Raw genomic sequence first — 72089 nt, 5'->3', positions numbered from 1 at the left:
TGGTATTGACAAAGACTTGAGACTTATAAATGCTATAGAAGATATATTTCTTATATCTAGTTATTCTTTACATATGGTATATTCAAAAGAACATTTGGCCAACTGCAAAAAAATTCTTTTCATTTGAAAATGAAGATGGATGTACCGCTTTCTTATTGAATAGACAATAGTAATGAATTGCTTAATAGTAGAAATTTTTGATAGACAATGGATAAGCTTCTATGCCATGTATGCTCCAATTCCAACCAAAGATAGAATTATGCATCTTTAAAAAACTTGGATTATCTACAAAGAGCAATTTATTAAATTTTAGATAAATGGTACTCTTTATATAAGTTGTGACACCACATTGCATACAAAAGGGCAATACTTGGTATCAAAGTTGTATGTAGAGGAGTCCATAAAAGATCCACATAATGTGCAAATTTTTTTGTCATTCTTTATTGAGCATTCAACTAAAGCAATTAAAGCCTAGAAGAACTTTGAGCACTTATGTATACATTACTATTACAAAATCAAGTTTTTCAATAGAATTGTTATAAAGATGTTGATGCATGTATTAAATCTTGTGTTTGAATACTTTCAATAAGCTAAAACTCCATTGAATAACAATATAGTTATATGTATAAGTACATCTATTATAATATTTGGTCTTCTTAATCAATACTAAATTTAAAAAATATTGGAATATATTAAAATCTTAATATTTGATGATTTCTATATTGAATATCACTTGATCAACCTACTTGTGATGATAGATCAATCCACTCTAAAGAAGAGTGTTATTGCCACAAAACTAAATATTGTGCTTTAAGCGGTTGGTTGCATGTATGAACTTGTTGCACTTTTCTAAGATCAAAAAATACAAGAAAAATTCTTGAAACTTGTGACAATAATAATAGCTTTGAAAAACCTCTAATAAGTTGCTTGAAAGGTTTTCCACGTAACTCAAAAAATAAAAATAAAAATAAAAATTCAATATAAAGAAATTCATTGCAATTTAAACATATTGAAGGAAAAAGTGTTAATATCTACCATTACAAAGATTGCAAATGCACTAGACATAACATCTTTAGTTGTCTTTCTTGCAGTGTTTATGCTTAACTTTCTTTCACCTCTCAATTGCCAATTGCATTTAGTCCATTGTTGATTGATCTTAGTATATCATCAATAGTTTCTTCTATAATATATTTAAATTAATACTAGAGGTGTTGCATCTTATGTAAATACATTAAAGGCTTGAAATAATCCAATGGATATGTACTTTGAATAGATCAAAAAATTAATGAATCCTACTTTATATTCATGAGCTAATGAGATTTCTATGCTTATTGAAATCAAAGTTTGTATAGTAATAGAAGTGATTTTTGATTGAATATACATAAACTGAGTCAATGTTGAACCAAGTTTTATCTTAATTCCATGATTTTGTCAATACTTTATTTGATATCCACCATTATTAATTGATATCTACAACCATGCCTTCTATCATTTTTTTTGCTACAAGTCTATAAAATTTATTGTCTAAAACATTTGTTGTACATTTTTTATTGATAGTCTACAATAATAGGCTACACAATATAAAATATTAAAAAAATAGATATAAAATATTTTCTAAATAATTCTTAATTTTATTTATTAATAAATATATATAAGCTAATATGAAATATTATTATTTAATTTATTTACCAAAATTACAACTTCTTCAATTAGAATTCTAAACCTCAACCAATATTGGTGCGTAGTCCTCATGGCACATATAGTCTCCCTTGCATAGCTTTCTTGCTGGTGATTAGTTTATGATTAAATATTAATAGTATTTTATAATGATAAACAGTAATAAATTTAGCAATTACAATAACAAAATCTTATAGTTCAAAAATACAAACTAATTCTTTTAGAAATTTAATAATATAAAAAAAATATAATGTAGACAAAGGCCAATTCAACTTATCTACAAGAAGGCCTATACATACAATTGCATATGCTAATATAAGTGAAATCTCATACAATATTATCTTATGCTTAGATAGAAACCTTTCTAGTTGGTAGCTTGGATACAACATCTCTTCTTGGTAAGTTGGGAGCAAACCTCTTCACTTTGTAACTTGAATTGAAATCTATCCTCAAAATCATCATATATTAGCATCAAGTTGTGAACCTATGACTGTCAATAACAAATAGCAAGAGACATGAAGAGCACATAATGGAGTAGGAATACCATAACAAAGTCCAAGCATTATGATATTAAAGATGATAAGAGTGTTTCTCTTATTTAATCTTATATTCAACATTAGGATTTAAGATGAAGAAGGTAAAAGAAAAAAAAATAAAATTATGGTTATTAAAACTTGGATGCCATTTTATCTTCTTATCTAGTTAAATTCTATTTGATCCACTCTTGTTGAATTGATGGGATTAAGGACATTGTGGGTATTGGTTAAAAAAAAATATGAAAAAATATTTTTATTTGGATTAATAGTAGATACAAAAGAGATTTCATTTTGATTGAGTCTTAGATATGTGTATATTGATTGAATTAGAGACATCATGATTAAGTTACTTTAATAATATAATAGCTTCTATTTATCAATTACAATTCTATAACACTATTTAATCTTATATAAAATTATCAATACAATTTTATATTTAAGTAGAAGCTAATGCTATTGTAATGTTGGATAATACTTTTGGTAGCAAGAATGGTTCTATATAGATTGTATCTACAACATGCTTTATTATCCACCATTAATATAATATGTATATGTATGAGCTAAGTTATGCTTCAAAGAGCTATAATATGCTAAAATCTAATGAAATATGAAGCTATGGCACTTATTTGAGTGAAGTAAGGATTATTAACAACCATCTACTATTATGAGCTACTATGTACATATGAAATAGTAGAGATTATTTGAATGAAAGGTAATAGTTGACCATATCTACTTACAGCCAAAAATCCTATATTTTCTTAAAGTAACTTCTTTCATCCATATATATGGTGCTTCTACTTAGAGAAGCTTTAGGACAACTAAGTTGGCCAAGTTAATATAGAGGATATATAACAAAGAAGTTCAAATAGAAAGAGTAGTCAAAACTTAATAGATGAATTTTTAAAGACTATTGAGATAATAATGGGCTAATAAGTTATTAATCCAAATAGACAAGGAGCCACCAAGATATTGAAGGATATTATTTGTAAAAGAAAAAGAGGTTTGATGATAAGAATATAACTAGGTTTTTGAACATTCAGAAGATAAGATAATTGAAACCTTTAATCTAACTATTATTTCTAAAATTAGAGATAGGATGAAAAAAGATACATAGACCATCTATGTAAATACATAGGCTAGATTTGAAGAAAGATTAAGAAATGAATATTTTTATGAAGACATTGAAAGGATGTCCAAAAGAAGATTTCTTGATTGTGTGGAATAACAACCAAATAAATATATGAGACCAAACAAACTACTAAGAAAATTTGATAAGAAACTTAGACGCCTTTCATTATCTAAGAAATAGCTTCTAGAGGCGAGAAAATAAATGTTATTTTTACAAGATATAAATGAAGCACTAGAAGATAAATTGCTTATTTTTCTTCAAGATAGAATAGCTAAAAGTGGTTTTATTACCAATTGAAGAAAATAGAAGAAAGTAATGAGCTTCATTGCCAAACAACAATATGTAAAGGCTAAAGGATTAAGGGCAAGAATAGAAATAATATTAATGATAGTTGTGAAAGCTATTCTAATAACTTTATCTAATTCTATTCTATTAAACTCTTCAAAAGATAAGACTATAGACAAACACATCCTTGAGGAATTAATAAAGGACATGAAAGAGTTGAAGATAAAAATGAATACTTTGAAGAAAAATACAAAGATAAGCACTTCACAATCAGTTGAAAGATCAAAAAGGTTTGTAGTGAGGTACATTTGGTGTAATGATCTAAACCAAAAATGAGATAACTATAGATCATATGAAGATGCCATAAAGAATGGCATTATTGCCTAGAAAGAAGGTAAATTAGAGATGTTGTAACAGATGAGCATCTAAAGACTAACTTTGGAAGAAGAGACATGAAGAAATTGATAAAAAAATAGATTAAAAATGAGTAGCTCTTAATGTGATAGAGAGATAGAGACTTTTACCTTTGAGGCTCAATATACCAAAGTGAGAACCTATACACATATATCTAGAGAAATGATGGTGAAAATAGCACAAGTTATCAAAAGATTAATTGGATGGAATGATCTAACTGATGAGATAATTATGGTAGCCTATTTGATAAGTGAGCATATTCAAAAGAAATCCTATGCTACATCAATGGAGGTCAAGAGGAAAAAAATTGGTGAAGAAGACGAGGTAGAAGAGTTTGTTGATAAGAAAAAGAATCTAAGTAGTAGAAAGACTATTCTAAAAGATGGAGCAGTAAGCAATACAAGGCAAGAAGTATTGCCTTTTGTTTTATATCTAGGGGCCAATATTCCACTTTCAAAGAAGAAGAAAGAAGAGAAAATAAGTAACAATAAGGGTAAGAAAAAAAAAGATAATACCAAGGAAAAAAGTAAGGCACCAATTTATAAACTTCCATCTAATATTGAATCTTCAGTTCACATGAAGGGCATTTTAAAAAAAAAGAATTTGGATGCTATGATTGAGTTTATATTAAAAAGTACTTTTGATATTACTAAGAAAGATTTTTATGAGCTTATCATCCATATAATAAAAAAAAAAAAGATGCAAATGATAGTTGAAATAGTAATGGTAAGGACATTAGATACTTTGATGATTTAAAAAAAAAATAAAATATAAAAAAAATATGATTGAAGAAGTATTTACTTTAATATGATATAATTTAAGTAATGGTGACTATAGTAAAAAAATATGGAGTTATTTTTTATAAGATACAAAATACAAAAGTTAGAGTTATGGAAATAGTTTTGTATGATGAGATAGATGATGAAGTACTGCAAATATTTTAATGTAACAAAATAATCAACATCAAGATATAAGCAAACATAAATAAGAATCAAGTAAAAAAAATTATAACAGATGCTAAGGTATCACAACGTAGAACTGACAAGCTATGGACAAATAATGGTAAAGCTTTGATAATGTATATTTATCTATTATGGACAAGAATTATTATAAAAACATATGTAAAGATTGGAGGCCTTAAAGAACTAATCATAGAATTAGTGGATCATGGTTCTAAAATCAATACTTTGTTCAAAAAGGTTTATGAGAAGAAAAAATGGCCAGTTGATATCAACCATAGATGAATATTAAAAGCTAACAATAAAAGAAATATATATAACTTTTATAAAGTGTATCCAATAGTTGACATTAAAATTTGTAATGTGAAAGTAGAATAAAACTTCTTTGTACAAAATCAAGGAAGTTATCCAATCATTTTGGAACAACCATATATTACAACAATAAAGATGGAAACCAAGGTGTTGAATAATGGCATATATTATACTAAGGTATATAACCATGATGGTAAGAAATTGGTGCAATGTTTTATAATAATGCCATATTATAAAAAGTATAGAGATAAATTTAGAAAAAATATTATGAATCAAATATATGGTAATTTTTTGGATTTTTATATTATACATATAGAGTATGAGGTGCCATAGGTGCAAAATAATCATCTACTATTGCATGTTCTAATGTACAAAGGAATGGATGTAAGGTTTGGAATTTAATAAAAGATTGATTTGTGAGTTTTTAAAAGATTAAAGATTTTGGATTTTAAGTATAGAAGATAAATTAAGAAGATTGAGAGAAAATTAAAAAGAATTAGTATGATTTTGAATGATGAGTTTATTTTTGTAGTTGTTGAAAAAGAAAGATTTTCAAATAGTATTTTGTATATTTTGGAGACTTTGTAAGAGGAAATCAATGCATCTAGTTATATAATGGCAGGAATTTAGTGAAAAAAATTATGTAAAGAGATATTAAAGATAACTATTAAAGCAAGGTTAGTTGAAAATTATGACTGGGAGACTAAAATAATGGTGATGATTAAATATAAGAGTACAACAAAGAAAGTGGAGCTGTTGGCAATGTAATTGCCAACAGATTATAAAGATCATATTGAAAAGATTGAAGTTGAGTATGGATTGAGTGAGATAAGAAGAATGAAGCATGATTTCAAGAAATATACATTGACCAAGCTAAAGATTAGAAGAAATAAATTCTTAAAAATAAATTTTAAAGAAAAGATTCTAAAAAATAATTTCCAAGCTTGATAAAGTTTTATATCTTTGAAAAATTAAATATAATAGTTAATTCCAGATTTTTTATATCATTTTTTTTTTCATTTTACATGTACTTTGGAATTTGAAGCCAATTTCTATGCTAAAAGCTTTTTTTTTCTTATTTATTCTATTTATTTTTTTTAAAAAAAAAGATAAAAATAGAGATGCTTGAATCATTTATGACTCCATAATTTAACTAATAGTTCATAATGCCAAAGAAGTTTGAACCTTTGTGATTCATCTTAGATATGTAATTAGCCAACAAGGTGATAATTAGAAATAAAAAGTTGAGACTAATTGTAATAAAATTATTAAAGCTTTTGTAAGATATTCTATTTATTTTGTTAAAGATCTTAATTTTAATTATGATTAGTTTTAGTTTGTATCAAAAAATAGAGATTTGACAACCATTGAGACTTATGAGGATGTATACTTTGCCTCAAGGTACCACAAACTTAGTAGCTCATATGCAAAGTACCATGAACTATATCTTTAGAGAATTTGTGTGTGAGAAGACTTTTCCTTTTATAGATGATATACATATTAAAGACTGAAAAGAAGAGGTCAAAGATTTAACATTGAATACTAATGGATATAGAAGGTTTTTGAAAGATGACATTGAAGATATAGAGAAGATTTTGAAGAAACTAAAAGAAATTAATCTAGTCTTTTTTATTGATAAGTCAAAATTTAGAATAGATGAGATTGTAATAGTTGGACATTTATATAAGAGGTATGATATAAAACCTAACTCTAAGAAGATTGATGCTATTGCTAGTATAAAAGCATATAATACATCATTGAAATAAGAAGATTTTTAGAAGTTTGTGTTTACTATCAGTTTTGGGTTTGTCACTTTATTAATATAATTGAGCTATGATATAATTTATTAAAAAAAAGAACTAAGTTCAAATAAGGTCAAAATAAAGAACTAGCAATGGGAGATCTGAAAGAAATTTTGAAGTAACTACCAATTTTAAAGCAAATTGACTATAATTGTAAGAGACCAATTATTGTAATTGTTAAAACATATCCAATTACTATTGGTTGGACTATTATTTAAGATGATGTAGGAAGAAAAATATTTGTTATTAAATTTAGAACAAGTATTTTATAAATAGATAAAGAATATATCTACAAGTAAAGAAGGAACTTTTGAAAGTCCTTAAAATAACAAAAACAAAAAAAACTTAATTAATTAAAGTTAATGTGGTATTAATAATTAATTACTTATAATTTTTAAGTATGATTAATAATTTTTCTATTTATGATATTTTCATGCTAAAATGGATATCATATATTAAATCACTCAATCCTATATTAGTGCATGTTTTTAGTAAGAAGAATATTTTTGCCAATATGCTATTCTCAAGGACAAGAACTTCATGAAAGTAAACAAAGAAGTAAAACTCTCTCAAAGAAATATGACAAAATAGAAATAAAAAAATATGTATTTTAAAAAGAAATTAAAATAGTTTTTGCCAAAAGACAAAAAAACTAGTTTTTAAAAGTAGACTAAAAAAAAGAAAGGAGTTGATAAGCGTGAAGAATGCTTCACTCTTACCTTTATATATACTATCTGCTTAAGAGCTACATGATAATATTTTATAGGACTTCTAAAATATGTTGACTTTATATGACATGTATTTTAACTTGCAAGTTGAGTTTTTCATATAGAAACCACATAATTAGCTTGTCTCACAAGCTACCAACATGTATGGTACATGGTTAATTTATTGATCAAATTTCTAACCCATCAATCAACTAAAAATACATATAAAGTCAAAATAGAATTTATAATTTTTAAAAAATTCTATAAATTGTTATCTTTATTGCATCAACATAAAGGCTATGATAATTATAATGTTTCATCCAATAAGTCAAAAAATGATGGCTTTTGAGTTGGATTTGCTAACTATTTATTCTTCATCTCTTTAATACCACAATTATATAAAAACTACAAAAAAAGATAGAAGATAGAATGTAATCTTTCTAAAATTGTGTTTCTTTTATAGCAAAGATTTTCTATCCTTTATCTTGGTTTTTATGGATGTCATTGATGAAAAGCTTTGACCTTCTTTGTTGCATTTGTAAAATTCATTGTTAACTCCAATGTATATTTATTAATATCATATTTATACCAAAAAATAAGATATTCCAACCTTAGTCAACATTGCCTCAAGTTTATAACTTCTTCTATCTTGAATTCTTAATAATTAAGAATTGAAAAGAGTGAAGAAGATTTTAGTCTTGCTTCTATATATACTATCTACCTAGAAGCTACTTGGTAATATTTTTTAGAACCTCTAAAACATATTGACTTTGTATAATACATATCTTAATTTGTAAAAAAGTTTTTTATTTGGTTACCACATAGTTAGATTATTCCACAAGCTATCAATATATGTAATACATGGTTAACTTATTGACCAAGTTTTTAACCTATCAATCAATTAAAAATATATATAAAATCAAAGCTCCATCAATGAAGCTTTTAATAAGTTTTTCTAAAAGATATTATAAAATTAATCTATTTTTATTTATTTCTATTTATTTATATTATATAGATAATAATTATACTAAATATATATCTATGACAACTATTTAGAGCCAAAATATATTTATAAAGAAGAGATAGAATCTTAAAAAATTGATGAATATGATGAAGATGAAGACTATAGCTATGTAGTAGAGTCACGGACATAATCATGTAAGCTAAATAATTACATATACAAATAGGTAAAAGTAAGTAGGTAAAAGTAAGTTAGTTCTGTAGTATTTAATATGGAAGCTTCCTAAAAACTTCCTAGACGCTGCTTTGACTTCATAGATGTCTTTAAATGACTTTTTGGATTAGAAACGTGGTCAACAAGTTGGCCATGTGCCACACATGTTGTTAGCTTGAAGATCAAGCTAACTATGTAGCCTACACGTAAAAAAACTTGCCTTGTAAGTCAAGGCATGTGTCTTACAAAGTCAACACATATTAGAGGTCCTATAGAACGTCACCACGTAGCCCCTAGTTAGATAGTATATATAGAGATAAGAGTGAAGGCTTCTTCACTCTTGTCAATTCCTTTCTTGCTTCTAGTCTAGTTTCAAGGGTCTCTAGTTTTCTCATCTTTTGGCAATAGCCATTCCAGTTTCTTTTTCAATATATATACTTGTTGTTATATATTTTATTACCTCTCTTTGAGTGAAGGCTCACTTGTCTGAATTATTTTTTCATCGAGTTCTTGTCCTTGACAGATTAACAAGAGTACACCTACAATATCAAAGCTTTGTCTAATCTTGATTAAGAGTAGATTACTCCTTTTTCTTGATAAGATATAAGCATATTAGAAGTTACGGATTACCCTCTTCTAAACTGATATTGTCCTTAGTATTTTCTTTGTTCTCAAGTCCTCTCTTCTATTTGTCTTGAGCTATATTAGACATCTTCTCTCTTCTAAGTGTTATCATGGCAAAACTTGTTGAAATGAAGAGTGCAATGGTACAAATGCAAGAGCAATTGAGGGAGTTAATGCTTGCGATGCATCAACTCAATTTACCACCACAAGGAGCAACAAGATTGGCAGGAAGTGAAGATATAGAAATGGTTGGAGCTACTTCAACATCTGCACCAAACCATGTCCTTTCTCCTATGTTAGAATGTCCTTCAAATGTTAGAGAACCAAGAATCGCCCTATCAGAGAAGTTTGATGGCACCAGGTCTAAGTTTCGAGGATTTATTAATCAAGTACAACTTGTGGTTGAACTTCAATTCCAAAGCTATCCAACTCCAGGATCGCAAGTTAGATTCATTGCTACGCTTCTTTCAGGTTCAACACTATTGTAGTTTTTATCTTTTCTTGAACGACGAGATCCAATATTGGATAATCTAGAGATTTTTTTGATGGAATTTTGATCCATGTATGGGGAACATGATGCAATTCATATTGCAACCAATAAGATCCATATTTTACGACAAGGCAATCGATCAGTAACGTTATACGATTCACAATTTCGACAACTTGCAACTCATATCAAGTGGGATGATGCTGCACTTATTAGCCAATTTTTCTATGGATTACAATATGAGATAAAAAAATTAATGCTCAACTTACCTGATCCTCAAACATTGAGTCAAGCAAGTGATTTTGCTGTGAAGTGCGACAATCACCTTTTTGAATTTCGATCTGAGAATCGTACAAGTGGACCTCAACGTTACTATAATTCAATGGCAACACCAACACCTCTTCAACACATACATTCGAAAGTAGAGGATATGCAAATTGATGCAGTACGTTTCAAACCTCTTACTGAGCAAGAAAAGACTCGTCGTCATCAAGAAGGATTATGTTTATATTGTGGAGAACCAAAGCATACTGCTCAACATTGTCCAAAGAAATGACGCAATCACAAAATGAGGAGTATGGCTGTAAAAGAAGACAATATGTCGGAAAACGAGTTTGTCCAGCTACAATAGGGACCGTGCGGTTGGAACCTTGCACAACATCTAGTAAAGGTCCTATTCTCTCCTCAGAGCCCTCTCCTTGTTTTACATTAAATGTTATTTTAGGACCTAAACATTACAAAATCTCTGCTTAGTTAGATTCAGGAACCTCAACGTATTTTTTAGATGAAGAATTTACTAAAAGACATAGCATATCTTTAGTAAAGAAAACTAAACCTGTTCATGTAGAAATCAGAGATGGTCGTCCATTGTCTTCTGGAGATATTACTCACAAAATCCTTCTTGTGGAAGTAATAATAAATGGTCATAATAGTTTTGTAGTATTTAATATCATTAGATCTCCCTCTAATCCAGTCATTTTAGGTTTATCATGGTTAGAAAAATACAACCCTCAAATAGATTGGATTTCCCAAACTCTTACTTTCTCTAAAAGTATAACTAATAGTGTAGTTAATCAAGTAGAGAGTCATAAGTCCAGTTCAATTAAATCCATATTTATAGGTGCAAAAGCTTTCTTGCATGCTGCTATGAAAGAATCACAATATATTATTTATGCCACATCCGTTTCTACTGGCAAAAAGACTTCAAGTAGCATTCCAAGCCAATATCAAAAATTTCAAGATGTATTTGAAAAAAAGAATGCGGATACACTCCTGGAACATCATCCCTATGATTGCTCAATTGACCTTCAAGAAGGAGCACAACTGCCATTTGGACCAATCTACAGTTTATCACAAAATAGGTTGGTTGAACTTAAGGAGTATATTGAAGAAAATCTAGCCAAAAATTTCATACGCCATTCTAAATCTCCGGCAGGAGCTCCAATTCTATTTGTGAAGAAAAAAGATGGATCATAATAGATGTGTGTTGATTATCAAGGACTCAATAAGATTACCATCAAGAATAGGTATCCACTACCTTTAATATCTGGACTTCTTCATCAGCTGAATCAAGCTAAGATCTATACAAAAATAGATCTTCGAGGAGCATACAATCTAGTACACATCAAAGAAGGAGATGAATAGAAGACTGCGTTTCGAACTAGGTATGGACATTTTGAATACAACGTCATGCCTTTTGGACTTATAAATGCACCAGCACCTTTTCAACATCTAATGAATGATGTTTTTTGAGAGTTTTTGGACGATTTTGTGGTCTGTTATCTAGACGACATCTTGATCTATTCTAAGAATCTAGAAGAATATGAACTTCATGTTCGTCATGTGTTACAAAAATTAAGAGATGCAGGACTCTATGCCAAGATAGAAAAGTGTGTATTCCACACTACTCAAGTCGATTTCTTAGGTTACAACATTTCAAATGATAGACTTATGATGGATCCTAAGAAAGTTCAAACTATTATAGACTGAAAAATCCCAAAAACGGTAAGAGATGTCTAATGTTTTTTGGGATTTGCCAACTACTATCGGATCTTCATCAAAGACTTCTCTCGAGTTGTAGCTCCACTTACACGTTTGACTTGTAAAGACAAACTCTAATCGAATCAAGAAGCGGAAGTTGCTTTTGAATAGTTGAAGACAGCGTTTGTTTCTGCACCAATCTTGTATTGTGTTGATTTTTCCAAAGCATTCTTTATGGAAACAGATGCATCGGATTTTGCTTTGGGTGCCATTTTATCACAAATGGGAACAAATGACAAACTTCATCCAGTAGCCTTTCATTCAAGAAAATTCTCAGCAGCAGAAATCAATTATGAGATCCACCACAAAGAATTTCTTGTAATTGTAGATTCTTTTCAAGAATGGCATCATTATCTAGAAGGCGCTTCCAGTCCAGTCACCGTGTATACGGATCACAAGAACCTCGAATATTTTATGTCAGCACGCGTATTAAATCGTCGCTAAACTCGTTAGAGCATGTCTTTATCAAGATTCGAGTTCATCATCACTTATCGGCCTAGAAAACAACAAGGTTTGTCCAATGCCTTGTCTAGATGTTCTTATCTTGCACCAAAAGAAGGAGATGCAGCTTTTGAGCAACAAAGAACGGTTCTCTTGAAGCCGGAGCAATTTCATCTTCGAGCAATAAAATCAACATTGACTGTTGATTTAACTTTTCTTAAGCAAGACCAGTTAAGTATGTCTTCAGACCCTCTTGTTCATGATATCAAGAATAATTCTTCTAAATCTCATGATCTCTCTAAATTTGAATTCAAAAACAACCTACTCTATTTCGAAAGACGCCTATATGTTCCAAAAGAAGAAGCACATTTACGTGTTCTTCAAGCTCGTCACGACTTCCCAGCAGTAGGACATTTTGGATATAATAAGTCTTTAGAGCTGATATCTAGGGATTTTTGGTGGCCTCAATTGTGGAAGGTAGTTAAAGATTTTGTACAATCATGTGATGTTTGCTCAAGATCAAAAATTCCTCGTCATCGACCTTTTGGACTTCTTCAGCCATTACCCATTCCAGAACAACCATGGTCTTCTATTTCTATGAACTTCATCACGGATCTTCCAATCTCAGGTTCTTATGACTCTATATTCATGATAGTAGATCGTCTTACCAAGATGGCATATTTTGTACCATGTATAAAATCTATCACAAGTGAAGAAACAGCTAAGCTCTTTCTTGACAATATCTATCGCTATCATGGATTACCCAAGGATATTATATCAGATACGAGAACTCAATTTGTATCAAGATTTTGGCGAACTCTTTTCAAGATTCTTAAAGTAGACATTAAACTATCTTCGGCATTCCATCCTCAAACTGATGGACAAACGGAGCGTGTTAATCAAGTTTTGGAGCAATATTTAAGATGTACCATTAATTACCAACAAGATGATTAGACAACTCTTTTGCCATTAGCAGAGTTTGCTTACAATAACACGGTACATTCTTCTACAAAATAAACACCTTTCTTTGCTAATTATGGTTATCATCCATGACTTGATACTTTTGACTTTTCAAAAGTTGATAATCCTACTGCAAAAGATTTGGCAATTCATTTATCAGAGCTACATGCAACAATGAAAGTACAATTAAAAGAGGCTCAAGAACAACAAAAGGCCAATGCGGATGTCTATCAAAAGGAACAACCATCATTCATCTTGGGTGATAAGGTATGGCTACTTCGTCGTAATATCAAGACCACTCGTCCTTGCGACAAGTTGGACTATCAAAGGTTGGGACCATTTTCTATTTCTGCACAAATCAATCCAGTTGCATATCGTTTACATCTACCGGAGTCAATGAAAATCCATCCAGTAATCTACGTGTCTCTTCTTGAACCATACAAGACAGTGGACATACCAAGAAGACGACAAGCTCTATCTCCTCCTGTAGAAGTGGACAATAATGAAGAGTTTGAAGTAGAAGAAGTCTTAGATTCAAGGCGGCGTCGAAATAAATTAGAATATCTTGTCCATTGGCGCGGATATGGTATTAGTGAACACACATGGGAGCCAATAAAGAATCTTGTAAATGCAGCAAAGGCGGTGGAGGCTTTTCATCGACGACATCCATCAAAATCAAGATGAAAACCTTCTTTATAAAAGAAACAACATCTAGGCAAGATAACATTCTACTTTCAATTCTTGTTCGTAGCTTCATCGTAGTAGTGACGCTCAGGAGATGGAAAACCAACAACCAGCGGATTCGACTCAAGAGCCTTCATTTGTTGACCTACCGGACGAGACATTACGATTGTCACAACCTTCAAGATGACGCAATCGAGATGAAGATCTTCAAGAATGACATGTTCTTCCTCGAATAGATGGCAAGATACAACACGTTTGGTAAGACGATTTGGGAAGGGACTCCCGATGTTTGGTGATTTTACTAGAGGTAGGAACAACTCCTGATGGTGTTCCAAATATTCTATTCGAAGGAAGTTACGAAGGCCCCAACAATGATCAAATAACTCGGTGGTCTTCCCGCCCTAGTATGGGACACTACCGATGGTTGAGAGGCCCTATCAATCATCTTTGAAGAGAACAAAGATCAGAGTATGCAGCGAATACAATTCGTCGCATCATAGATTTCCTCAAGATATGATGACTGCTCCTCGTGGAACTCGTCCCTAGAAGGGGGGATAATGTCACGGACATAATCATGTAAGCTAAATAATTACATATACAAATAGGTAAAAGTAAGTAGGTAAAAGTAAGTTAGTTCTATAGTATTTAATATGGAAGCTTCTTAGAAACTTCCTAGACGCTGCTTTGACTTCATAGGTATCTTTAATTGACTTTTTGGATTAGAAACGTGGTCAACAAGTTGGCCATGTGCCACACATATTGTTAGCTTGAAGATCAAGCTAACTATGTGGCCTACACTTAGAAAAACTTGCCTTGTAAGTCAAGGCATGTGTCTTACAAAGTCAACACATATTAGAGGTGCTATAGAACGTCGCCATGTAGCCCCTAGTTAGATAGTATATATAGAGATAAGAGTGAAGGCTTCTTCACTCTTGTCAATTCCTTTCTTGCTTCTAGTCTAGTTTCAAGGGTCTCTAGTTTTCTCATCTTTTGGCAATAGCCATTCCAGTTTCTCTTTCAATATATATACTTTTTGTTATATATTTTGTTACTTCTCTTTGAGTGAAGGCTCACTTGTCTGAATTATTTTTTCATCGAGTTCTTGTCCTTGACAGGTAGCTACTAATAGAATAAGCACATGTCATAAAGATCATCATTGTAAAGAAGATCTTTATCGATGTAAGTTGAAAGACATTGGCATCTATTTGAGTTTAATGAAGAGATAAGAAGGCTAATTGGAGAAGTCTTTTGAAGACATTAGACATTGGTCTTATCGCTATATTTTGAAAGATAGTTTCTTATAAAAGAGGTCAATGTAGAGGTATGGAATACCATTAAGAATGGTAGATGATGCAAAGACAAAGAATCAAATTTTTAAAAAATTTCATGATATACTTTGGCGATGCCACAAAGGAGTTTGAACCACCTATATTAAAAATAAAGAATGATATTGATCAAAGGGTCTTTATAAAGATGTGGAAGATTTTGTGGCTTCATGCATTGAATGCCAATTATAATCCAAAGTCAAATTTAGAGATGAATTGCATCCTACCTATCTATTTGTTATGCATTTCTACTATATGATTGATTTGGTGGCTATGCAATTGGAATTATGGATCAGAAAGTATCTTTTTTTGGTAAGAAAAGAGCTCTCAAACTATATTAAAGGCAAAGCTTTGAGGACCAAGATCATAAATGAAGTATATAGATTTATTTTGGAAGATATCTTTAATGGATAAGGTATCATTAGAAAGATGAGGGCTGATCAAGGAGAATTGAATGTAATAGAGTTAGAGATATTTTTTAAAAATATGGCTTAAAATTGAAGCTGAAAATTATTTTAAAGCTTGAGGCTAATAGTAAGAGAAAGAGAAGATATATTCCTATCATAAATGCTCTTGTCAAAGCTTCTAAAGATAACCAAAGTAGTAGCTAAGACTACTAACATTTGCTTTATAGATAGATAAAACTACTTATAGTACTATTATTAATTATATGTCTATTGAATTAATATTGGGCCAAAAATCAATTATGCATGTACAAGATTTTGTGCCTACTTGGATGTTGTTGAATTTAGAGGATGATATTAGAACAAAGAGATTATTGGAGCTCTAGATTCAACAACTTGAAATATTTCTTAAAGATTAAGAGATTGCATTCGAGAAACTAAAAGCTGTCTAATGGAGCAGCAAAGAAAGATTTGACAAAATTCACCATTTGAGATCTAATCCAATTGAAGCTAAAGATTGGATATTAATATTTGATAGTAGTTTAGAGCATCAACATAACACTCTTAAAAAATTTGTTTAAAGATGGTTTGGTCTATATATGGTGGTGAAGTATATAATTATATTATATATTTTCTTTACAAATTAGATAGCACAAGGCTAAAGATGTATTTGACTAAAAAATAGATAAGGCATTGAAAAAAAAGATAATAGATTTAATTCAAATGATCTTATAAATTTTGAGAATCTAGATGAGGAATAAATATAAGATATGGAGGCATTTAAAGAAGATAAAGAAGATAAAGAAGATAAAGATATTTAGGTTGGCACATGCTAAAGGATGTATATTTTTGGAGGTGGTGTCATATTACATGTCTTTCTACTTGAAAATGCACTAGTCACTTAATTGTAAAAGGTAAGTAGGAATTTAAGAATAATCTTATCAAATCTAATAGAATCTTAAATAACCTTAGATAGATCTGAATAATCCTAATTAAACTTTGATCAATTCAAAATAAATTTTTTAAAAATTATAAAAGAAATACAAAGAAATTTCAAATAAATTCCAAAGAAAAATAACAAGAAATCTTAAAGAAATATAAAAATATTTTTTTAAAAAAAATATCAATAATCTTAAATAAATATTAAAATAGAAATATTAAAAATATTAAAAAAATCCTTTTAAATATTAAAAATAGAAATATTAATACAATCCTATTTAAAATCTTAATTGAATCTTAATTAAATCTTAGATCAAATCCTAATAAATCCTAATAAAATCCTTGAACCTAGACAAGTTTTAAACCAAATTCTAAGAAAATCTTAATCTTAATCAAATCCTAGACCAAATCCTAAATTCTTAATCAAACCCTAAATAAATCTTAAATCAAATCCTATAGTAATTTGGAACGTCAATAATTAATGATCAAGTTATTGAAATCAATTCAAAATTTGTACACTTCTTAATGTCTTAGTTGGAAACAAGAATAAGAAAGATGAAACCAATTATACTTACTAATTGAAAGAAATGAAAGATAATCCAATCAGGTATTAGGTGGCATCCTACTCCAATTTGAATGCTAAACTTTCAATGCCAATATCTCTTTTTTGAGCTATTGAATTGCTATCAAATTTCACTTAGACAATTGAAAATTGAATCTAAAATTTATACAAAAAAAAAATTCTTCAATCCAATCAAAAAATTACTAGAGATTTTAAAAATACCTACTAATCTTCAAAGTCTAATTTTTGAGACCTCAATCCACAAAAACCTTCACACACTTCAATCTAACCATTCGATTGATTTCAAAATTTATATACATACTAATAACTAGAACACCAATACACTACCTAAAATCCACTTATACACACACCGCAAAACCTAAGAATTCTTAATTTTATAAATTTAATTTAATTTTTTAAAATCTAATCCAATCAAGAACATTATTAACTTTAAAAATTCTCCAAAAATTGAATATTAACTTGATTAACATAAAACCAATGCCAAAAAAATCCTTTGCAAGTTTGCTCTCAAATTTCACTCTCCAATTTACCAAAGAACCTTAGAGTTGTCATAAGTGTATGGATATGTCTCTTAGGATCTGATTTCAATCTAGGTTGACAATTCGTCCTCTCCAAGTATCAATATTTGATAATTTGAGGTATTTTTTGCTTAAATCTACTAGCAACTTTCTCCTAAACATATTTATATCAATTATTTATCTCATTTACTTTGATTTGAGGCATTTATGTCCCTACAAAGCAAATAGAAGGTCTTTCTAAAAAAGAAGTATTAAGAATAAACCTATTATTACCTTCCTATTATTAATCCTTGTTTTATTACTACATCTTCCTACTAGGTTCTTTTATAACAACATCCATGTTTTTATTTTTTATCATATAATTATGTTACTATATGGCACCGGTAGATGTCATACTAAGAAGTAATATAGTATATAAATATAAGATAAAATATTATAAAAATTTAATTTTTAATAAAGAACTAGGAAAAAGAAAAAAATAATTATAGATATTAATAATTTATTTCTAAAGATAAGTCAAGATAGGTTGGTAAGGATTTTAAATGGAGTGGTATGGTACTAAGATAAAGAAATATAGATTGAAGTGGAGTGACATAGACTTATGTTGATTTTAAGATCTCTCTCTCCTTCTTCTTTACTCAAACTCTCTTCCCTTGGATATAGATAGCCATTCTTTGAAAGTTTTTTTAAAGAGTTTTTAATATTTTTTTTTTAGAGATTTTAAAGATTGTTTTTTTCTTTTATTAGCTTTAAAAAATATTTTTAAAAAGAATTAGTACAAAGGTGGAATGAATTTTTAGATTAAAAAAATTAATTAATTTATATTAATATGATTATTAGCTTTATTTGTTTATAAAATATATTATAAAATAACTAAAAAAATAAAATTTAATAGATAGATCTATATATATATATATATATATATATATATATATATATATAAGTATCTTTCTAAAGAAACATTACATACTTAAATCTAATGGATTATAGAGCTATAGTACCTAATTGAATGAAAAAAGAATAACAATTCCTACATATTATCAAGAATATGAAAGTAGTAGAATACACTTGAATCAAAGGTATTATTTAATCATATCTAGTTGGAGCCATAAACCTTGTGTTTTTTTAAAGCAAATACTCTTATTGTAATAATATATTGTTAAAGAAATAAATTTCAAAGAACTAAAAGATCAATATATTCTTATGTTATTCTTCAAAGGTGATTGATAGGTCTTCTTGGCTATCAATAGTACTCCATATCAATGCAAAAAGATGACCCTCTTATTTGATTATTGTTGACACTTTTGTAACTCTCTTCAAATAAAATATTTGAAACACTGTCAAGAGTCATTCCTACCTCCAATAAAAATACTAAATATTAAAAATTTCTTCTAAAGTTGTGATATCAAACATATTATATTTCACTATTTATTCAAAAAAAGTATATATTGTTCTTTAGAATCTTCATTTCTATTACGTCATCTTGAAGGTTGTAACAATTATAATATTTTGTCTAATAAGCCAAAAAATAATAATTCTTAAATTAAATTTGCTAGTTTTTGATTCTAAATATCATTAATACTATAAATATATAAAAATTATAAACAAAAATAGAAGATAAAATGCTATCTTTCTTGGATCTTATTTCTTTTATAGCAAAGTTTTGACATTTTTTTATCTTAATTTTGATAGATGTTGTTGATGAAAAGCATCAATATTTTTTGCTCCATATATAAGATTCTTTGCTATCTTCTATGCATATTTATTAGTATCATATCCATGCTAATGAACAAGATATTCTAGCCTATTTTGGCATTGCCTAAAATATAAGACTTTATCTATCTTAAACTCTTGATTGCTATTCACTTTTGTAGAAAGAAGTAGCATTTGTTTTCTATCTAAGATATTCATTGTCTTATATGATTCAAGAAGAGATAAGTGAAATATAAAATAGATCTTTATAAATTAAAATAAATATAATTGATAAGCAATTAGATTGATTTGTTCACAAAAAAAAAAATTATCCAAGCCTATAGTAATCTAACTTGTCACAAGAGCGACTGGTCTTGATTTTGTAATACAGTAATTATACCATGATGCCTATATAAAATTTAGGTTGTTACTTACAATAGGCATCTACATTGGACTTTTGATGTTCTTAAGCTAAAATGACTATAAGCACAATAGCCTTTGAATAAATATATCTAATCTTATCTAGTAAAGAAGCAAAAACTTTATTATACTTAAAAATCATTTTTAAGAACCTTTACTTTTCAATTTCTTTCGTCAATTCATCTCTTTTAATCTTTAGCTTGGTCAATGTATCTTTCTAGAAATTGTGCTTAATTCTTCTTATTTCCCTCAATCTATGCTCTTCTTCAACCTTTTTAGTATGATCTTTGGAGTTTAGAATTATATTATATGTATTCTTGCTTGAAAATGTATGAGGCGCGTAGCTCTGGAAGGTAAGTAGAAATGCAAGAATAATCCTATCAAGTCTAATAGAATTTTAAATAATCTTAAATAGACCTTAATAATGATGATTAAACTTTACCTAATCTAAAATAAATTCAAAAGAAGTTATAAAAGAAACACAAAGAAGTCTCAAATTAATTCCAAAGAAAAATAAACCTTAGAAAAATATAAAATAATCTTAAAAAAATATAAGAAATAAAAATCTTTAAAAAAAAATTATAAAGAAATACTAAAAATAGAAATATTAATGTAATCCTAATTAAAACCTTAATTGAACCTTAATAAAATCTTATATCAAATTCTAATGAAACCTTAATAAAATCTTAAGTTCTAAAAAAATCCTAATCAATTCTTAATCAAGTTTTAAACCAAATCTTAAGCAAATTCTAATCCTAACCAAATCTTAGACCAAATCCTAAGCCCTAACCAAATCGTAGATAAATCCTAAATCTCAAAAACTAATGATCAAATTATTAATATCAACTCAAAATTTGCACACTTCTTAATATCTTAGTTAGAAATAAATACAAGAAAGATGAAATCAATTACTCTTATTAATTAAGAGAAATATAAGATAATCCAATTAGATCTTAGTTGGCCTTCTATTCTAGCTGAACTTCTAGTATCAATACCTCCTTCTTGAGCCATTGAATTACTCTCAAATTTTACATAAACATTGAAAATTGAGTCCAATATCCACACAAAAAAAAATTCATTTCAATTCAATTGACAGGTTATTAAAGATCGTAGAAATATTCATGGATCCTCAAACTCCAATTTTTGAGAACAGAATCCACAAAAATCTTCACATATATATGCATTTTGTGCCTCTGGGTTTCATTTCAACCCAGATTGACAATAAGTTCTCTCCAAGTATCAATTCTAGACTTCTTCAGTTAAATTTTCTAAAATATATGTTTGATTCCTTCAAACATGCCTATATTATTTTCTTATTTTATTTACTTTGATTTGGCTCATTTATGTCTCTAAAAATTAAAAAATAAATAAATAAAAAAAAAAACTTCTATCAAAAAGTTGCCATAAGACTATATCTTATACTACCTTTCTATCAATTATTTTAATTTTTCTACTACAACTTTTAACTGGGTTCTTCTAAAACATCCATTTTTTTATTTTTCATAATACAATTTTATAAATATAAGACATCGATAAGAATTATATTCCTAAAAGCTTGACCTTCTTTACTATGGTCTTATATTTAATCATCACCATTATTTTAGTCTCCCAGTCATAATTTTCAACTAACCTTGCTTAAATAGTTATCTTTAATATCTCTTTATATAATTTTTTTCACTAAATTCCTGCCATTATATAACTAGATGCATTGATTTCCTCTTACAAAGTCTCCAAAATATACAAAATACTATTTGAAAATCTTTCTTTTTCAACAACTACAAAAATAAACTCATCATTCAAAATCATACTAATTCTTTTTAATTTTCTCTCAATCTTCTTAATTTATCTTCTATACTTAAAATCCAAAATCTTTAATCTTTTAAAAACTCACAAATCAATCTTTTATTAAATTCCAAACCTTACATCCATTCCTTTGTACATTAGAACATGCAATAGTAGATGATTATTTTGCACCTATGGCACCTCATACTCTATATGTATAATATAAAAATCCAAAAAATTACCATATATTTGATTCATAATATTTTTTCTAAATTGATCTCTATACTTTTTATAATATGGCATTATTATAAAACATTGCACCAATTTCTTACCATCATGGTTATATACCTTAGTATAATATATGCCATTATTCAACACCTTGGTTTCCATCTTTATTGTTGTAATATATGGTTGTTCCAAAATGATTGGATAACTTCCTTGATTTTGTACAAAGAAGTTTTATTCTACTTTCACATTACAAATTTTAATGTCAACTATTGGATACACTTTATAAAAGTTATATATATTTCTTTTATTGTTAGCTTTTAATATTCATCTATGGTTGATATCAACTGGCCATTTTTTCTTCTCATAAACCTTTTTGAACAAAGTATTGATTTTAGAACCATGATCCACTAATTCTATGATTAGTTCTTTAAGGCCTCCAATCTTTACATATGTTTTTATAATAATTCTTGTTCATAATAGATAAATATACATTATCAAAGCTTTACCATTATTTGTCCATAGCTTGTCAGTTCTACGTTGTGATACCTTAGCATCTGTTATAATTTTTTTTACTTGATTCTTATTTATGTTTGCTTATATCTTGATGTTGATTATTTTGTTACATTAAAATATTTGCAGTACTTCATCATCTATCTCATCATACAAAACTATTTCCATAACTCTAACTTTTGTATTTTGTATCTTATAAAAAATAACTCCATATTTTTTTACTATAGTCACCATTACTTAAATTATATCATATTAAAGTAAATACTTCTTCAATCATATTTTTTTATATTTTATTTTTTTTTTAAATCATCAAAGTATCTAATGTCCTTACCATTACTATTTCAACTATCATTTGCATCTTTTTTTTTTTTATTATATGGATGATAAGCTCATAAAAATCTTTCTTAGTAATATCAAAAGTACTTTTTAATATAAACTCAATCATAGCATCCAAATTCTTTTTTTTTAAAATGCCCTTCATGTGAACTGAAGATTCAATATTAGATGGAAGTTTATAAATTGGTGCCTTACTTTTTTCCTTGGTATTATCTTTTTTTTTCTTACCCTTATTGTTACTTATTTTCTCTTCTTTCTTCTTCTTTGAAAGTGGAATATTGGCCCCTAGATATAAAACAAAAGGCAATACTTCTTGCCTTGTATTGCTTACTGCTCCATCTTTTAGAATAGTCTTTCTACTACTTAGATTCTTTTTCTTATCAACAAACTCTTCTACCTCGTCTTCTTCACCAATTTTTTTCCTCTTGACCTCCATTGATGTAGCATAGGATTTCTTTTGAATATGCTCACTTATCAAATAGGCTACCATAATTATCTCATCAGTTAGATCATTCCATCCAATTAATCTTTTGATAACTTGTGCTATTTTCACCATCATTTCTCTAGATATATGTGTATAGGTTCTCACTTTGGTATATTGAGCCTCAAAGGTAAAAGTCTCTATCTCTCTATCACATTAAGAGCTACTCATTTTTAATCTATTTTTTTATCAATTTCTTCATGTCTCTTCTTCCAAAGTTAGTCTTTAGATGCTCATCTGTTACAACATCTCTAATTTACCTTCTTTCTAGGCAATAATGCCATTCTTTATGGCATCTTCATATGATCTATAGTTATCTCATTTTTGGTTTAGATCATTACACCAAATGTACCTCACTACAAACCTTTTTGATCTTTCAACTGATTGTGAAGTGCTTATCTTTGTATTTTTCTTCAAAGTATTCATTTTTATCTTCAACTCTTTCATGTCCTTTATTAATTCCTCAAGGATGTGTTTGTCTATAGTCTTATCTTTTGAAGAGTTTAATAGAATAGAATTAGATAAAGTTATTAGAATAGCTTTCACAACTATCATTAATATTATTTCTATTCTTGCCCTTAATCCTTTAGCCTTTACATATTGTTGTTTGGCAATGAAGCTCATTACTTTCTTCTATTTTCTTCAATTGGTAATAAAACCACTTTTAGCTATTCTATCTTGAAGAAAAATAAGCAATTTATCTTCTAGTGCTTCATTTATATCTTGTAAAAATAACATTTATTTTCTCGCCTCTAGAAGCTATTTCTTAGATAATGAAAGGCGTCTAAGTTTCTTATCAAATTTTCTTAGTAGTTTGTTTGGTCTCATATATTTATTTGGTTGTTATTCCACACAATCAAGAAATCTTCTTTTGGACATCCTTTCAATGTCTTCATAAAAATATTCATTTCTTAATCTTTCTTCAAATCTAGCCTATGTATTTACATAGATGGTCTATGTATCTTTTTTCATCCTATCTCTAATTTTAGAAATAATAGTTAGATTAAAGGTTTCAATTATCTTATCTTCTGAATGTTCAAAAACCTAGTTATATTCTTATCATCAAACCTCTTTTTCTTTTACAAATAATATCCTTCAATATCTTGGTGGCTCCTTGTCTATTTGGATTAATAACTTATTAGCCCATTATTATCTCAATAGTCTTTAAAAATTCATCTATTAAGTTTTGACTACTCTTTCTATTTGAACTTCTTTGTTATATATCCTCTATATTAACTTGGCCAACTTAGTTGTCCTAAAGCTTCTCTAAGTAGAAGCACCATATATATGGATGAAAGAAGTTACTTTAAGAAAATATAGGATTTTTGGCTGTAAGTAGATATGGTCAACTATTACCTTTCATTCAAATAATCTCTACTATTTCATATGTACATAGTAGCTCATAATAGTAGATGGTTGTTAATAATCCTTACTTCACTCAAATAAGTGCCATAGCTTCATATTTCATTAGATTTTAGCATATTATAGCTCTTTGAAGCATAACTTAGCTCATACATATACATATTATATTAATGGTGGATAATAAAGCATGTTGTAGATACAATCTATATAGAACCATTCTTGCTACCAAAAGTATTATCCAACATTACAATAGCATTAGCTTCTACTTAAATATAAAATTGTATTGATAATTTTATATAAGATTAAATAGTGTTATAGAATTGTAATTGATAAATAGAAGCTATTATATTATTAAAGTAACTTAATCATGATGTCTCTAATTCAATCAATATACACATATCTAAGACTCAATCAAAATGAAATCTCTTTTGTATCTACTATTAATCCAAATAAAAATATTTTTTCATATTTTTTTTTAACCAATACCCACAATGTCCTTAATCCCATCAATTCAACAAGAGTGGATCAAATAGAATTTAACTAGATAAGAAGATAAAATGGCATCCAAGTTTTAATAACCATAATTTTATTTTTTTTTCTTTTACCTTCTTCATCTTAAATCCTAATGTTGAATATAAGATTAAATAAGAGAAACACTCTTATCATCTTTAATATCATAATGCTTGGACTTTGTTATGGTATTCCTACTCCATTATGTGCTCTTCATGTCTCTTGCTATTTGTTATTGACAGTCATAGGTTCACAACTTGATGCTAATATATGATGATTTTGAGGATAGATTTCAATTCAAGTTACAAAGTGAAGAGGTTTGCTCCCAACTTACCAAGAAGAGATGTTGTATCCAAGCTACCAACTAGAAAGGTTTCTATCTAAGCATAAGATAATATTGTATGAGATTTCACTTATATTAGCATATGCAATTGTATGTATAGGCCTTCTTGTAGATAAGTTGAATTGGCCTTTGTCTACATTATATTTTTTTTATATTATTAAATTTCTAAAAGAATTAGTTTGTATTTTTGAACTATAAGATTTTGTTATTGTAATTGCTAAATTTATTACTGTTTATCATTATAAAATACTATTAATATTTAATCATAAACTAATCACCAGCAAGAAAGCTATGCAAGGGAGACTATATGTGCCATGAGGACTACGCACCAATATTGGTTGAGGTTTAGAATTCTAATTGAAGAAGTTGTAATTTTGGTAAATAAATTAAATAATAATATTTCATATTAGCTTATATATATTTATTAATAAATAAAATTAAGAATTATTTAGAAAATATTTTATATCTATTTTTTTAATATTTTATATTGTGTAGCCTATTATTGTAGACTATCAATAAAAAATGTACAACAAATGTTTTAGACAATAAATTTTATAGACTTGTAGCAAAAAAAATGATAGAAGGCATGGTTGTAGATATCAATTAATAATGGTGGATATCAAATAAAGTATTGACAAAATCATGGAATTAAGATAAAACTTGGTTCAACATTGACTCAGTTTATGTATATTCAATCAAAAATCACTTCTATTACTATACAAACTTTGATTTCAATAAGCATAGAAATCTCATTAGCTCATGAATATAAAGTAGGATTCATTAATTTTTTGATCTATTCAAAGTACATATCCATTGGATTATTTCAAGCCTTTAATGTATTTACATAAGATGCAACACCTCTAGTATTAATTTAAATATATTATAGAAGAAACTATTGATGATATACTAAGATCAATCAACAATGGACTAAATGCAATTGGCAATTGAGAGGTGAAAGAAAGTTAAGCATAAACACTGCAAGAAAGACAACTAAAGATGTTATGTCTAGTGCATTTGCAATCTTTGTAATGGTAGATATTAACACTTTTTCCTTCAATATGTTTAAATTGCAATGAATTTCTTTATATTGAATTTTTATTTTTATTTTTATTTTTTGAGTTACGTGGAAAACCTTTCAAGCAACTTATTAGAGGTTTTTCAAAGCTATTATTATTGTCACAAGTTTCAAGAATTTTTCTTGTATTTTTTGATCTTAGAAAAGTGCAACAAGTTCATACATGCAACCAACCGCTTAAAGCACAATATTTAGTTTTGTGGCAATAACACTCTTCTTTAGAGTGGATTGATCTATCATCACAAGTAGGTTGATCAAGTGATATTCAATATAGAAATCATCAAATATTAAGATTTTAATATATTCCAATATTTTTTAAATTTAGTATTGATTAAAAAGACCAAATATTATAATAAATGTACTTATACATATAATTATATTGTTATTCAATGGAGTTTTAGCTTATTGAAAGTATTCAAACACAAGATTTAATACATGCATCAACATCTTTATAACAATTCTATTGAAAAACTTGATTTTGTAATAGTAATGTATACATAAGTGCTCAAAGTTCTTCTAGGCTTTAATTGCTTTAGTTGAATGCTCAATAAAGAATTTCAAATGGAAGACTAATTTTTTTTTTTTTGAGAAAACCCCCAAAGAAGCTTTATTTAGGAAATGAGAGCTTGATTGAAGAAGAAAGAGAGAAGGGCCCAAAAATCAACACATGCATATATCATTCCACCTCAGCTCATAATTGTTTACCTCAACACTATACCACTTCATTTGAAGTCCATGCCAACATATCTTAACTTATCTTTAGAGATAAACTATCAATATCTATATTTTCTTTTTTTGATTCCTTATTACAAATTAAATTCTTATAATATTTTTTTCCTTATTTTTATATATTATACCACTTTCCAATATGAAAATATTATAACGAAGAAACTATCAGATATTATTAAAAACAAATCAAAAAATAATTAAAAATAAATCAATCTCATAGGTTGTACAAAATCTTTATTTCTTCATTCTTAAACTTGTATTCATACTTAAAATATTACTAATCAAGGATTATTTGAACAACCTGGTGTAGTATTGCATGGCCTATAAGGAATTGCAGTTATTTTTTTATAAACTGACTTGTGATAAATGAAATCAACTATATATGCAAGATTGCTATTTTTTTTAGTTTTATCGTTATAAATATCCTAAATAAAAATAATTAGCATAAATTGTTCATATTTTTTTTGTTTTAAACTTAAACTTGAATATAAAGTATCACAAAAATATACAATATTTGAAATTATCGTAATATCCAAAAACCACTTGAGTGTTTTAAATCCGTCGTTTAAATTATTTTGCAAAATTAAAAGTTGAACATAAAAATTTCTCCCTTCATCATGGCTTGTACTTCATTTCATTGTTGTATAGTTTTTTTTCACATACAATATACATTTTAAAATAAAAAATAAAAAAATAATGAAAATTTACATTTTCATTTTTTTCTGATTTAAGTTGTAATTTATTTATTTATTTTACTTTAATTTTTATTAAAATTTGAAATTTTAATTTACAGAATTTATTATTACAAATTATAATATCATAAAATGTCACTATGATTACAAGTAGCAGATTATTCATGATTTTTGAAATTGAATCTTGTGTTTTGAAATTATATCTTTAAGTTTAAGCAAAGTTCATTATCCAAATAAAAATAATCATGTCTCATTTACTTAATTATACATATTGAAAAAGAAAATGAAAACAATTAGAATGAACATCAATTTATCATTAACAGTGTAGAACTAGTGCATTTGTTGGCTTTGTATGTAGATCTTATGGAAATTTCTATTATTGATACCTCAATGAACTGAACCATTTCCCAATTGAAAATTCAATTTTCTCAATTGCGGCATGTGTTATGTGTAATTGGTACACAATTACTACTTCATCAATAAAAATATTTATTATAAAGATTTCACTAATAAATTTTATTTGGAATCTTTATATCTAGAAGTCCACTTTGAAAAGTCATTGCACAAAAGCCTTACATAAGTCCCTTGCTTAGTTCAAAAAATTTATTTTCAAAAAAAATTGATCTTTGGCTCTTAATAAAGAGATTTAAAGAAAAAAAAAAAAAAAAAAAAAAATGTGCCTCTTATCTTATCTCCAAGTATAAAAATTCTTAAATACAAAGATTTCACAATTGGTTATTTCAATTGATTTAATTTAGAAGTCTATGAAAGTCAATATATCCATTAAAGTATTCACAACATATCCATTTGAAATTGATCATACACATAATAAATACAATTACACCATAAAGCTTCAAGACTATATTAAATTAATTTGAGTTATGGTGCACAAATAATTCAAAAACATCAACACAAAAATAATTTGGTTGCATTGTTTGTGTATGACTGCTAGATTATTCAATTGTGATTTAATTTGTATTCTTCTTGTTTTTATTCTTTAACTTTTCAAATGCAACAAATTTTGTGTAAGGATAATTTTTTGTAATAATTTAGCATGACTCTCTTCTTTAAATGTTAAAAAATGAATTCAATATCTATATGCTTTGACATATCTTCCAAAATGTGACTATTATGCATATTTTTATTTATTCATTTATTTATTTATTTCTCTCTCCTTTTCAAATTTTAGAGAAATTATTTTGATGATCTATTAGAATTAATTTGTTTTCATAGTGTTAATTCATACTAGGATATATATATATATATATATATATATATATACACACATACACACACACAAATATATATAGATACTCTATTTATAACTTCCATTCGAGTAGAGAGGGTTGTACCTTTTACTTTGTCATTTCTCCTCTTCTTTTTTTCCTTCCCCCCTTTAATTTGTTCCCTAGGCACAACGGTCAATAACTAGGTCCACGTAGCCTATGAATGTGAGGTTGACCCTTCAGGAGGCTTTCCAAAATAAAATAAAGTAATAAAACTATAAAATAATAAAAAGAAATGTGGTTGGTGGGAAGCAACAAAACACGCCCCAAATCCAATTCAATCTCTTGATGCACTTGGACAAGTAATCCTGAACTTCTGAATATAACAATTTTAGACTGATGTTTTTATTTTATTTTTTTCTGAATATTAAACAGTACTAAAATGATTAGAACTTGGTCATCACAAAATCATATGCAAAATAGGACAAAAGTGGACAACGGGTATACATATATATATATATATATATAAAATAAAATTATGAGAATCAATTTCTTGGACTTTTATGTCATTTTACAGTTATTTTATTTGTATTAGATTATACAATACATTCATAATCCTTCCTCCACCTTCCAGAATTTACTCCAATGTTTTACAAATTTTCAAATAAATAAAGTACAACAAACTAGCACTCATGTATCATCATGAATTCTACATTATGTTAATGTGAAAAAAAAAAAAAAAAAAAAACAGAATGAAAAAAGATTCCAATCGGCAAAGTATAACATCAAGTAAAATGGCAATCCCTGTTGGATCACCAGACAATCCAATAACAAATAGAATGGATCAAACCCATCTACAGATGAAGAAGGGAAAAAAAAAGAAAAAAAGAAAAAGATGACTATGTCCAATCACAAGAATTGTTTTTACACAGGGACATCAGAAACTTAAATCACTATAATAATAATAGTAATAACAACAACAGCAGCAGCAGCAGCAGCAAACACAGAATGCCTCTGTTTTTATCGATGAAAAAATTCGCTTTCTAAACCACACATGCACACACATACACATGCGTGCACACACACACAAAAACAATACATAATCATAATAGAAAATTGCAAATAAGTCATTGAAAGATGGCTACAAGCTCCTCTGTCATGTACATACACACAGCACCAGTAACAACAACAAAAACAACAACAATGCAATGCAATGCCAGAATGGGGGTCCAGTTGGATTTTGTGGTCTGAATGTTTGAAGGGCCATGGGGCTGCTCCACACACAGTCTCCCTCCCATTGAATGCAAACGGGGACCCACAATTCAGGGCCCGCAGAGCTAATAAATTGGATGTGGACCCCCCCCCCCCCCCACTTTCCCTCGTCGGCTCCATTATCCCCTCGCCCTTTAGGAATTATTAATAATATTACATCACTTTTGATTATTCTGATATACAGTGACAAACAAAACACATAAGTCAATTGATAGAATTATTTTTTTATTGTGTGTATTCATCCAGTCCTCTACATGGATGAAAAATCTCATTATCATTTGAGGTAGGGTTTATGAGAAAAGTGTTGTAGAAGCACACAAACGTGCGTACTCAGTTTTGGTTGCTTCTTCTTGCTGAATTTCGAAATTTCAATGTACACTCCTTGTTGCAAGATTTGAGGGCATTTTTTGTTTGTTGTGTTGGTCTTGTTGTGTACTATCTATAGTGAGAGTTGATTTGTCAATTGTATCTCTATGCCTTGGTTGTGTGAATCATTGAAGCATCAAGCATTGGTGCAGCTTAGGAGCGGTGTTTCTACAAGAAAAGTTGCAGACTCACTTGGAATGAGTCAATCTTCAGTAGCTCATCTGAGGAGGGAGATTAGTGGTGAAATAGAAAAGCAAAGAGGAGGACGTCCAAAGGTTTTAGGAGAGCAAGAGAAGCGACTTGGTGTGCACCTTGTCACTGCTGATTGTCTCAAAACGGCAAGTGCAGCTGCAAAACAACTTCGAGAAAAAACAGGTAAACACTTCTCAGACATCACCTTGAGGCGTGGTTTGAGAGAAGCTCGTTTGGGTGCTTATGTGCAACAAAAGAAGCCTCTACTTGCCAAAAGACATGTTCTTGCAAGGTTGAGTTTTGCTCATAAATACAAAAATTGGACCGTTGATGATTGGAGACGGGTTATTTTCAGTGATGAGACAAAGATTAACCTAATCAACTCAGATGATAGGTCTTGGTATTGGTTGAGAGGAGGAGAACGACCTGGACCTAAACATGTTAGTTAAACTGTCAAATATGGTGGTGGTTCAATTATGATTTGGGGTTGTATGACAACTTTTGGGCCGGGTGCTTGGTATCAAATTGAAGGTAGAATGGAGCAACACTTGTACAAAAAAATTTTAGAAACCTACTTGCAAAGTACCACACAGAATTACAACTTAGATCCTACTAAGGTGGTTTTTCAACATGATAATGATCCCAAACATACGGCAAAAAGTGTTCAGTTTTGGCTCTCTTCACAGCCATTTCAGCTCCTTCGATGGCCAGCTCAATCTCCAGATTTGAATCCAATGGAACATTTTTGGGCCCTTCTCAAACAACGTTTAAGCCAAGTCACTCCAAGGCCAAGAGGTGTTCAAGAATTGTGGGAGAATGTTTATAGTATTTATCCTAGTTTTGATGCAAAAGATTGTGAGAAACTATACAAAAGTATGCCAAGAAGGATTTCAGCTGTTTTGGAAGCAAAAGGTTATTAGACTAAATATTGAAGTTTGAAGATTTTCTTTGAACAATACTGAGTACAAGACATAGTTGTTGATTTGACTTTGTAGAAGGATGTTTAGTTATCAATTTGATGTGCAACTTTGTACATACGTACAAGATTGTGTGTATTATTCCATGTAACTTTCAGATATATAAAGCAATCATTGAAATTTCTGTAATTGCTCTTGAAAGTTGGCACTTCAGATTTTGTACTCGGTTTTGTTTGTCACTGTATATATATATTAGCTGTTTAAATAGTTAAAAAAAGTATTGTGGTGTACACTTATGTTCTGACCATATATTTTCAATTTTATATGAATATCAAAAGTCAATATGTGATTGGTAATATTAATTATAAGTAGGCTTTAAATACATGATGTTTCACAGAATATTTTCACTAAAAGATTCTTCCAGAAAAAACAAACAATATGATAAGATACTTGCTTACTTGAATTGGAATAAGTCATTGTTAATTTTGCAAGGAAATACTTTAATAGTGTGAATGTGTCAAGGACAAAGACTCGATGAGGGAAAATATACACAAAAAGGCTACCTCGATATAATAAGTCAAAATATAAACAAGTAGGTATATTAAAAGGAAACTGGAATGGCTATTGCCACAAGACAAGAAACTAAAGACTCTTGAACCTGGACTAGAAGCAAGAAAGGAGTTGACAAGAGTGAAGAAGCCTTCACTCTTGTCTCTATATATACTATCTAATTAGGGGCTACGTGGCGACGTTATATAGGACCTCCAATATGTGTTGACTTTGTAGGACACATGCCTTGACTTACAAGGCAAGTTTTTCTACATGTGAGCCACATAGTTAGCTTGATCTTCAAGCTAACAACATGTGTGGCACATGGCCAACTTGTTAACCACGTTTCTAATCCAAAAAGTCAATTAAAGACACCTATGAAGTCAAAGCGGCATCTAAGAAGTTTCTAGGAAGCTTCTATATTAAATATTATAGAATTAACGTACTTTTATCTACTTTTACTTACTTCTACTTATTTCTAAATGTAATTATTAGCTTACATGATTATGGCCGTGACATTACCCCCCCTTCTAGAGACGAGTTCCACGAGGAGCGGTCATCATATGTTGAGGAAATCTATGATGCGACGAATTGTATTCGCCACATACTCTGATCTTTGTACTCTTCGAAGATGATTGATAGAGCCTCTCAACCATCGGTAGTGTCCCATACCAGGGCGGGAAGACCACCCTGTTATTTGATCATTGTTGAGGCCTTCGTAACTTCCTTCGAATAGAATATTTGGAACACCATCAGGAGTTGTTCCTACCTCTAGCAAAATCACCAAACATCGGGAATCTCTTCCCAAATCGTGATACCAAACGCGTTGTATCTCACCATCTATTCGAAGAAGAACATGTCGTTCTTGAAGATGTTCATCTCGATTGCATCGTCTTGAAGGTTGTCACAATCGTAATGTCTCGTCCAGCAGGTCAGCAAACGAAGGTTCTTGAGTTGAATCCGTTGGTTGTTGGCTCTCCATCTAATTAGCGTCACAAATGCAAAGAAGTTACAAACAAGGATAGGAAATTGAATGTTATCTTGCCTCAATCTTGTCTCTTTTATAGGAGAGATTTTCATCTTGGTTTCGATGGATGTCGTTGATAAAAAACTTTGACTTTAGCTGATGCATTTGCTAGATTCTTGGATGGCTTCCATGTGCATTCACTAATATCATATCCGCGCCAATGAACAAGATATTCCAGCTTATTTCGGCGCCGCCTTGAGTCTAATATCTCTTCCACCTCAAATTCTTCATTATTATCTACTTCTATAGGAGGCGGTGGCATTTGTCTTCTTCCTTGTATATCCACTGTCTTATATGGTTCAAGAAGAGACACGTGGAATGCAGGATGGATCTTCATTGACTCCGGTAGATGTAACCGATATGCAACTGGGTTAATCTGTTCAGAAACAGAAAAGGGGCCAAGCCTACGATAGTCCAACTTGTCACAAGGTCGAGTAGTCTTGATATTGCGACGAAGTAGCCATACCTTATCACCCACATTGAGTTGTGGTTGCTCCTTACGATATAAATCTGCGTTTATCTTTTGTCATTCTTGAGCTTCCTTCAATTGCGTCTTCATTATTACATGTAACTCTGACAACCGATTTGCCATATCTTCTGCTGCAAGATTATCAACTTTTGAAAAATCAAAAGTATCAAGTCGTGGATGATAGCCATAATTGGCAAAGAAAGGTGTTTGTTGCGTGGAAGAATGTACCGCATTATTATAAGCAAACTCTGCCAATGGTAGAAGGGTTGTTCAATCATCTTGTTGGTAGTTGATAGTACACCTTAAATATTGCTCCAAGACTTGGTTTACGTGCTCTGTTTGTCCATCAGTTTGAGGATGGAAAGCCGAAGATAGCTTTATGTCCACTTTTAAAATCTTGAAAAGGGTCCTCTAAAATCTTCACACAAATTGAGTTCCCCTATCCGATATGATATCTTTAGGTAATCCATGATAGCGATAGATATTATCAATGAAAAGCTTAGCTGTTTCTTCACCTGTGATAGATTTTGTACATGGCACAAAATGTGCCATCTTGGTGAAACGATCTACTATCACAAATATAGAATCATAAGATCTTGAGCTTGGAAGATGTGTGATGAAATCCATAGAAACAGAAGACCATGGTTGTTCTGGTATAGATAATGGCTGAAGAAGTCCGTAAGGTCGATGACGAGGAATTTTTGATCTTGAACAAATATCACATGATTTTACAAAGTCTTTGACTGACTTCCACATTTGTGGCCACCAAAAATCTCTTGATATGAGTTCTAAAGTCTTATTATATCCAAAGTGCCCTGCTGCTGGAAAGTCATGACGTGCTTGAAGAACACGTAAACGTGCTTCTCCTTCTGGAACATATAGGCGTCTTTCAAAATATAATAGATTATTTTTGAACTCGAACTTAGAAGAATCATGAGACTTGGAAGAATTATTCTCGATATCATGAACAAGAGGGTCTGAGGACATACTGGACTGGATTTGCTTGAGAAAAGTTGAATCAACAGTCAATGTTGATTTCACTGCTCGGAGATGAAATTGCTCCGGTTTCAAGAGGACCGTTCTTTGTTGCTCAAAAGCTGCATCTCCTTCTTTTGGTGCAAAATAAGAACGTCTAGATAGGGCATCGGACAAACCTTGTTGTTTTCTTGGCCGATAAGTGATAATGAACTCGAATCTTGACAAAGACATATTCCAACGAGCTTGACGACGATTCAACACGCGTGCTGACATGAAATACTCGAGGTTCTTGTGATCTGTATACACAATGACTGGACTAGAAGTGCCTTCTAGATGATGACGCCATTCTTGAAAGGAATCCACGATCGCAAGAAGTTCTTTATTGTGGATCTCATAATTGATCTCGGCTGTTGAGAATTTTCTTGAATGAAAAGCTATCGGATGAAGTTTGTCATCTGTTCCCATTTGTGATAAAATTGCACCCAAGGCAAAATCTGATGCATCTGTTTCCATAAAAAATGCCTTGGAAAAGTCAACACGATATAAGACTGGTGCAGAGACAAACGATGTCTTCAAGGCTTCAAATGCTGCTTCCGCTTCTTGATTCCATTGGAATTTATCTTTACTAGTCAAGCGTATAAGTGGAGCTGCAACTCGTGAGAAATCTTTGATGAAGATCCGATAGTAATTGGCAAATCCCAAGAAACATTGGACATCTCTTACCGTCCTTGGAATCTTCCAATCCATGATTGTTTGGACTTTTTTAGAATCCATCATGAGACCATCATTTGAAATGATGTATCCTAAAAAGTCAACTTGAGTAGTATGAAATACACACTTTTCCATCTTAGCGTACAATCCTACATCTCTAAGTTTTTGTAATACTTGACGAACATGTATTTCATATTCTTCGACGTTCTTAGAATAGATCAGGATATCGTCTAGATAGCAGACGATAAAATTGTCTAAGAATTCACGAAATACATCATTCATGAGATGTTGAAAAGCAGCTGGTGCATTCGTGAGTCCAAAGGGCATGACATTATATTCGAAATGTCCATACCTGGTTCGAAACGCAGTCTTCCATTTATCTCCTTCTTTGATCCGTACTAGATTATATGCTCCTCTTAGATCTATTTTTGTATAGATCTTAGCTTGATTCAACTCGTCAAGGAGTCTTGATATCAAAGGTAATGGATACCTGTTCTTGATTGTGATCTTGTTGAGTCCTCGATAATCAACACACATTCGTAAAGATCCATCTTTTTTCTTTACGAATAAAATTGGAGCTCCTGCTGGAGATTTTGAATGGCGTAAGAAATTCTTCGCTAAATTCTCGTCAATATATGTCTTGAGTTTAGCCAACTCATCTTGCGATAAACTGTAAATTGGTCCAAATGGTGGCTGAGTTCCTTCCTTGAGGTCGATTGAACAATCATATGGACGATGCTCAGGAAGAATATCTGCATTCTTTTTCTCAAAAACATCTTGATACTCCTGATATTGACTTGGAATGCCACTTGAAGTCTTTACGTTTTCAGAAATAGGTGCAACATAAATAGCAAAAGTTGATCCTTCTTTTGCTGCGTGTATAAATGCTTTTGCACCTATCAGTACGAGTTTTACTATACTAGACTTATAATATTTTACTTGGTTAGTAGAACTATTAATAACGCTCTGAAAAAAGTCAAGTTTACGCGAATTCCAATCTTTTCGAGGATTATATTTTTCTAGCCAGGATAAACCTATAATAACGGATTGGACGGGGATTTAATTATGTTAAAAGCTATGTAGCTATCATGACCGTGTATTGTTACTTTTATAGGATGAGTTTCATGAGTGACATCTTGTCACGGACATACATATAATTACCTATATGAATAGATAAAAGTATGTAAAAGTAGATAAAAGTAGGTTAATTGTGTAATATCTTCTAGAGAAGCTTCTTAGAAGCTTCATAGATGCTGCTTTGACTTTATAGGAGTCTATAGTTGACTTTTAGGCTAGAAACTTGGTCAACAAGTTAGCCATGTGCCACACATGTTAGAAGCTTAAAGAACAAGCTAACTACGTGGTCCATCCATAGAAAACTTGCCTTGTAAGCAAAGGCATGTGGCCTAGAAAGTCAACATATATTGGAGGTCTTATAGAACATCGCCATGTGGCTTCTAGTTAGATAGTATATATAGAGGCAAGAGTGAAGCCCTCTTCACTCTTGTCAACTCCTTTCTTGCTTCTAGTCTAGTTTCAAGGGTCTCTAGTTTTCTTGTATTTTGGCAATAGCCATTCTAATTTCTTTCTTAATATACATATTTCTATTTTGTCCTATTTCTTTGAGAAAAGTCTCACTTACTCTTTAGCTTTCATCGAGTTCTTGTCCTTGACAGATTGACAAGAGTACACTTACAATATGAGAGCTTTATCTTTTCTTGATTAAGAGTGGATTACCCCTTTTTCTTGATAAGACATAAGCGCATTAGAAGTTGCGGATTACCCTCTTTTAAACTGATATTGTTCTTAGTATTTTCTTTGTTATCAATTCCTCTCTTCTATTTGTTTTGAACGTTATTAGACATCTTCTCTTTTCTAAGTGCTACTATGGCAGAGCTTGTTGAATTGAAGAGTGCAATGGCACAGATGCAAGAACAATTGAGGGAGTTAATGCTTGCGATGCATCAACTCAATTTACCACCACAAGGAGCAACAAGAATGGTAGGAAGTGAAGATATAGAGATGATTGGGGCTGCTTCAACATCTGCACCAAACCATGTCCCTTCTCCCAGAATGGAACACCCTTCGAGTGTTAGAGAACCGAGAGTGGCCTTGCCCGAGAAGTTTGATGGTACCAGATCCAAGTTTCGAGGATTCATCAATCAGGTCCAATTAGTGATTGAACTTCAACCCCAGAGCTATCCAACTCCAGGGTCACAAGTAAGATTCATTGGTACACTTCTTTCAGGTTCAGCATTGTCATGGTTTTCATCTTTTCTTGAACGACGAGATCCAATATTGGATAATCTGGAGGCTTTTTTGGCGGAGTTTCGATCCATGTTTGGAGAACATGATGCAATTCGTGTTGCAACCAACAAGATCCGTATTTTGCGACAAGGCAATCGATCAGTAACATTATATGCTTCGCAATTTCGACAACTTGCAACTAATATCAAGTGGGATGATGCCGCACTTGTGAGTCAATTTCTCTACGGATTACAATATGAGGTAAAGAAATTGATGCTTAATTTACCTGATCCTCAAACATTGAGTCAAGCAATTGACTTTGCTGTGAAGTGCGACAATCGACTTTTTGAATTTTGATCTGAGAGTCGCACAAGTAGGCCTCAACGTTACTACAATTCAATGGCAACACCGACGTCTCCTCAACACATACCTTCAGAAGTAGAGGATATGCAAATTGATGCGGTACGTTTCAAACCTCTTACTGAGCAAGAAAAGTCTCATCGTCGACAAGAAGGATTGTGCTTATATTGTGGAGAACCTAAGCACACTGCTCAACATTGTCCAAAGAAGCGACGTAACTACAAAATGAGGAGTACGGCTATCAAAGAAGACAGTATGTCGGAAAACGAGTACGTCCAGCTACAATAGGGACCGTGCGGCTGGAATCTTGTACAACTTCTAATGAAGGTCCTATCCTCTCCTCAGAACCATCTCCTTGTTTTATAATAGATGTGCGTTTAGGACCTAATAATTACAAAGCCTCTGCCTTGATAGATTCAGGAGCCTCAGCTTGTTTTTTAGATGAAGAATTTGCTAGATGTCATAGAATATCATTAATACAAAAAACTAAACCTGTACACGTAGAAGTCATAGATGGTCGTCCGTTGTCTTCTGGAGATGTAACTCACGAAACACTTCCTGTAGATGTAGTAATAAATGGTCATAGTAGTTGCGTAATTTTTAATATAATTAGATCTCCCTCTAATCCAGTAATTTTAGGCTTATCATGGTTAGAAAAGTATAATCCTCGAATAGATTGGATTTCTCGTAAACTTGATTTTCCTCGGAGCATTAGTAACAGTTCTATTAATCAAGTAAAAAACCATGAGTCTAGTATAGTAAAACCCGCACTTATAGGTGCAAAAGCATTTATACACGCAGCAAAAGAAGGATCAACTTTTGCTATTTATGCTGCACCTATTTCTGAAAGCGTAAAGACTTCAAGTGGCATTCCAAGTCAATATCAGGATTATCAAGACGTTTTTGAGAAAAAAAATGCAGATATTCTTCCTGAGCATCGCCCATACGATTGTTCAATCGATCTCAAAGAAGGAACTCAGCCACCATTTGGACCAATTTACAGTTTATCGCAAGATGAGTTGGCTAAACTCAAGACATATATTGACGAGAATTTAGCGAAGAATTTCTTACGCCATTCAAAATCTCCAGCAGGAGCTCCAATTTTATTCGTAAAGAAAAAAGATGGATCTTTACGAATGTGTGTTGACTATCGAGGACTCAACAAGATCACAATCAAGAACAGGTATCCATTACCTTTGATATCAAGACTCCTTGACGAGTTAAATCAAGCTAAGATCTATACAAAAATAGATCTAAGAGGAGCATATAATCTAGTACGGATCAAAGAAGGAGATGAATGGAAGACTGCGTTTCGAACCAGGTACGGACACTTTGAATACAATGTCATGCCTTTTGGACTCACGAATGCACCAGCTGCTTTTCAACATCTCATGAATGATGTATTTTGTGAATTCTTAGACAATTTTGTCGTCTGCTACCTAGACGATATCCTGATTTATTCTAAGAATGTTGAAGAACATGAAATACATGTTCGTCAAGTATTACAAAAACTTAGAGATGCAGGATTGTACGCCAAGATAGAAAAGTGTGTATTTCACACTACTCAAGTTGACTTTTTACGATACATCATTTCAAATGATGGTCTTATGATGGATTTTAAAAAAGTCCAAACAATCATGGATTGGAAGATTCCAAAGACTGTAAGAGATGTCCAATGTTTCTTGGGATTTGCCAATTACTATCGGATCTTCATCAAAGACTTCTCACGAGTTGCAGCTCCACTTATACGCTTGACTAGTAAAGATAAATTCTAATGGAATCAAGAAGCGGAAGCAGCATTTGAAGCCTTGAAGACATCGTTTGTCTCTGCACCAGTCTTATATCGTGTTGACTTTTCCAAGGTATTTTTTATGGAAACAGACGCATCGGATTTTGCCTTGGGTGCAATTTTATCACAAATGGGAACAGATGACAAACTTCATCCGATAGCTTTTCATTCAAGAAAATTCTCAACAGCCGAGATCAATTATGAGATCCACAATAAAGAACTTCTTGCAATCGTGGATTCTTTTCAAGAATGGCGTCATTATCTAGAAGGTGCTTCTAGTCCAGTCACTGTGTATACAGATCACAAGAACCTCGAGTATTTCATGTCAGCACGCGTGTTGAATCGTCGTCAAGCTCGTTGGAGTATGTCTTTGTCAAGATTCGACTTCATTATCACTTATCGGCCAGGAAAACAACAAGGTTTGTCCGATGCCCTGTCTAGACGTTCTTATTTTGCACCAAAAGAAGGAGATGCAGCTTTTGAGCAACAAAGAATGGTCCTCTTGAAACCGGAGCAATTTCATCTCCGAGCAGTGAAATCAACATTGACTGTTGATTCAACTTTTCTCAAGCAAATCCAGTCCAGTATGTCCTCAGACCCTCTTGTTCATGATATCGAGAATAATTCTTCCAAGTCTCATGATTCTTCTAAGTTCGAGTTCAAGAATAATCTATTATATTTTGAAGGACGCCTATATGTTCCAGAAGGAAAAGCACGTTTGCGTGTTCTTCAAGCACGTCATGACTTTCCAGCAGCAGGTCACTTTGGATATAATAAGACTCTGGAACTCATATCAAGAGATTTTTGGTGGCCACAAATGTGGAAGTCAGTCAAAGACTTTGTACAATCATGTGATATTTGTTCAAGATCAAAAATTCCTCGACATCGACCTTACGGACTTCTTCAGCCATTACCTATACCAGAACAACCATGGTCTTCTGTTTCTATGGATTTCATCACACATCTTCCAAACTCAAGATCTTATGATTCTATATTTGTGATAGTAGATCGTTTCACCAAGATGGCACATTTTATGCCATGTACAAAATCTATCACAGGTGAAGAAACAGCTAAGCTTTTCATTGATAATATCTATCGCTATCATGGATTACCTAAAGATATCATATCGGATAGGGGAACTCAATTTGTGTCGAGATTCTGGAGGACTCTTTTCAAGATTTTAAAAGTGGACATAAAGCTATCTTCGGCTTTCCATCCTCAAACTGATGGACAAACAGAGCGCGTAAACCAAGTCTTGGAACAGTATTTAAGGTGTACCATCAACTACCAACAAGATGATTGGACAATCCTTCTGCCATTGGCAGAGTTTGCTTATAATAATGCGGTACATTCTTCCACGCAACAAACACCTTTCTTTGCCAATTATGGCTATCATCCACGACTTGATACTTTTGATTTTTCAAAAGTTGATAATCCTGCAGCAGAAGATATGGCAAATCGGTTGTCAGAGTTACATGTAATAATGAAGACGCAATTGAAAGAAGCTCAAGAATGACAAAAGGTAAACGCAGATTTATATCGTAAGGAGCAACCACAACTCAATGTGGGTGATAAGGTATGGCTACTTCGTCGCAATATCAAGACCACTCGACCTTGTGACAAATTGGACTATCATAGGCTTGGCCCCTTTTCTGTTTCTGAAGAGATCAACCCAGTTGCATATCGGTTACATCTACCGGAGTCAATGAAGATCCATCGTGTATTCCATGTATCTCTTCTTGAACCATATAAGACAGTGGATATACAAGGAAGAAGACAAATGCCACCGCCTCCTATAGAAGTAGATAATAATGAAGAATTTGAGGTGGAAGAGATATTAGACTCAAGGCGGCGCCGAAATAAGCTGGAATATCTTGTTCATTGGCGCGGATATGATATTAGTGAATGCACATGGGAGCCATCCAGGAATCTAGCAAATGCATCAGCTAAAGTCAAAGTTTTTCATCAACGACATCCATCAAAACCAAGATGAAAACCTCTCTTATAAAAGAGACAAGATTGAGGCAAGATAACATTCAATTTCCTATCCTTGTTTGTAACTTCTTTGCATTTGTGACGCTAATTAGATGGGGAGCCAACAACCAGCGGATTCAACTCAAGAACCTTCGTTTGCTGACTTACCGGATGAGACATTGCGATTGTCACAACCTTCAAGACGATGCAACCGAGATGAAGATCCTCAAGAATGACATATTCTTCCTCGAATAGATGGTGAGATACAACGCATTTGGTATCACGACCTTGGAAGAGATTCTCGATGTTTGGTGATATTATTGGAGATAGGAACGACTCCTGATGGTGTTTCAAATGTATTATTTGAAGGAAGTTATGAAGGCCTCAACAGTGATCAAATAACAAGGTGGTCTTCTCGCCCTGGAATGGGACACTATCGATGGCTAAGAGGACCCATCAACTATCTTCGAAGAGAATAAAGATCAGAGTATGTAGCAAATACAATTTGCCGCATATTAGATTTTCTCAATATATAATCACCGCTCCTCGTGGAACTCGTCCCTAGAAGGGGGGGTAATGTCATGGACATACATATAATTACCTATATGAATAGATAAAAGTATGTAAAAGTAGATAAAAGTAGGTTAATTGTGTAATATCTTCTAGAGAAGCTTCTTAGAAGCTTCATAGACGCTGCTTTGATTTTATAGGAGTCTATAGTTGACTTTTAGGCTAGAAACTTGGTCAACAAGTTAGCCATGTGCCACACATGTTGGAAGCTTAAAGAACAAGCTAACTACGTGGTCCATCCATAGAAAACTTGCCTTGTAAGCAAAGGCATGTGGCCTAGAAAGTCAACATATATTGGAGGTCTTATAGAACATCGCCATGTGGCTTCTAGTTAGATAGTATATATAGAGGCAAGAGTGAAGCCCTCTTCACTCTTGTCAACTCCTTTCTTGCTTCTAGTCTAGTTTCAAGGGTCTCTAGTTTTCTTGTATTTTGGCAATAGCCATTCTAATTTCTTTCTTAATATACATATTTCTATTTTGTCCTATTTCTTTGAGAAAAGTCTCACTTACTCTTTAGCTTTCATCGAGTTCTTGTCCTTGACACATCTCCAGAAGACAAGAGACGACCATCTATGACTTCTACATGTACAAGTTTAGGTTTCTGTACAAAAGGTATTTTACGACTTTTAACAAATTGTTCATCTAAAAAACATGCTGAGGCTCCCGAATCTAATAAAGCAGAGGCTTTGTAATTGTTAGGTCCTAAATATAAGTCTATTATAAAACAAAGAGAGGGTTCTGAGGAGAGGATAGGACCTTCATTAGGAATTATACAAGGTTCCAGTTGCACGGTCCCTATTGTAGCTGGACGAATCCGTTTTCCGACATGTTGTCTTCTTTGACCATCGTACCCCTCATTTTATAGTTACGTTGTTTCTTTGGACAATGTTGAGCAGTGTGCTTAGGTTCTCTGCAATATAAACATAATCCTTCTTGACGACGACAAATCTTTTCTTGCTCAGTTAGGGGTTTAAAACGTACCGCATCAATTTGCATGTCTTCTACTTCCGAATGTACGTTTGGCAAAGATGTTGATGTTGCCATTGAGTAATAATGTTGAGGTTCCCGTGAATGATTCTCAGATCGAAATTCGAAAAGTCGATTATCACATTTTACCGCAAAATCGATTGCTTGACTCAAAGTTTGAGGATCAGGTAAGTTGAACATCAATTTCTTTACTTCGTATTGCAATCCATAAAGAAATTGATTAATGAGTGTAGCATCATCCCACTTGATGTCAATTGTAAGTTGTCGAAATTGTGAAGCATACACTGTTACTGAGCGATTTTTTTGTCGCAGAATTCGGATCTTATTTGTTGCAACACGAGTTGCATCGTGTTCACCATACATAGATCGAAACTCCGCCAAAAAAGCTTCTAAATTGTCCAATATTGGATTTCGTTGTTCAAGAAAAGACGAAAACCATGATAATGCAGAACCAGAAAGTAGAGTGCCAATAAACTTGACTTGTGATCCCGGAGTTGGATAGCTTTGCGGTTGAAGTTCAATTGCCAATTGTACTTGATTGATGAACCCTCGAAACTTAGATCTCGTACCATCAAATTTCTCGGGTAAGGCAATTCTTGGTTCTCTAGTGCTTACAGGGTGTTGTACAATTGGAGAAGGAACGTGATTTGTTGTAGATGTTGAAGCAGCTCCGATCATCTCTATATCCCCACTTTCTGCTATTCTTGTTCTTTCATGTGTTGGTGAATTGAGTTGATGCATCGCAAGCATTAACTCCCTCATTTGCTCTTGCATTTGTGCCATTGCACTCTTCATTTCAACAAGCTCTGCCATAATGACACTAAGAAAAATTTGTTTGATACTGCTCAAGACAAAAGAAAAGAAAGACTTGATAACAAAGAAGATACTAAGAACAATATCAGTTTAGAAGTGGGTAATCCGCAAACTTCTAATACGCTTATGTCTTGTCAAGAGAAAGGGGTAATCCACTCTCACTCAAGAAAAACAAAGCTCTGATATTGTAAGTGTACTCTTCTCAATCTGTCAAGGACAAAGACTCGATGAGGGAAAATATACACAAAAAGGCTACCTCGATATAATAAGTCAAAATATAAACAAGTAGGTATATTAAAAGGAAATTGGAATGGTTATTGCCACAAGACAAGAAACTAAAGACTCTTGAACCTGGACTAGAAGCAAGAAAGGAGTTGACAAGAGTGAAGAAGCCTTCACTCTTGTCTCTATATATACTATCTAACTAGGGGCTACGTGGCGACGTTATATAGGACCTCCAATATGTGTTGACTTTGTAGGACACATGCCTTGACTTACAAGGCAAGTTTTTCTACGTGTGGGCCACATAGTTAGCTTGATCTTCAAGCTAACAACATGTGTGGCACATGGCCAACTTGTTGACCACGTTTCTAATCCAAAAAGTCAATTAAAGACACCTATGAAGTCAAAGCAACGTCTAGGAAGTTTCTAGGAAGCTTCTATATTAAATATTATAGAATTAACTTACTTTTATCTACTTTTACTTACTTCTACCTATTTCTATATGTAATTATTAGCTTACATGATTATGGCCGTGACAGAATGAGATTTGATGAGAATGTCCCAATTGAAATTTTTCCATTAGAGAAATGGAAAAATATTGCAAATCAAAGAAAGATAATTTCAAAAAGGTAAAATGAAGACAATATGGTGTATTATGTAATGTTACATTTTATTAATTTTATTTTTCTTTATTTGTATTTCTTTTAATTTTTCACTTGTTTAGGAGACACAATACGATGTAAAATTTTGGTCTTCATGATAAAAAAGAAATGAAGGTGAACTCAATTTTAAAGACAATTATTTTATTTTTTAAAAAATATTGATTGTGATACAAGGCCTTTGCAAAGATAAAATGTATTAGGGTTATTTTACAAAAATAAGTACAAGTTCCTACAATATGTGCTCAATAATAAAATATTCTCCTTTTTAAAATGAGTAAAAACTAATCTTTAATGCTTATATGATTATCATTTATATAGACCATTAAATGGCTAAAGATGGAACTCAAAAGCTTGATGCATTTTAATAAATTGAAAAATGCTCACAATAACTGCAAGCGTCATTGATGATGTGTTTGTGTATGGTAAGTAACATAATCATTTTTGGGCAGATTTTTAATCCGTTTTAATAGCCTTTTTATTTTTATAATTATCATTGTAATTACTATTTTGCACTGAGTGATACACAAAATTGATTAAAACTAATCTTGTTTATCTGATCTTGAAAGTACTAACAACAACTCAGCATGTTGATGTATTAAAGTTCTAAGTGAAAAAATAAAAAAAATTCGAGACAAACTCTTGAAAAACAAATCAAATAAACAAAAAAGAAGAAAGAGTAAAACGACAGCATGCTATAAACAGAATGATTCCATGAATAAAAATTTAAATTTAACGAGATCACTCTCTCTATGTATATACATGTCTATAAATCTATCTATCTGCACACAGGTACATGCAGACACAGATATAGATCAATACACATCATAAAACACTTCCATGAGGACACTATACAGTAGCAACAATGTTTCTTAAGAAAAACCTACAAAAATACGCACACAGTCTCTATTCTCCATGAATGAAACACAATAAAAAAAACGAAGAAGTGAATGAGAAAGAAAGAACAAACAAACAAAGGAACAAACAGCATGCAAAAAGATAGCATGGAACAATGCACAGGAACCAACCAGTCCATGCAAATGAGAAACAACCAGTTACATTCCAACAACAACAACAACAACAACTTGTTCGATGTAAGACAGACTGTATGGGATTCAACAATGAACAGACAACGATGTAGCCCAACTTACCACATGATTCCATTCACCGAGGGCACATGAATTCGCATCCCGGAACATGAGCCCTGCTCAACTGCAACAACACTGGAGCAGCAGCCTCGGAGGTATCCACCGCCAGCGCGGAGGCACAGTGTGCCGCGACGGAATATGAATGCGCGTGGATCAGATCCCAGGCAGGAAGGAAGGAAGGATGGCAGGAGCTAGAAAGAAGAAGAGGACGAAGGAGAAGGAGGGGGTGGGACAATCGAGGTGTGGGGAAATGTAGACGGCGCGTGGTTTCTGGGGCTAGGCGGATCACGAATCGCGAGACGAGGAGGCGGTGAAAACAACAATTTCATGCTCTGGTTTGCCAGAGTTTACTCTCCGGCATCTCGGAAAGGTCGGTCGCAGGTGGGGGGAAGATCCGCCGCGTGCTCCTCCTCGTCCTCCTCCGATGGATCCATCGATCCTTCGATCCACCGTCTCGTCTTCCAACACGCAGACCGCGACGCGCAGGATAGTTATATAAATAACTATATATATATATATATATATATATATACATAAACATATAGTTGTGTGCGGGTGTGAGTGTGTGTGGGTGTGTGTGAGTGGGAGTATTATACAAAGCTGCTCGCTGAAAGTCCATCTTGGAGTGTTCTAGTTGCTGCGGCCGGCACGGTAACGTCAGCCTGCGACCACGGCTCCCACTCACCAATTATGGTTAAAACGAATCTCTGTCAGGCATCGGGTTGATTTCTCCGTCCATGCATTGAATTGGTAGGCGATGCAGTGTCAGCAGCTGCCGCGAGTTCTCACCTCGAATATCAACCGGGTTTTAATTTAACCAGGTTTAGGCCAAAATTGGCAGCACTTCACGGTGTCCAATGTGTGCGGAATGAGCCCAGTCGTCTATGAATGTGTTTTTGCAAGCACCGTGGTTGCTCGGAAGGGCACCTATTCGTTGACTGCGAAGCAGTGCCGTTGATGGAGCTCAGCCCTTCCGTCAAGGAGGACAGCTCTTCTCGGGCATCGCTCCGGGTAATCTGGCGATGTCCGAGAAGGTGTCGGATTAGGAGCTGGCTGTGGTGATTGCCTCTTGAGAAAAGGTGCTGTTGTCTGTAACCTCGGGTTTCCTGGTTTCAACGCCTCTTCAGGGCTGGCAGAGCTACCGCTTGGTTTAATAGCCCCAACCGCACTGTGCTTCGTTGTAAGTCCTACCCAACTGTCGTTGAACCAGTTGTTTTGAGTGCCTTTCTAATATCCACATGTTGACTAGTGATGACAAAATCTTTAGCATCTGCACAAATCATCCCTCGAACACGCTAAAGCTCGCGTTGGCCCCACTGTCCGTGTACTTCACCGTTGGCCTACACCAGACCTCACGTGAGGTTGTTTGGGCGATGGCGATTTGAATGCTGTGCTTAGAAGCTAGTGCAAAAGAGACGAAGTGTTCGCTCACAATCAAAGCACCGCATTATTGTTGTGCGACACAACTGGAAAGCTAGGTGAAGATAGAGCCAATGCCTCAGACACCAAACTACGGATACTTTTAATACAATACATAGGAGGAATGTGTTGGTTGTGAGCTTCCAGACCAATCTTTGCATAACAAGTGTCAGCGTCGGTCTTCCACAGCTCAGTCCTCTTAACGAAGATCACTATGTACTAGAAACTACGCAAAAAAGTTTCTGAACTTCTGCGTAAATTTGACTTTGTTTGGACATGTTGGTGGAACATTGACTGGCAGTGAAGGAGATTGTTGTTGAAAACTGGTCGCACGAGAAGGGCCGAAAGCTCCAGACTGGCAAGCCACCGTCATCATATATGTATTAAATGGGTGGTTTCGGTTTGTCAAAATGGGAGAGCTAATGTGGAAATTTTCAGCAACACTACATGGTGACGACATGCTGTTCGATTCAAAACGTTGAGAGGTTCTGCACACTTGTGCCAGTATGAAGCATGTGACTCTGTATCTTGTTGAAATTTCTGTGCTAGTTTTGTAATTCAGTCATAACCTTAAAAAAAAAAAAAACTTACCTTTGTGGACAACTATTTCGATCTTGTTTTGTACATTGATTTGTTCTAGCAAGTGCGAATTTTTATAGATATTTAAAGTAAAATAATACCCATGCATAATTCTTGAACAGAAAATGTAGATTCTGTGGTTGTTTAATTTTGGATGTATTCATTTTATGGTAGACAGAATAAATAAATAAATAAATGGAAAAGAAGAAATTGTTGGGTTGATTTGAGATTTGTGAACAAAGATTCAAATTCGAAGACCGGTCTTAGAAGCCTCCACATCGCAAGTGAAGCAAGCTGGAGACACACCTGGCCACTCAAAAGGCACCTTACTTTGAAGCAAGATATTTTTGGGAATCCTCAATTTAATATACTTCAAACTCACCAAGTTTTGCAGATGCAAATCTGTGACAGAATCATCGATGTATGCAGATTTGTTTGAAATGTTGATTTCTCATATTTGGATTGTTTCCGGTAGCTTCAAATCTATTGCGGGGAAATTCATCTGGCAACACACGGCAAACATGGTTTCTGCAACGCCACCCAGGAAGAATAACCTAATGGGATTTGATTACTGAAAAATTTGGTCAGAAATCTGGCGACAGTTTGCGAGAGACAATGTCACTGCTCCAGAAGGGGGCTTGCGAGTCGCTACCAGTTCTTCGGCTTCTGATCCGAGCCTTGGAAAAAGCGCTGTTATCCCTTCTAAACTTGCCGCCGAATGAACATGAGGGGGAGAAAGGTTTTCCCGTGTCAGAGGGGGGCGGGTAGAGTCAGTCCCCAATCACCGGTAACTAAGCCCACCAACAGGATTAGAGGGGGACAAAGCTGAGAAACAGCTTTGCTAAAAGACAATATGCTCAAATGATCACATCTGACCTCCCAGAACCGTTCACTTCGCAGCCCCTTGGAGACAGCTCCAAGGAGAAGCGCATATCCTTGGTTGCTGGTGGAAGAATCATCTACCAGCTCAGTAAGACGGGCTTCCTTGTCATCATCTTCATCGTCACCAGAGGACCTCCACCCATGAAAAGCCTCCATTTCTCTTTCATCCCCTGTTTAAAAGGTAGTAAAGAAATTGAGCGATTTGAGTAGATTCTACTTTGACTTGGTAATTAGCACACATCTTTCAGTAGACTTGTCCCTTTGGGGGAATGGCAGTCGGAGGATTGAGAGCATGTCAACTCGTCAAGCCGTTGTATAAGCTTGGGTCGTTGAGGTGGCAGAACAATGATTCTGTCGAGCTCCTTGTACGTAGGAGGGATACAGACTCTGATGGGATAACACAGGGGTAGAGGAGGCAGAGGGGTCAGAAGGGTCAGAAGGGCAAGGTTGCGGTGTCCGATATGCCTGGAGGGTCTGGAAGTTTAATGCAGAACGAAAGAAACATGGCAGTCGCCAGTCTGAGCTCTTACAGTGGGCAGAACTTCAAGCTTATGCGAAACATTGGCAGCAACACCAACTCTCTGGTTGCAATGCTTCAAGGCTCGTGCTCTCCTCGCATAGCATCAAATCAAGGTGTGTCTCATATGCTTCTCTGTCTCTTCCCTATAATAGGCACATGCAATTGGAGTTGTATGAGGTGTTGGAATGCGAGTCGGTTTCACAATGCAGGTTGCTAATCTATTCACATCTTTGAATGATGCTCGTAGTCGAGTAGGAAGAGCAGAGTTTTAGACACCAGAGATTGACGAACCATAGCCATTAGAAAAATCGTTTTGCAGAGGACCTCCGTAGAGGTAACATCTTGATGTTGTAGAATGTTGAGAGCATTGATGGTACATTGATAATTGTGTCGATCGATGTAATTTTGGTTGCTCTGATTCTGGATACAGTTCCTTGTGCGACTACGCGGTCGAGCATTTCTTGTTATGCAGAACAGACAACCATGACTTTGGTTCTGACATTCATGTCGGTAGGTCGTGCCAATGTCTGACCTTACCGTTTGTTGGATTCATGTTTTCCTCCTTGAAGTCACGCTGTCGGTCGTGTTCGTTCTATCCCTGAGGCGCAGAGTACTGCACAGTTCCTGCAGAAAGTGACACACAGGTGTCGTCAATGAACAGGTTGAACCACCTCTGGCACGAGTTGATTCGTAGTTGATGTCTCCAGAATGCGCTTCGGCACAGGTTGTGTCTGTGGATCCATGTCCTCACCTTAGGCTACATGACATGTCCGGGAAATCGAAGAGTTTGAGTGGGTGTTGGGGTGAGTTGGTTGTTTGAAAAGAATCATGGCAAGCCACAATTAATCCCTACGAAGGATTCGTGCAAAAGCTATCATTTGTGAATGAGAGAACGTGCAGTCTAAAAAGGAAATGACTGAGCAACGAATTGTGTCGGTACTTGCTTCATCACCTTGCAGCGCACACATATTTGACCAAGTAATGCTCCGGGAGAACCTATGATACTGAAACAAACTGGACTCCAGAATAACAAGAATGAATTGACACGGCCCACGCGATTCTCTTTGTTGTCCTGACCTGGGAGCTGATATTGATGCCTTTCAATCCGTCCTTCTGTAAAAAATTAGTTGAACAGGAGTCCTTATGAATTGGTGGTATATTTTTCAGTGCCGCGGTCAATGGGAAGCCCGAAGGATATGACCAAAGTTTGTGGACAGAAACGACCTTTTTATCCTACAATTGATAGGCGGAGTGTCGAAGAGCCAGACGATGATGACGAAGGAGCCGACGAATTCTCCCTCCGTTCGGAGAAGAAGAGGAGGTTGTCATTTGATCAGGTGCAATCGCTGGAGCGAAGTTTCGAATTGGAAAACAAGCTGGAGCCCGAGAGGAAACTGCAGTTGGCTAAGGAGCTTGGCTTGCAACCTCGTCAAGTGGCTGTGTGGTTCCAGAACAGACGCGCAAGGTGGAAAATCAAACAGCTCGAGCGCGACTACGGCGCTTTAGCAAAGGACTACAACAGACTTAAAGAAGAATTTGAAGCCGTTAGCCGAGACAGAAATGGTTACAAAGCTGAGGTTATAAGCATTTTAAACCCTCCCATCATAACTCAAACTTCTGTGTTAAGGCTCAAGCAGTGTCAACCATGTTTTTTGCTGGTGACCTATGTCACTGAATCTAATCTCTGAATTCCTCTGTCTCGCAGGTGAATCTCCTGAAGGGAATTCGTAATGACGACCCAGATTCTCCAATAACAACGCCTATTCGGTGCCTGAGTGAGACGATGCATCACCCTGCCTCCCCGGCGCAATCGGAAAAATCCGACATTATCTCGTGTAGAAATTGCGCCTCACCCTCCATAGACGTGAACCCCGTACCATCTAAGGAAGCTGGCGTTACAGGAACCATGAGCCCGGACTGCAATTCTAGCAACACCATAGACGCAGACAGCCCCCTCACAAGCCACAGCACCACTAGCTGGAGAAGTTTGTATACTCGGATGGCGCAGACCGACAAGGCGCCGTGGGGGGCCCAGCACACCCAATTCCCTCCCGAGAGCTTTGCAGGTCCCAACTTTCCACATCCCTGCGCGGATCAGAGCCTCGCTGCGGCAGTTGCTGGTGCCCGAGTGAAGATTCACAACCTCGGTGCCGATCAAGCCTTCGTTGCCTCTCGAATGGAGGAGCAAACCATTTTGACCAATTGGTGGGACTGGGATTAATATGAACCCGACGTACTGCTTGATCTGGATTCGATCCACATGCTTATTCCTCGGCTTCCGGCTTCACTCCCGGCTGCTCTTTTCATGTGGTACTAGACACAGTTCCTTCACCATGTGTAATCCAACGTCAATACGAGCCGCACTGTCGGGGATCACTGGTGCCCATATCCAGCACCGATCGCCATCATCACTTGTCGGTGGTCCCACCAGAACTTTTGCGTGGTAGCAATGGAATCACGACAACCAGACGCTTCCAGATTATGCTATGCTGCAACCCTTTGCTGTGCAAATGCACTATTGGCCATAGTTTGAAAATCTTGTTAGATACCTCAGCTTGTGTAAATACCCAGATTAGGGACACACAACCCTCTCAGGACGAGAGCTTCGAATTCAATAATCACAATGATCTAGTACCGAAAACCTCAGTCTCCTTGCCTTAGTGACCCCGCACCATTTCCACCTCTTCGGTGCATCACTGTTCTTCTAGCCCCCGTAATTGTACATACCGGAATAAGTATTTCTTCCTCAAGGCAGGAAGAGGGTTAGAAATCAAAAGCGCATACATGTGTGATACTGAACGAAAACTGATGAAATATCTCTCAGTAATCTTCAAAAGCAGAAAAATGTGTCTGAAAGTTTCAATTCCTTAATCCTGACATGCTCCTCTGGAGCATTCCACCAATGCTCACCAATCACTTTCGGAAGCAGTCTTCAATGGATGGGAATTCACCAGTCTAGTTTGCAGAATAAGAACAGCGAGTGTGAGAATTGTATTTTAAGAGCCACGATGTTTTTCAAAGCTTGGGAAAGATAGAGTTGCAGGAAATCTTATTTGCTTGCCACCATTGCAGAAATCTTCAGCTTTGAAAGAAGAAGAAGAAGAATGAGAAGCAGACAAAGACACTGACACTGTACTATTTGCAATGCTGTGGAGGTTTTGGGGGTATAGACTGGGCCAATGACAAGAGTCAGCGCACGTTGACCATGTGATTATTGTTGTTTTTAATCACTACTTTCGACTTTCTTAATGTTTTCAGTATTATCTTCGCTGTTTTAATATGAAAAATCAAAGGATCTGTTTGATTGTGCTGGATGAAATGTAATGGAATGAGCATCTGTGTTGTGTATGTTGGATAACAAAGTTTTTGAAAAACAAATTTAGAGATTATGAAGGTTTTATATGGCTGATTTTAATTAGAGAATTGATGTTAAGATTTTGCATTTGATACCAACTTGCATTGTAAACTCAAAATGCTTGATATGATGTTAAGACATTGTATGTAACCTGGATTAATTTACTGTACAGTCTTTATTGCCATTTTTATTGTACATCTTTCTTATTAGAATGAATTGTGAATATCTCTGCCAAAGTGATTTTTATGTTTTACAAGAAAGTTACATATAAAGATTATGGTTGTCAATGTGTTGGCCAATTGTAGATTTGTACAAATGAATGTATTAAGAAATTACAATGTTTTTATGGCTAGTAAATGAATTACGTAAAATTTCAATGAAAAAGTTAGAGCATGGGAATAGAATGAACATAAAATATCTTTTACAGTCAACTCACAAAACACATGTACAATCTAAATTACTATTTATTTTTATTTTAATAATATGATCAATATACTTTTTATGAAAGGAAATTTACAAAAAAATTATCTCAGAAATAACATATCAAAAAAAAAAAAAAAAAAAAAAAAAATCACTGAGGTTGAAAAGGAAAATTGCAAAAACCATGAATTCAGACCCTGAAGTAACGAATGTGACGATTTACATATTCTCTTTAAATTTATAAATACAAATATATTTTGATAAAAACATTTAAAATTTAAAGCGTGGTTTAAGCAAATGATAAATTTCTTAAAAATTATTCTAAAAATTATTCAAATGTGGCATAGTTACATAAATAATCATAGAAGTATTTTTTAGCCATTATGTTGATTCTGAGGCTCAAAATACAATATCAATGAATGGTATTTTTTAGGACTTGAGATTTAAGTCAATACCAATGTTAATGTGACCATCAATTGCATTGTAAAAGACCCGATTATTGTTAGGAAATCATTAACATGAATCAATTGAAGCAAATTTACAGTATATCATTACTTGAAATTGTACTCATATAAATATACCATCATCAAAGACCATTATTTGTACATTTCTACAAATAAGTTAGTAACACAAAGACCTAAATCATTATCAGATTTTCAAAAACACTTTTCAAATCCATTAATCGAAATAATCACACATTCTTACACCTATCAACACTAGTCTACTAATCACACGTTTAATCCACACTTCAACTAATATCACAAAGTCATACAAATTTTTCACGTCGTAAGGGATGTCTAAAAAAAATTTAAAAAATAAAAATAAATTTCACAACACCACTCTACTTTAACAAAAAGATTAAGTACTGTGTACGATTCCCTGTTGCAAACAACAATCCCAACAAGTGATCAAGGGAACGGTACAAAGCTTTAAGTATGAGAAGCCCTAAAGGATTTGAAACTGGTCTTGGAAACAACGGAGGACGAAGCTGCGCCGAAGTTGCAGTCGCCGCAGCGGCGTCTAGCATCGCGATGCGCCGGCAGCGTTGATAGAAGCAAAACTCGATGCTCGGAAACTGTCGGATCGAGTTTTGCAAGCGCTCGGCGTCGTCTCCACACAAGTCCAGCTCCGCACAGACCTTATCATTAGTCCCTATGAAGTTGATATCGATCGCAGCGTGGTGTCGCAAGCCGTGCCTGAACAGCCAGGACACTGCAGGCTTTGGATCTAGTTGAGTATTGCCCTAAGGTGGAATCTGAGTTTATGTCTTGGGGATCAGAAGATGATGTCATAAATTTGGTCTTGATCACTTCGATAAACTTTGTATCTTGTTCTTGCACGTTTTAGTCATTTTTAACTAATTTTCTTCTGGACCCATGTTGTGTGTGTGTCTGGACATGTTTCGGAGGATCCGTGGTCAAACTTCCATTGTTATTTCCCACATCAATGTTAAGCTTCAGAAGATCAGCAGCAACAGCAGAATTAGGGATCTTGGAGCTCTGATCTCATGGTTCAGGAAAAGAATTCCGTAAGCCGTGTTGATTAGATGCAGCATTGTGGGTCAGAGAGTATTGAGATTGCCATTGCTCCTCTTGTCTGTAGTTCGATCCGTGGATCCAATTATTCTCAGACGGCTTTTTTCAAATACTTCAGCTTTACCTGGGCATGGGTGGAAATTTATAAGTTAATATGTGGTAACCAATCTCAAACTTGGACAATCTTGAGGGGATTGTTCGATCGATAATCATTAAAAAGATCGATGAAATTTAGGTTGGTCTAATTCTGGAAACAGCTCCTTGTGGGAAAACACGGTCTTGCCCCCCTTGTTACGCAGAAGAGACAACCATGACTTTTGTTCTGACCATCATGTCTGGAGGTCGTGCCAATGTCTGACCTTACCATTTATTAGATTAGTGTTTTCCTCCTTCAAGTTACGCTGTCGCTCTTGTTCGTCCTCGACCTGAAGCGCAAAGCACTGCGCAGTTCCCGCCGAAAGTGACACACAAGTTTCGTCAATAAACAGGTTGAGCCACCTCTGGCACAAGTTGGTTCGTAGTTGATGTCGTCGCAATGCGTCTCGGCACAGGTTGTGTCTATGGATCCACGTCCTCACATTAAACAGCATGACGTGTCCGGAGAATCGACGCGGTTGAGTGGCTGTTGGGGATGAGATGGTCATTCGAAGAGTATCGTGATGAGCCCCCAATAAAACCCGACGAAGGATACCTGCAACAGCTATCATTGCGAATGTGAAGAACGTGGGATCTGGGCGAGCCTGGTTCGCGTTGCTAAGCTACCGATCGATCGTCTGTCTCGACGATGGCAAAAACTAGACTCAAAATCCTTCAATCGAGCATTTAGTATGAAGTTGAAGCTTTGCATTCCATCCTCGTTCAATCAGACGCGTCACCTTGTTGGTGGTAACGTTCACTCAAAGTAGATGGAGGGGGTTCAGGGTCCAACTGTTTTCGTGTGATGAAAAAATAACTTTTTATTTAATGATAGGGAGTTGGCAGAATTTTGAGGGATTGATTCGTTTGCACTCGAGTACTCATCAATTGATTCGTAGTGAAAACAAGATCTTGATCGGGTCTCTTGCGTCCGCTGCAGATCTCCTTTTTCCACACCAGGACTGTAATGGGACTTACTCTAAGCTAAAGACGATCAAAAAACTTTCTCTTCCTCTGTCCCTAACGCATAATCGATGAGATCTGTAGCCTTGCCGACGTAAACATCGAAATACTGTGCACTGTAAATGCTAAAAATTCACGTTATCATTCACGTACATCTACATTGAAGTCAACACTTAATTAGTAAATTTATGCATGTTGTTATAGTTGCATGTTGTTATAGTTGCAAGCATTGCATCCACTTAGTTAATAATTAGCCAAACACCAAAAATCACCAAAAACATTATCTTTATTGTTTTTCAAATTATCAAATATTATAATTTAAATAATGATTTGCAAAGCCAAATTGCTTTAGCTAGTGCCATATATTTGCTTTATGTAGATGGTAATGCAATACTTTATTGCTTTTTATTCCTCTAAGAAATCAATTTCTAGCTAAAAAACATGAGTAACCTAAAATTAACTTGTAAGTAATCCTATTGCTTGCTCAATATGGATTGGAGAAACTATAGACAATATGACTTATACTTGATTGTTGTTATTTTATTCCAACATTATATGATTCTTTAATATATCTTATAGTTTATTTTATATTTTGAATATAAGATATATTAGAATTAAAAAAGATACTGTGCCAAATTGTTGATAATATGAATACAATCCAATTTATAACTAATATAAGTATGCTTTTATAAAATGCAAGAACTTGAAGAATAAAAATAAAAATGTGAGACTTGTTTTAAAGAAAGATAACAAAAAAAAGAAGATAAAATATATATGTTTAAGAAGAAACTAGAATAATTATTGCCAAAGACAAGAAGACTATAGACTCTTAAAACAAGACTAAAAGTAAGAAAGAAGTTGATAAGAGTGAAGAAGATCTCATTTTTGCTTCTATATTTACTATTTAGCTAAAAGCTATGTGATAATATTCAATATGACTTTCAAAATGTGCCCAATTTGTAAAATAAGTTTCCTACATGTGTGCCACATGATCAATATACACTATAGGTGGCCAACTTGTTGGCTAGGTTTTTAATCTATCAATCACCTAAAAGCACATATAAAATTAAGACCATGTCTAAGAAGCTTCTAAAACTTTATCCCACAAGATGTTATAACATTTATTTAATTTTACTTATTTCTATTTAATTCCTCTTATTTATGTAATCAATAGTATTGATTATGTTTGTGATAGCATTAAGCTCCCAACTGATTGAAAATATAGAAACCTTGCTATTAAAGTCTATTTCTTAAAATTAAGAAAAAAGAATTTTTTATTCAATTATATCCTTGATTGCATTGATATATAAATATGGTTATAATTTTTTATGTAGCAAGTTTTTATAAAATTAGAATTTAAGTAGCAACTTACAAAATCTACATACTATATAGAGATAGGATCTCATTATATAATGAGTGCAACCATATTTTGTCTATGAGATTGTGTGACTATATTTGATTATTTTTTTTTTTTTTAGTGGTAATTTATATTCTATAATTTTAAATGATATTCCTAAGTTTCTTATAATATATATATATATATATATATATATATGTATATATTTTTTTATTAAAAATAATCTTCTTTTTATTTAGATAAAAGCTACTTTCACCTTTTGAATTTGAATTTGAATTAAAAAAATATTTTAAAGTTCTTATAAAATAATATTATTTTATTATTATTAGAATATTTCTTTCTTACATAAAAAAATTCTATTTTTTTATGTAAGATTTATGTTTTTCATCAAAATCTCTTTTTTTATTCAATTTATTATTTATAATTGTAAAATGATACCTTATTATCTTTTGTAGAATCAAATAAAATTACTATAATTAGATCAAAGATTTTTTTTATTAAAATTAATGTTATTTATCATCTAGAACTTCTAATCTTGTTGCTAATATTTATTGGATTCTTGATCTAAACTTATGAATATATTTAAGAACACTTTTATTTCTTCTCATCTTAAAAATATATAATATTTATTTTAAATTCATTTTTATCACTATATCTTGTGAATCAAATATATCTATTAATTTTTTCTATAACTAATGTAAAATTTAAAATGATTGGATATGTGGAACAACATGATTTTTAAGATAATTATTAATAATGGTAAAAATAAAAATTCTATCTTCTTAATTGTTTATACTTCATACTCCTTTGGCACATAAAGTTGGATTTCTAGCAACTATTTGAACTATAGTTGGTACCACCAATAAAAATTCTTCACTATATTTTAGAAATTGTAACTAATTTGCTTTAAAAATTAATGTCATTTAAAGTTTCATGTATTAAAATAAGAACAATCAAACTTAGAGATATAACTACTATTTATTTTGTTGGATTTTTTTGTAAAACTTTTGTAAAGAATGAGATTAAAGTAATTCAATAAAATATATAAATATGCTATTTTAAATTATCTTTCTTTTATTTTAAGAATTCCTTGATTTTTTGTCAAATTTTTTCTCAATATCATAGATGTTTGACAAATACAAGGCCTCTACTTTCCAATTGAAAATTTTATAAGTATTTTTTATTTTATGTACATGACAAAGCTGTGGAGCAAACAAACTGACAACACGCCGTGTCAAGGTTCATGTCCCCACACTATGTTGTTTTTTGATATTGTTGTTGCTGCCTTGCTCCTTGGATTGGGGAAATTCGGCACTAGAATATGAGGTTTTGTCTCCCTGTGCTGTAGCTTTTTTGGATGTTGTCTTTTAATAAATTGGGTCTGTGGATTTGCTTTCTCATTTTAGGCAGTTGAATTCTAACGGTCTTGAAAATGAATGCTTACTTTTACATTCTCATTCAATATTGGAAAGGGAATTTCCCAGGTATGTGCCAATCTAGGATGCACTATTTCAATTAAGAGACACTACGCGTGTTAAAAGAAGATGCGTTAGGATTCTCAATGGTATATTGTTATCAATTCTTCAACTAGTAGAAATGAATCTTTCGGCAGTACTAACCTGAATGGTAAAAGAAGGAAGGGGAGCATGCTTGGAGAATTCCCATCACGAAGGTGCTGCAATCTATGTCGTCACATTTCGTAGACCAAATGATAGGACTTAGTGGCAAGCTTGGTCTTGATGTGACGCTTAGAGGCAAGGGAATCATGTTCGGCAGATATTCATGTAATTATGAATTGGAAGCAGGCACTTGCAATCACATATGTCGCTTACGGATGGCCCAAATTGCTGTGCATCGACACCAACTCGTCCCAGCCTGTTGTATGTTTGTCGGTGCAAGCTGGTTAGCTGCTGCTGGTAGCGGCTACACAAGTCCAAGTGTGGAGTGCCGATCATGTGCGTTGCATTGCTAAATGCTTCGATTCCCTCTTAGGTTGCAATTAAAGCACTTTGAGTCGTTATATTGTAGAAGTATGGAGACTTGGGAAAATCCATGTCCCCAGTTTGTCTCAAAGAAATATGTAGCATAATGAGTATAAGATTATTTGTATTTATGCACAAGATGAGCTGCTGTAGTACTCATCTTTTGAAGCTTTGTTTGCATATACTCATCATCTTCTACAAATTTTTGTTTTTGCATTGAATATGAGAATGAAATGTTTGATATCATGAACATGTGCGGCAGACAATGAAGTTGGGTCAATTCAGGCAAGACTTTCAATCTCGCGAGGGTTCAAATGTTTGTGCCGGCTGGAGTGCAAAACACAATACCATAGCTGGATTGGTAAGGTTTTGATCAAAACTTAAGTTCATGTGTCATTTGCTGACAAATGTCGGCACATATTTTTAACTACATTTTTAATAATATTTTTAACTACATTCACATATTTGAGACTATTGGATCTGGAAATTCATTTCAAAATCTCTTCCACCAACTACTATTTGATATTCCTGGTATGCATTGGCGGTAAATGTTCATATCAACTAATCTTTTGCGGGTAGTTTCTTAGACTGAAATTGTTTTCATAGTGTCCTAATAAAGGCATTGCATGAATTATGACAGTTTATTACGAAAGGGACTCGTTTGACTTTGTTTGAATTATTTGGCACACTCATTTGTAGACATCCGAGAGTTACCTTCACTTCTATCATATCGAAGTATCTGTGAAGCAGCTGTGGTTTCTTGTCCAAGACAATTCGAAACTTATCCTAGTCAGTTTGGTCCTCTCAACGAGTTTGCATGTTACGTTGTACAACCACACAACGACAGAGTATGAGACTATTTGAAACATCTTTTGTTGTTAGTTGTTTTATACTCTCATCAGAGAACTTAAATCTCAATGGTGTGGATGTTCTTGCCTAAAGATCATTTATCTGAACATAGCCCTGGGAAGATCAAGCTTTAATAATTTTATGTCTTTTACATCCTTGCAGGAGCTGCATTGCAGGAGATGAGTTCAACATCATCCTTGGATCTTCAAACAATTGTTTTAGGATTGTTTCTTGGAATAGTGAGTTGAGGTTTTCATGTTTTCTATCACCTACATTTATGCACCTCGACTTTCAAATTTTTTTATTTAGATTTAACAGGGAAACGTTGAAGTTAAACCTTTTGCTTATTCATGTGACCAATGTTGAACGCTACTCTTCTATCTGGTAGTTTCAGACTAGAAATTCTGTCTGTCTGCTCACTTTGAACATGTGCTTGGTGTCTCAGATGTTCTGCAAAAGTTTGTCTCAAATTCCAAAACAATTCACGTACTTGATGCTAATAGGACTGCAGCTCCAGCTCGAGATTGTCTTCCAGGTCAATCTTCTTTTCTACTGTCTCCTCGTCCACCACTTTTACCAGCTTCACTTGAAGGTGACACAAAGCCACCAAAAAAGACAAGTGGGTTTTCACAACAAGTAATTTCAGCCAATTATTACGGAAGGGACTATTGCACTTTGTAACATCAATGGACAGGGCTCATGGCAAGACACTGAAATAACTTTAGAAAAGTGGCTAGGAGTCTTTGATGTTGTGTGTGCATCCATTGCTTATGACCAGTAGTACATTGCAGTTGGCACTAAGTGGGGAAGTATAGAGGGCTTCAATTTGGCAGTCTCCATCATATCTTGGTACAATTTCCCTGGTTGACTTGGAATAAAGTTTCAATGTCACAAAACCTTGAAGATTCACATGTTTGTCATTTGCAGTGTGCCATCCAATCTCTGCGTATGTATTTTGAGTCTGCTTCCTACAAACATGAATCTGAATGTGGTTGCCAATGAAAAACGTAATGAAGTTGAAATGAAATCAAAGCATCTTGGTGTGCATTTTTTCAACTTCTATAGTGGTTGCACGAGCCTATGTTTTCATTTAAAAGATTTCTTGTGTATTTCTTTCAGACAGTTCACTATTCTGGTCTTGTGAGATGGGACAAGGTCACTCCTAACAAGTATAGTTTCTATACAATTGAGTCACAAGTACGGTGTAGAAGAAACTAGTCATGTGTTTGAGGTCATTTGGACTCCAGACAACTATGAGTTTGCAGTTGATGGGAGAAGAGGGATTTGGCAACAGGGCCTGCCTCTGGATGCCAACTGAATGGTGCCAAATCAGGCACGATGTTGGAACATTACTGTTTGTAGTCAGTAAATATTAGTTATGATAGTTCAGTTACTTCTTACTTAACTCGGCGCTCTGTAGAAGACCTACCTACTTGAAGAACCCACTGTTCTCGGTATTACAAGTTGAATCTATTTTGTAATTCCTTTTGTTTATTTTTCTGAGCTATTCTTTCATGGTATCAAAGTTGATTTTGTCTTGGACTATTGTTGTTGTCTCACAGCATCTTCTTTATTTCTTTTCTTTCTCAAGCTTACAATGACGGCTAAATAATTCAACCTTATTGCATTTTAATAGTTTATTAGAAACAACCTCTTAGACATCTGGTTTGAATAGAAAGGGCTAGGTAAGTCTCCCACTTTAGGAAAGATGGGAACCTTAGACTCCATAGTATTAAGAGAGATTATGCTAACAGGTCCTACAAACTTTAAGGTATGACACTCAACCTTAAAAAGCATCCTCAAAAGGAAAGACCATTGGGACATAGTTGGCAAATTACTACCATTAGTATCTTCCATCATTATTTCATCAGTAGGAAAGCCAGTTACACCTCATACCACACCAAATTTGTCGAATGGTGTTTCAAGCATTATCAGTCAAGCTGTATGTTTTTGATGCACATAATAAGTATCTCCTCTAGTGACCAAGTAAGCTGTAGTCTACAAATGTTGTTTTTCAATAAATAGAAAAAATATTTGTATGACTGAACAAATGGACATGGTCACATTCATGACCAAGATCTATGATATACAAAGAAAATTCAATTATATAGAATATTCTCAGTCCAACGTTATTCTAGTTCATTGAGTACCTAATCACTTGCCATCATGTTTCTAAACATTATTCAAACAGAACTAAGGAGAATGTATAATTTTAAAATTGGAAGAACTTAGCTCCAAATTACATATGGAAGAAAATTACACCATCCTTAAGCATCAAAAACTAGAGGAGATACTTATTATGTGCATCAAAAACATTGTACACAAAAGATTTTAATTAGGTGGACCTTATTAGTGACCAGGTTTTATCACAACACTATTTTCAATCAAGCCGCCATGTCAAATTCTTCTTTGTCACAAATGTGGTTAACAAAGATATATCTTGCAATACTGACATGCTCCAATACTTCTTCAAGATAGACCAAACATACCAATCAAAGGAGTATTAAGAGGATATTCAAAACCAAACAATAATTATTCAAGAAGAAGAACCTCAAGCAGACATCAAAGAGCAATTAGAATTTATACTATTAAATTATTTGAAGTCTTGTTTGAAGATGCATTAGGCACTTGGTTATAGGAAGTAAAATAGAAATTATAACAATAAAGTTTCAATAACACTAATAGAATCCTAAATAAATTCCAATTAAAATTTAAAAATCTTAATCGAACCTTCATAAAATTTAATTGAAATCTTAAAGAAATTCCTTAAAATAATATAAAGAAATTATAAAGAATTTTATAAAAATCCTAAAAAATAAATAATAAAATCCTAAAGTAATATCAAAATAAAAATTTAAAAAATATTAAAATTAAAATTCTAAATAAATCCTAAGTCAATCCTAAAAAAATTCTAATTAAATTATAATCAAATCCTAATCAAATCTTAATTAAAATTTAAATCAAATCTTAATCAAATCCTAAATTCTAAATAAATTTCAAATTTATAAAAAAAAATTAGCAAAATATTGTTCACACAATCAAAACCTTTTACTTATGGATCATTAATCAATCTCATAAAATTCTCCAAAGTATAAACTCTTTATATTTCTCAAAAATCTATAGGTACTATTAAACAACCTTGACTTTGTAAAAAATTTTAAAAATCAATAAACAATCAATTCACTTAAAATTAATGTTCATAGAATATTTTTTTAGTTATTTTGAGTTTTTTTTTTATTTTTTTTAAATCCTTTCTTTAGTCAATTAAAGAATTTTAGAATTGCCATCAATGTGCAGTTTTATGTGCAATTTTGACTCTTATTTACACTCAATCTTCTTTGAATATCAACTCTTGATTTTTTAAGATAATATTTATTATAAAATAATCTTAATTCTTTTCTAAAGATATATAAATTCATCACATTTCTTATGAACTTTGATTAGTATTATTTATGGCCTTAAAAAGTAAGTAAAAATCTTTTTTACAAAAATACAATATTAATACTTATTAATTTTTATTACCTCCTTATCTATTATACATATTTTAAAAATATTTTTCTAAAATATTTTTATTTAATACCCTCTATAATGTAATTTTTTTCTCTCTTTTATCAAATGAATATATTTTAACACAACAAAAATTGGAATATACAAATATTATTCACAAAGTTGGAACATACAAACATTAATCATAAAGATAGTATAGGATCAATCTTATAAAGAATCAATTCGATAAGTACCACTCACCAAACTTACCTTCTAAAAAACTCATCAAGGTAGCACTCAATACTTTTAGTTTGATATGGAAATAAGAGTGGAATTTAAACTCAAGAACCTCAGCTCATTTTTTGGGTAATAGATATCTTTTATTAATTTAGATTCATTACAATTACTCTTAATTATTTTAATTGGAAAACAATCACATTTAATACAATGACAAAAGATGGCAAAAGATTCTTTACCATCTAGAGAAATAAAAAATATAAGAGATGTAAAGTATATACATGGTCTCTATAGAAATATCTTATCTGTTGACAAAATTACTGATATAGATTACTTAATAATCTTAATTAATTTAAATGTATAATTATTATAAAAGACAAACCACAAAAATTCATTGCATCATGAAAGAGAGATAGAAATAATAGTTTTTATAAACTAATAAATTCATTGAAAATTTTAAAAATAAAAAAATTAACTACCATATAATATCAGCCAATAATGTAGAACAAACTATTGTAAAAAAGACCTTTGTAGTTCATCTATCTCAATTTTGGCATTGCCAATTAAAGCATGTTAATTTTATGAGTCTTAATGCGTTTCACATCAAGATATTAGTTCTAGATCTACTTCTATTTAAAATAGTTCTCCAAACTTATATCAACTATAAATAAGGCAAATAAATCCATGATCCTTTCTCTATATTATCTCGTAATAAATCAACAATTTTTTTTAGCATTAATCCATAATCAATTCTTATGGTCCAATGCCAAAATAATCTTAAGCAAAATTTAAATATTTTATCTTATTTATGAATAACTATAGCTACAAATCATAGATCTATTTTGTGGATATTAGGATTTAGAGTATCTGCTAGGATTTCAAAGATGCCAAACGATCTATAATAGATTTATGGTTTTTTATTTTTATTTTTATTTTTTATGATAAATATTAAGAATAAATTCTATATTATTTAAAATTTTGAAAAAAAATTGAATGGCTGGATCTAAAAATACGAATTTCTAAAATTTAGAAAAAAAATATTCTTTTCAAGAGAAAAATGTTTTGAAAGGGTTTTACTATTATTTAGGCAATTTATGCAAAGTAAAGGAGTTTTCGGAAGCCAAGACTTTATATATCTGTAAAAGATAGAGATATAGAGCTATGACAAAATTATGATATAAAGATAAATTTTTGAAAGATAAATTATTATGGATTTTCTTTGAATTTATTAGAAATCTAACTTACCAGCAAATAGTTAGATATGATTTAGTATAGCAACAAATATAAGAAAATTTTTATATGCTTTAAAAAGCCTTATATATAAAGCTTCTTAAATATAAAAAGATTTTTATTAATAGAATATCTTTTGATATTTTTATATTTATTTGTCCTCTATAGTAAAGATATATCACTTATTAGAACTTGGTTAATAAGTTAAAACTAAATCTTTACAACCAGATATCCAATATATTTTCAAATAGAAAATCATGCCATATAATAGTACTTGATAGAGACCACAAAATAGGTTTATAAAACAAACTTAAAAGTTGATGGTAATTTGATGGAAAAAAAAAAAAAAAAAAAAAAAAAAGACTTAACTACTCATAAGATATTTTAAGCAATATAAAGATATTTACTACAAAGATACATTTGCGCCTATAGTAAAATTGTATCATATAGACATAAAGATTGTGTTCTTTTACAAAAAATTAGAAGAAAAAGTATTCATAACTCAATGAAAGGATTTTGAAGAGAAAAAAAAAAAAATATTAATTATATAAGGTATTCTATAGATAATACTAAGCTCTAAAAGCATGGTATATGAAGATAGATTCTTTCTTTCAATAGTAAGGCATCTTTAAAAGAAAAAGAATTTATAACCTATTTATCTTAAAGCATGATGATAAAATTCTTTTCATTGCTTTGTATATAAATAGCTTATTATTTATTGGAGACTACTTGCAATAGATTGGATGGTTCAAAGACAACTTGAATTATAATTTGAGATGTCTAAACTTGGTGAAGAAAAAATGATCTTATTTCTAAAAAGCTTAAAGTATTAAAATTTCAGTTGGAATTTTTGTTATTTAATATAGTTATGCTATTCAAACATTAGATATTTTTGGATTGATATCATGCTAACCAGCTTCAACTTCCATGACAACCAAATTAAAGTTCTTTATAGATATAAGTGAAGATGCAATAGATCCATCATACTATAGGTCAATAGTCAAAAAATTAGTTTATTTCATGTAAATTCATTTGGATATATTTTATGCAATCAAAATTATAAGCAGATACATATCTAGTCTTCAAATTTTTGTTTTCAAGCAATCAAGAAGATTCTTTGTTATATTGCATAAACAAAAGAATATGAAATTATATATAAAGAAGACAAAAAACTTCAAATATCTTTTTTTTTTTTTTTTTCTCAAGAATGCTCTCCTAACTTTTAAGCTTAAAAATAAGCTATTGCAAGCTTTAATAATTTTTTTACCTACATCATCAAGTTCTTTTGACAATTCAATTTATTTTCCATAAAAATAAGTAATAAAAAACTCTAAATTTATATCTTCTTTAAGTCCTTCAATATCCACTCTATAAAATTCTATAAAAGAGTGCTTCATGGAACTCCAATATCATGAAGTTACAATCAAAGTGCTTCTATTGCTTGTACACAATACATCTATAGGCAAAATGTCTTCAACTTCACTTTCTTGCTTCATATTTTCAAAGACCAAGATGTTTCTTTTTTTCCTCAAGTCTGATTTCAATAACTCTTGTTCATCTTCCAAAATCTTTGGTGTTTTTTCAATCTTGAATTGTTTCAAAATATTACAACAAATAGTGTAGCCATCACTACTATTTTGAATGTTTTCAACAAAGCATGAGACATTATATATATATATATATATATATATATACACTTCACATTATATGTAAACTTTGAAATTATTTTCTTGCCTATTCCATCCATGCCAATAAGACATATTGGCTTTATACTTTTTTTTGCATATCTCCAATAACTTGTTTGAGTAGTCTTATCTACCTAATAATTGATCTTTTTGCAAATGTACCTACATAAACAACCAAATTTATTATACTAAAATATACACATTACATATATAATAATATAATATTTTTATATAAAAACATGTTTTCTTTATATATACTAGTCAACCACTTTAATTTATTTCTTCTCTATACCAATCAATTAAATAAAACAAAACATGAATAATGCAAAACTTTATCATTTTATCATCATCACATGTTTCTTTTCTTTCTATATTTTGGTGATTTTTGTTCTTAGAAGCACTAAAGGAAGAACATATATCTTTTTAAAATCTGATTGAAAACTTTGTAATCAAACTTAAAAGTCTCTCATAAATATCTCTAAACTTTAGACATCATGAAGGATTTCAATTCCAACATTCTTTAATTAATTTGATCAACTCATCACAATTTGAAGGAAGCATTTGTCTTTTTTTTTTTTTTTTTTTTTTTTTTTTTCTTTTTTGGCTAAAAAATATTTAATAACATTGGAATGACTTAAACCTACTAAGATGTCTATTTCAATAGAAACATGCTCTTCAAAGGTAGCAACTACTATCTTCATGGCACTCAATATTTTAAAACACTTTGATTTGTAAATAACTCTATTAGCATATTTACTTATATAATCATCAATTATTAAACTTTCAATGTTTTTTGAAAGTTTCAAAGTATCTAAGTATTAAAGATAAGAATTCAAAGAAGATATGTAAATAAGTAAAAAAATAAATCAAAGAGGTATGACAAAATAGAAATAAGAGAGTAAATATATTTACTAAGAAACTTGAATGGCTATTGTTAAAGACTAAGAAGCTAGAGACTCTTGAAATTAGACTGAAAGTAAGAAAAGAATTGATAAGAGTGAAGAAGACTTCATTCTTGCCTCTATACATAATATCTACCTAAAAGCTATACAGCAATGTTCTATAGGACCTCCAACATGTGTGCAATTTATAAGACATATATCTAACTTATAAGACAAGTTTCTAATATGTACACCACATAATAAGCTTATTTCATAAGCTACTAATACATACAACATACGGCTAACTTTTTAGCCAAGTTTCTAACCTATTAATCACCTATACACATGTATAAGGATAAAAATACATCTATAGAACTTATAAGAATCTTCTCTATAAGATATTATCAAATTAATCTAAATTTAACTATTTCTACCTATTCATATTATCTAAATAATTATTAAAGTAAATATTTCTATAACATTATTTTTTTTTTTAGGAATAAATTCCACAAGGAGAAATGATCACATGTTGATGAAGTCTAAATTTCAACAAATTGTATTTGTCACATACTTTGATCACTATTTCATTCAAAGGTAGTTAATATGTCTTCTTAATCATTGATAATGTTCTATTTTAGGAAAAAAAGACCACCCTATTATTTGATCATTTTTGAGGCCTTCATAACTTCTTTTAAAAAAAATATAAATTACATCATCAAGAGTCATTCCCACTTCCAATAAAATCACCAAATATTAAGAGTCTCTTCTAAGGTTGTAATATCAAACACATTGTTGTTATATAACATGATTAATGAATGAAAGAAAGAAGAAAATATTATATTATAAAAGATCTTGTTTTAAAATATTTTATCAAATTATCTTAAAAATATAGATAATAGTCAAAAAGATAATAAAATTAAAAAATACTAATACTACTTTTTATAAAATAAGCTTCTATCTACTTTGTACGACCATAAATAAAGAAAAATAAAGTAGATTGAAAATTAAATAATATAGGCATATGCAAGAAGAAATTAAGAGTAGATTTTAAGAAAATTTACCTCAAGAAGCCAAGAATTGATATCCAAAAACAACCAGTTGTCAACTTAGGTCAAAATTAGACCTCAAGGCACAAAATCATGCACCTATGATGACTCTAGGGTTCTTTTGTAAATCAAAGAGTGGAATTAAAGGAAGAAATTAAGGATAGATTTTTAAGAATTGATTTCATGTCATTTGAATCAATATTGAGATTTTGAAGGATTTTCAAAATTAGTGATAATTTTGGTAGGATGAAGGTTTGAGAAATAAAAATATATTTATAAATTCAAGGATTTCTTGAGTTTTGTAGTGTATATATGGATGAAGTTTAAGCAATGTTTTAGTGTATTGGTTGTAAATGTGTATACAAATTTTGAGGTCAATCAAACAATTATATTAAAATATATTAAGGTTTTTGTAGGTTGAAGTCTCAAAAATTGGAGTTTGAGGGATTAGCAATTATTTCTAAGATTCTTAGTAGTTTGTCAATTGGATTGAAATAATTTTTTAAAAATAGATATTAGATTTAATTTCCAATATTTAGATGAAATTTTTAATTAATTAAATAATTCAAAAAGCAAATATTAGTAGTAGAAATCAACATTTAGGTTGAAGTAGGAGGTTTCTCAATATCCAATTGGATTATCTTGCATTTTTTTTAATTAATGAGTGCAATAAATTTCATCTTTCTTGTGCTTATTTCTAACTAAGATATTAAAAAGTGTAAAAATTCTAAGTTGATATCAATAGTTTAATTATTAAATATTGAGGTTCCATTTTGCAATAAGATTTATTTAGAGTTTATTTAAGATCTAGGATTTGATTAGGATGTGATTTAGGATTTTATTTAGGATTTGATTAGGAGAAGGATTTGATTAGAATTTGGTTTAAAACTTGATTAAGATTTGTCTAAGATTTGTCTAGAATTTGTCTAGGATTTAAAATTTCATTAAAATTTCATTAGGATTTGACCTTAGATTTTATTAAGGTTGAATTACGATTTTAATTCAGATTCTATTATAGTTTTTATTTTTAGTATTTTAAAAATATTCTTTATTATTTTTTTAAAGTTTCTATTTTAATATTTCTTTAAAATTATTTTTATTTCTTTAAAGATTTATTTTTATATTTTTTTAAGATTTTTTGTTTTTGGTTTCTTTTTGAGATTAAATCATGACTTCTTTGTGTTTCTTTTGTGACTTCTTTTAAATTTATTTTGATAGATTAAAGTATGATTAGATTTATTAGGGATTACTTAAATTTTATTTAAGGCTCTATTTGATTTGGTATAATTATTGTTGCATTTTTACTTACCTTCTATAACTAAGTATCCAGTGCATTCTTAAGCAAGAATACATATAATACAATATAATTGGTGAACCTGATGTGAAAAGATTGAAGTAAAAGGTATTTGAAATTATTTTTGGTATATTTGAATAATGGAGAAAGAAGGCAAGAGAATAGAAGGAAAGGCTTTTGATGCTCTTCAAATGGAATTGAAAGTAGAGCTATAATTGAAAGACAAGATATGTATTTTGAATTCAACTTTTTAAGTGTGTTTGAGACTTTTGCCTTATTTATGCAACAACAACAGATTAAAGATCACAAAAAGGTATAGCAAATAAAGCATTACAAGTAATTGTGGGTAAGATTGATCAATTCAAAAGAAAGAATATTACAAAATATTTAAGGTGTTATGTAGAAAAGATGGAATTAAAGTATGTTTTAAAGAAAAGAAATGGTTTAATTATTTGAATTGGCTACTGCACGAATAATAAAAAATTAAGTAAAGTCCATTATAGAATATTTTGAAGGTTTATAGGAGAAATTTTCACAAGCATTGAAGGATGAATTTTTCTTGAAAGATAGTGATCAGGTTACAAAAAAATTATTTTTTAAATAGATTAAAAGGCCTAACAAGGATCTTCTAACAACAAAATTATCAAAAGAGTTTGAAAAGTAATATTCTTGTTTATCACAGAAAGAGACGCAATTATTGGATGAAAGTAAAATAGAGCTTTTTCTTCAAGTGGCTAATAGAGAGTTGCAAGAAAAGTTAGAAATCTTGTTTTAAGATAAAGAAGAAGATGAAGGATTTACAATAAACTAGAAGAAAGTAGAAGAGACAATAGTATTGCTTGCAAAAAGAAAAATTGAAATTAATAGAAGATGTAGTGTATAAGTACATGTAGTATGATAGCATGGATCATTCAAGAAAGAAATTTGAAGATTTTATACAGGCATTATGCAAAGGATTTGTTTTTTTTTTGAAGATGGTATGATACATTTAAAAGAGAGTGGAAAAAATTAAAGACAAAATTTGGTAAGGGATGAATAAAGGTGCTTACAAATGAAGCATTTAAAATCTCAGGAAATAAAACATCAATATATTAGATAGAAGCAAATTTGAGAAAATTTTTAAACATAAATTTAAAATTTCTTAAAGAATCTAATTTTTTGTAGTCAAATGTAATGAATTATGTTAAAAACGAAAAATTTATTAGAGACGATTTAAAATATGTTAGCAATAAAATTTGACAAATTATTAGGTGGAATGATCCAATGGATGGATTATTAATAATCCATATTCATATTGCAAAGAGTTAACATGAAGTATTGATTAAAAAAAAAAAAAAAAAAAAAAAAAAAAGATGAAAATAATGAAGGGCCATAAAAAAAAACTATTAAAGAAAAAAAAACATGACAACAACAAAATCCTATGCATGAAAAGAGAATAAAAAATATTTCTATTAAAAAAAAAATTATGAAAGAAAAAACAAAGGCTTTAGCTTTTAAATTAGAATGAGATATTGAAGTTGCTACAGATTTGAAGAAAGTATTAGACAAGTGGATTTTTAGTGAAAATGTTAAATATATAATTGATAAAATCTTAGG

At 31.8% G+C, this 72089-nt stretch overlaps 1 protein-coding gene and 1 long non-coding RNA gene across 3 annotated transcripts; one reads left to right on the top strand and one right to left on the bottom strand.

The window, feature by feature from the left end:
- Positions 1-46197: 46197 nt before the first annotated feature.
- LOC141046062 (uncharacterized) lies at positions 46198-48654 on the bottom strand. Its single transcript, XR_012218746.2, has 2 exons — positions 46642-48654; positions 46198-46373 (listed from the first exon to the last, which is right to left on the bottom strand). It is a non-coding gene; the product is annotated as an uncharacterized LOC141046062 (long non-coding RNA).
- A 1220-nt stretch (positions 48655-49874) lies between these two features.
- On the top strand, positions 49875-52941 carry LOC112290551 (uncharacterized). Of its 2 annotated transcripts, XM_090254847.1 has the most exons (4): positions 49875-50151; positions 50469-50548; positions 51206-51615; positions 51744-52941. In XM_090254847.1, the coding sequence occupies exons 3-4, from the start codon at positions 51217-51219 to the stop codon at positions 52257-52259; spliced, it is 915 nt and encodes a 304-aa protein (XP_090110973.1). In that variant the 5' UTR covers positions 49875-50151; positions 50469-50548; positions 51206-51216; the 3' UTR covers positions 52260-52941. The 2 variants fall into 2 exon arrangements, with proteins under 2 accessions (XP_090110973.1, XP_024392695.1); XM_024536927.3 differs by lacking the exon at positions 50469-50548 and having other exon boundaries at positions 51744-52909.
- The last annotated feature ends 19148 nt before the right edge of the window (positions 52942-72089 follow it).

Source organism: Physcomitrium patens, chromosome 1 (genome assembly GCF_059467195.1).
Source record: "Physcomitrium patens ecotype Gransden chromosome 1, ASM5946719v1, whole genome shotgun sequence".
Classification (NCBI taxonomy): Eukaryota; Viridiplantae; Streptophyta; class Bryopsida; order Funariales; family Funariaceae; genus Physcomitrium; species Physcomitrium patens.
The sequence above is the reverse complement of the archived record's forward strand: the minus strand, read 5'-3'. Positions and strand labels throughout refer to the sequence as shown.

Coding starts and splice junctions, on each gene's coding strand:
- LOC112290551 (XM_024536927.3), top strand. CDS start 49,980: ATGCCTGGAGGGTCTGGAAGTTTAATGCAGAACGAAAGAAACATGGCA. Junction 50,152..51,205: donor TCGCATAGCATCAAATCAAG/GTGTGTCTCATA, acceptor TATATTTTTCAG/TGCCGCGGTCAATGGGAAGC. Junction 51,616..51,743: donor GAAATGGTTACAAAGCTGAG/GTTATAAGCATT, acceptor TCTGTCTCGCAG/GTGAATCTCCTGAAGGGAAT.